This window comes from Hylobates moloch, unplaced genomic scaffold (genome assembly GCF_009828535.3).
Source record: "Hylobates moloch isolate HMO894 unplaced genomic scaffold, HMol_V3 SCAFFOLD_15, whole genome shotgun sequence".
Classification (NCBI taxonomy): Eukaryota; Metazoa; Chordata; class Mammalia; order Primates; family Hylobatidae; genus Hylobates; species Hylobates moloch.
The window spans coordinates 32,532,279-32,593,226 of NW_026652290.1; the positions used below are offsets into that span (position 1 = coordinate 32,532,279).

Below are 60,948 nucleotides of genomic sequence, written 5' to 3' on the forward strand. Positions count from 1 at the left end.
GAGTTCAGTGCTGCGGTCTCGGCTCACTGCAACCTCTGCCTCCCAGGTTCAAGCAATTCTCCTGCCTCAGCCTCCCAAGTAGCTGGGATTACAGGTGTCTACCAACACACCTGGCTAATTTTTGTATTTTTAGTAGAGACGGGGGTTTCACCATGTTGGCCAGGCTGGTTTTGAACTCCTGACCTCAAGTGATCTGCCCACCTTGGCCTCCCAAAGTGCTAGGATTATAGGCATGAGCCACTGCACTCAGCCTCTGGGTTTCTTTTATAAGAGCACTAATCCCATTTATGAGAGCTCCACCTTTATAAACTAATCACCTCCCAAAAGCCCTACTTCGTAACACCATCACCTTGGAGATGAGGTTTCAACATAGGAATTTGGGTGGTTGGGGGAGACATAAACATCCAGACCACAGAAAGGGGTAAGAGCCGAATCAGCTGCTGCAGGAATATTGTTAGAGAGGAGGGAGACAGCAGGCCTGGAAGAGGAGGTTTGCGGGAGGGAGTGGTTCTGATCCTGCAGATTCTGAGGAGAGAAGGCTTTGATTTTGTTTGCAGTTCTCCAGGCAAATCCAGGGTGGGGATTAAGAGTCCATAGCCCTTCCTATTCCTGGAGTCAATGAATCTCTTTATGAAACATGCTGATTGAGCCCCTTGTTTCATCTTTTTACTGCTGAAGTGAGTAGAATCATGTCATTACTAGTTATAAAATTAGTCCATGTCTTTTTCAGAAATAGAAAAAGAAAAAAGTCTACAATGTTTGAAAATCAGCTCCCTGAATGTCCCAATATGACTCTGCCCTCAATGCAAAATGGCTTTCCTCTCTGGCTCTAAATTTAGCTGCAATTACACTAATAATGTCATCATCTTGCTCCAAGATTATTAGCAAGGAAAAGGATGGCTGAGCCGGGATGTGGACTTGAAGTGAAGTGACTGGTTGGCAGTTGGTGGCTGTCTATGTTCCCTAGGATGGGGATGACCCCTTTCAGCAATAGGTGATTTACCCTCAGCTGGTGTTTGGAGGGGAGGTTGGGATACTAGGTGTGTTCATTTCCTAGGGCTGCCGGAACAAAATACCACAAACCAGGTGGCATTCTCTCACAGTTCTGGAGGCTACAAGTCTGAAATAAAGGTATATACAGGGCCACACTTCCTCTGAAGGCTGCAGGGAATGATCCTTCCTTATCTTTTCCTAGCTTTTAGTGATTGCCAGCAATCTCAGCATCCCTTTGCTGTGAAAGCATGACACCAATCTCTGCTTCTGTCTTTTCTCTCTCTCTCTGCATGTTTCTCTCTCTGTCTCTCTCTCTCTCTCTCTCGCTCTCTCTCTCTGTGTGTGTGTGTGTGTTTTCTCTTATGGACGCCAGTCACTGTATGATGACTCCATCTTAACTAATGACATCTGCAAAGACATTATTTCTAAATAACATTACATTCATAGGTACCAGGTGTTAGGACATTGACTTGGTTTGGCTGTGTCCCCATCCAAATCTCATCTTGAATTGTAGCTCCCACAATTCCCACGTGTCATGGGAGGGACCTGGTGGGAGATAATTGAATCATGGGGGCAGGTCATCCCCATGCTGTTTCTGTGATAGTGAATAAGTCTTATAAGATCCGATGGTTTTATAAAGAGGAGTTCCCCTACACAAGTTCCCTCTTGTCTGCTGCCATGTAAGACACGCCTTTCCTTCACCTTTGCCTTCCGCTATGATTGTGAGGCCTCCCCAGCCATGCAGAGCTGTGAGTCTATTAGACCTCTTTTTCTTTATAAATTACCCAATCTTGGGTATGTCTTTATCAGCAGCATGAAAAAGGACTAATACAGACATAAACATATCTTTTTGAGAGACACAGTTCAGCCTACAACACAAAGCTTATTATGCTCCTCAGGCAAGAGGCTGGGACAGAGCTAAGGCTGGCCCTGATCAGACTCTTCCATGATGCTGGAAAGGATATTTTAACCTTTGATACAGGCCATTCTAGCCTGAATTTTGCAATTTAAGTAATCCGGCTGGACACTGTGGCTCACGCCTGTAATCCCAGCACTTTGGGAGGCTGAGGTGGGAGGATCGCGTGAGCCTGAGAGGTGGAGACTGAAGTGGCATGAGAATATGCCACTGCACTCCAGCCTGGGTGACAGAGCAAAACCCTGTCTCAAAAAAAAAAAAAAAAAAAAAAAAGAAGAAGAAATTAATTTTGGGGGAAGGGTAAGGCAGGTGCACGGAGTCAAATGTGTTCTATTCCTCAGTCCACAGCATAATCTCCCCATCAATGATAGAGGGATCTTGTCATTTTATTTTCTCCCTTTCTGCCCTGAGTCAATCAGGATAGTTATGCTGGAGCAACAGACAACCTTAAAATCGTTGTGGCTTAAAACAACAAAGGACCATTTTTTGCTCATGCTTTTGTGCCTCATAGGTCAGCAGTTCACTGTGATCACTGAGACACCTGAGCTGACAGGGCAACCTCCACATTGAGTGGGGCCATTGGCCACATGAGAGGAGAGAGAACTCTGGGAGTCCCAGCATCTGTGAGTTCCTTGGCCTGGAAGAGATTGGCACCATTTCTGAGCCAGCACTGGTCCCAGTGCCATGCCCTCCCACAAGGGCACAGAGTACCAGCCTATCATGGGCCCAGAGGTGGGAGAGGAGGAAGTATTAGGCCAAATTTGCTAATGTCTACCACAAATGCCAACTGTTTTGTGCCTTGTCCATCACCTTGCCCACAGGACAGGCTGGCACTGGAGCTGCCTCAGTGAGCATGCAGACAAGATGCCTGCTCTAGTGGAGCTGGGATCCCAGCAGGTCAGGTCTGTAGGGATGCTTTTGGCTGCAAACAAGAACTCCATCTGAAATCTACTTAAATCATAAACACATTATCTCACATAACAGGAAGTCCAGCATTAGCATGAGAAAGACTCCTTAGAGGGCAACGTTCTTGCGTCCTACAGCTTTCAAGCCCAGGTCTGGCACTCCCTGGGAGCTGGACAGGAATGAAGGAATGGGAGCAGTAAGTTACCTTGCCACTCAGGGCCCCAGCAAGGGGCGAGGAGTGAACTCTTCCTATGATGGAGGTTTGCCTGGGTCAGGTGGACAAACAAGTCAAAAAGGCAGAGATCCTTATTTGCAGAAACACGTTTGGCCACTCAGCCAACCACAAGAAAGGAACGCAAGCTATTGTGTAAGTGCCACCACATGGCTGAGGTGAATCCTGGCATAAGTAAGCAAGGTATATGACAGAGCACACTTTCCCCCTAAAGAATGCATCTAAAGAGCTCCCTGAGCTAAGAAACTAGATTGCTAAGATCTAATTTTTCATTAAACGTGGTCAGATTCAGAAAATCCCATCAGCTCAAATCTAATTTTCATCATCATAGTCTCTTGTTTGCAAGTCAGCTAATATTTCTGTGGTCTGGCCAATGCTGTGTTTTGTTGGAAATCCTCTTTGTGACATAGGGTGGCCTAAGTTTCTCATTAGACTTCCTCTAATAAGAACCAACCTCTCCATAAATCAAGTGCAAACTTCTCCACGAATTGGTCTTGACTCTTCCAGTGATCCCTTTACCCCAACTTCTGACCTTGGTGAATCTGCAGCACCATGCACACTGGATTTTTCACTCTGTTTCTACCATTGTTCAAAGTATCCCCTTGTGACAGATGTGGAGATCTGACTTCTGAACTAGAGGGTAAGTTTTATTTTAGGCAGAAATCATTTGTTTGAAAAGAACACCCAAAAGAATGCATGCAAAGGAAGACTGAAAGGACACTGGGCTATCTGATAAAACCCACTGACTGGAAGCCAGGTTGCATGAGGCACTGGAAACCCAAACAGGAAACCAGGAGTGGCGTTTTGAAAATTGGCCCTAAAATCCTTTGAAACCTCTCAGCCCAGTTCAATTTAGTAAGTACTCATTGGCCTATGTCCACCTCCCAGGACTTAGTGGCTTCTTGTGACTACTTTGACCAACAGATTATGGTGGAGGTAACAATATGTGATTGGGTCCTAAAAGGCCTCGTAGCTTCCACATTGTTCCCTAGAACACTCATGCTAGTAACACGAACCACTGTGTTAGAAGCCCAACTACTCTGAGGCCACCTGGCTCAGAGGTGGGTTTAGTGGGAGTCTGAACATGTGCCCAAGGAGAGATATGAGGAAGTCAGACTCAGATGGGTCACTTTCCACCAACCACTGCCTCAGCTTTACCAAGCTCTCCCTGTAGGGAAGGAAAGAGGAATTTTTGTGACTCTTAGCTTGTACATATGAAAACCTCTAAGCGTTTATGAACTGCATAAATATTCCTGAATGTCTACTGTGCCCTACACACACTGTTCTAGGTGCTAAGCCACATGGAGAGCCCAAGGGTAGATGTTCCAGTTATCAGTCCTAGTCTTTAGGTCATCCCAGCCCAGGCAGACGTGTGAGTGACCCTTAGGTAATCCCAGCCCCCAGGCATGGAGTCTTCCCAGCTGAGGGAAGCAAAGACATTGTGGAGCAAATAGAAACTATTCCCCTGTGCTCTCTCTGAACTACTGGCCCACGAAATCCATGGTAATTCATAATAAAATAATTGTTTTAAGCCACTAAGTGTTGAGATATTTTATGCAGCAATAATAAGCAGAACACAAAATTAAATTGTATCCTTCCAAGCCCCGTGGTCTATTGTTTCCTTTCTTCCCACATCAGCATCATTGTTCTGTTTGTAGACAAGTTGTCTTTCCCTTGTGCACATGAGCCCAATATGGCCATCCAAGGCTTTACACCACTACCTCATTCAAACACTCAGGAGAGATTCTGAGTCCTAAGGCCAAACTCCTAGGATATGGGATCCAACTGTCACTGCAGATGATTACAGTGTTCGCAACACCCAAGTGACATGGATGATATACATTTGGCCCTCCATACCCGCAGATTCTGCACAATCAACTGCATATCAAAAATATTCAGAAAAAAGGAATAAAAATAACATACGTTTTTAAAATGTATAGCAACTATTTACACAGCATTTATATTTTATCAGATATTATAAGTAATCTATAGATAAATTATGCAAGAGAATATGCATAGGCGCTCTTCAAATACTATGCCATTTCTGGTTTTTTTTGTTTTTTTTTTTTTTTTTTTTGCTCTGTCACCTAGGCTGGAGTGCAGCAGCGCTATCTTGGCTCACTGCAACCTCCACCTCCTGAGTTCAAGTGATTCTCCTGCCTCAGCCTCCAAGTAGCTGGGATTACAGGTGTATGCCACCACACCTAGCTAATTTTTATATTTTTAGTAGAGATGGAGTTTCACCATGTTGGCCAGGCTGGTCTCAAACTCCTGACCTCAGGTGATCCACTCACCTTGGCCTCCCAAAGAGCTGGGATTACAGGTGTGACCCACCGCACCGAGCCCTATGCCATTTTTCTATCAGGGACTTGAGCATCCATGGATTTTGGTATCCATGGGGGGCCCTGGAGCCCATCCTCTGCAGATACTAAGGGATGACTGTAATTACATATATTACACATACATTTACTGTATACTGACAAACCCCTTTCACTGCTTTTGTTTTTGTAGCTCTCATCCCTCTTTGTCATTACACATTTTTTCATTTTACACATCTATTGTCTGTCCCCTTGCCAAAATGTAAGCTCCATGAAGTCAGTGTCTTCAGCAATCTTATCCATTGTAACTTCAGCAAGTAGAACAGTGCCTGGAACGCAGTAGACACTCAGGAATATTCATGCAGATCATAAACACTTAGAGATTTTCATATGTACAAGCTAAGAGTCATAAAAGTTTATCTTTCCATCCCTGCAGTGAGAGCTTGCTAAAGCTGAGGCAGTGGTTGGTGGAAAGTGAGCACATGTTCAGACTCCCAACAAACCCATCAAGTTGACTGTGACTCTGCAGTGGTATTTCATTGTTGGCTTATTTTTCTTTTTGTTTGCTAGTGTTGTAGGTATAATAATTCTTAAAAAGTGATTTTTAAAACCCATCCAGAATCCTAGCTAACTTTCTACTGCTCAAGTGCCCATGATCTATTTGGCTTGCCTCTTGTCTCTTCCTGGTGGAAGCTGACTGATACCCAGATACCCAAGTCAGGCAGGTGGGCTAGCTGTAGAATACCCCTCCACTCAGGCCTCTCTGTCCTTCCAAAGGAGGGTTTGGTGGGTGGGGCAGATGTGAGAACTGGAGGCGTCACTGGGGCCTTCTTTGATTCAGGAACAAGAATGCTCATACATTGTTGTTGGGAGTGGAAAATAACATAATTCTTACAGAGGAAAAATTGGCCCTAAAGATACAAAGGCAAAAATACAAAAAGACATATGCATATTGCTGCAATATTTTTAATAGCAAAGGGCTAGAAACAACCCAAATGTCAATCAGGAATGACTGCTTGAATAAATAATGGTATGTTGTCATAATGGAGCATTTTACAATGGAAAACATACTATATGGTTCTATGGAGTGATAGCCAATATTTTAAGCAAAATAGAAGGGTCCAGGAAAGCGTGAAATAGCATGCTATCATTTATCATTTGTTTATATTGCTTAAATGGAAGGATAAAAGGGGAAATTTGATTACAGCAGAAGAGAAGGAGGAAATAGGGTGGAGGGAACCGGTCAGAAGATAAACTCTGAATACATTTTGTTTTGTAGATTTGACTTTGGAACCATGTAAATAGTTTACATAATTATAAAACAAAGTTAAAATTAAAAAGCAGTCTCTAAAAATTTCAGGAAAATGAAGGAGGTATAATCAGTAAATCCTGATTCTAGTTTGGAGCATGCCACAGGGAGGGGAACCATTCCAAGTAACTTTACAACAGCAAGTTGACTGTCTGTCCCTAATTGCATAAATGCTGAGGACACAAAGAATTGAAGAAAAAAAATGATTTTAACTATTTGTAGTTATCACATTTGTGGTTAAGGCTGGCATTGTTCTTATAAGAATTTTTTTAAATGTGTAGTTATTTTGGTGATGTTTAGAAGGAGGTTTTCAGAATGAGAGAAGGAGAGCAGATAGAGGATCAATGAAGTTATGTTAAAAATGAAAACATGGCCAGGCGCGGTGGCTACGCTTGTAATCCCAGCACTTTGGGAGGCTGAGGCGGGCAGACCACTTGAGGACAGGAGTTTGAGACCAGCTTGGCCAACATGGCAAAACCCTGTCTCTACTGAAAGTACGAAAATTAGCTGGGTGTGGTGGTGCATGCCTGTAATCCTAGCTACTCAGGAGGCTGAGGCATGAGAATCACTTGAACCCAGGAGGTGGAGGTTGCAGTGAGCCAAGATTGCACCACCGCACTCCAGCCTGGGCAACAGAGCTGGACTCTGTCTCAAAAATAAAATAAAATGAAAACACTACAAAAAATAAAAATTTGCTGGGCATAATGGCATGGACCTGTAGTCCCAGCTACTCAGAGGCTGAGGTGGAAGGATCACTTGAGCCCAGGAATTTGAGGTTGCAGTGAGCTATGGTTGTACCATTGCAGTCCACTCTGAGTGACACAGAGAGATCCTGTCCCTATGCCAGTTCTCCCCTCTAAACAACAAAAAACCCACAGTAGTCCTGAATTAAATTGAAAGTATCAGCATGAACTCATGTAGTGTTTTATCTTTAAAAATATTAATAATACATATTTCCTAGCTCTAGCCACTAAAGCCAAGAAACTGTGATGTAAACACTACCAATGAGCACTCTGAGCACCCAGACCTTGATGTCTAATTACCATTCCCCACTAGAAGGAACCAGGCATTATTGGAGGAAAACAGCTGATTTCAGGGCAGGCGCAGAAAATATACAAGATGAAAAAGACTACTAGGGTCATGTCAAAAGGAATCAGCCACCTCAAAGCAGCTCCCAAGAACCAAAGATAGAACAATTTGAGCAAAAACAAAGACAGTAACTGTAATTACTATTAATACAGATGATAACACACATGATAATATCAGGTATGTTTCAACCATGAGTTCATAATGTACTCAAAGAAGAAAACAACTCTCACAGGGCATATTGGAAAGATGCCTGTGAACCACCTCATTTTGAAAACTGAGAAATAAAGGGAGGAAAGCCAAGAATCAATCCTACTTTTCTCATACAAACCAAATCTCAGGGTAACCAAATAACTGATGAGAGTATGTTTCTCTTTATAAAGTATGTCAGCTAATAAACAAAGCAAAAATCAATAGCACTAGAATATTAATTGCAACCCCTACAGAAGTAATGGATCTGTGCAATCAGCGGTGCTAACATCAGAAAAGAGAGGCAACCAGATATTTTGCTCCTCCTACTGGAAGGATCTGTCATCACCAATAAAGTAGTCTTGCCTAATAAATCTAACTTGAATCTGACTAACTCTCTAGATTGATAAGAAATAGAGAAGACAGAGATGCACTCAGAAACGCATACTGTGAAACATTCTACAATATAAATGACCCTATGTTTTGTCTTCCAACAAACCTTCAGATTATTCCAATATATGCTGAAGTGTGAGACCCACTGCTACAGATTTAAAAGACTTAAAAGGCATATCAATAAATTACAGTGCATAGACCTACTGCAAGTAAACAAAAAAAACAAGCCACTCAGAGAAATGTCAACAATGGCTGAATATTTAAAGGTATTAAGGAATTAATGTTTTAGATGTGAATGGTATTTTGGTTATCCTTTTTTTAAAAGTTGTCTTTTAGAGATATATTCTAAAATATTTACAGATGAAATGATAGGATTGGATCTACTTCAAAATCATCATGAGGTGGGGTGATAGCAGATGAAAAAAGTTGGCCATGTGTTCATTGTTGAGGCTACTGATTCAGACATGGGGTTCATTATATTCTTCTCTCTACTTTTGCATATGTTTGCAAATTTGCACGATAAAAAGTCTTAAAGCCCCTCCCTCAAATAATATGAAACTATATTACCTGGAAAGGTGTGCAAATGAATACTGGTTAACCACTAGTTACTCTTAGTACAGGGTGGAGCTCTGAAAGGACAAAAGAAAAGTTGATTCCATAGAGGAGAGTGAGGAGAGAGCATATAGAGAACAAGACACTCCACAGGGAGAAGTGCCCAGCCATCATCCACGAAAGACCCATCATCCACAAGAAGTGCCCAGCCATCATCGTCCACAGCCATCATCCATATCCTAAGCAGTCAGCCACTTATACTTTGGTGCTGTGGGGACCGGGGCTGGGTGCGTGATTTCATCAGTGGGAAGCAGATTTGATGATGGCAGATCTTGATGATGGAAATTGTTGCTTTAAACTGGGCTGTTTGGCATCAAAGTCCTATCATATACCAGTTTAGAGGGCACCTGCTCTGGTGACTCCCCAAACACTCCCCACCTTCTGGGATGTGAGAGGCTTGTCCCCCTGAACATATCATACCTCAATATATCCCACATATATCCCACATCACATCTCATCATATCTCACATATGATGTGTGTGATGTGTGGGCTGTCCCTAGCCCACAGCTGTGACATCTCCCATTCAGGAACCTGACCAAGCCCTTAGACTCTTCCGCCTGGTGTTGTGCACATGGGACTGGCTGGTGTGCAGGCTTCTGGCCCAGCATAGCTACATTTAGAAACATAAGGCTGTGGATAATGTTTTAATGAAGTCTTGTAACTTTAGTTTGCAGGTCCTTTTTCTGTTGTTAGACAGAGATCGCAGCTGAGCCCATGGGAGAAGAAAAATTTCAAAAGCAACTCTTGACTGTGTCTCAACCTTTGCCCAACAAACAGTACAAGAATAAACCATCTTAGAAACCATCTTGATGTAGGGCTTGATCATTGAACTAGTGACACACTTCTGGCTCCATCTCATACCAGGGCAAATACAAAGATTTAAATAAAATATGTGTGACGAAATCTCACCAGCAGCTTAACATGTAATTAGATAATGAAACTTTCTTACAGCTTCGCTACCTCTTAAGTTTTAGCTTGAATGATCTTCCCCACCCTACCCCACACCCCATCCTACCACACCCCACTCAGCTCTGGCCAGTGTTTTCTCTCTTTGGTCACCTGGAGGGTGTCACCCTGTAGTGAATTCATCAGGAACAAAAGGCCATGGAATCTATGACAACTCAAGCATTTTCCTAAACTCTCCACTGCCAGGTATTGTCCTTACCAATCTCCCATGTGGTCAAAACAAATTTACACCGTGGAACAGTCCCAAATATCACCTCTGTGTTCTCTGACTCATTTATTCCAGTGTATCCAACCCAGACAAGAAGAGAGCCAGCCATCCCCTCCTAGAAGGAAGTGGGCTGTCTCATGCTCAGGTAGAAGTCAGGCGGGCAGGAAGGAGCAATCACTTTTATTTTTTCAGTTATATTACCAGGTTATGTATTTGAGATATGATTTCTCAAAAGGGAAGTAACTCAGGCAGAATCCATGCTTTTAACAATGGGTCCTTGGTCTAGAAGGATCTGCGTGGGGTTTAAGGCCCTCCCGTGGCTCTCTGATGAGAAGGCAGGCAGGCATGTCACAGAGGAAAAGGCAGATAAGAACAAAGTGCTGGGTCATGGGAAGAGACTCCACTTCCTATGCCACATGCAGAGGCATGACTAGGCCCCCACACGACTAGAACCGCTTCATTCACAGCAAGCCTGGCTAAAAAATGCAGAAGGGCTAACAGTCACCTGACACACATTGCCAGCTTTTCTCTCCCCAGCTAGTTCAAACTCACAAGGCCATTTGCACAGCATTTTGGAAGGCCACCCATCCCCTGAATGAAAAAGGTTTAAGAAAGTTAGTGCATAATCTAAGGGAAGGGCCTCAAAGCAGAAAAAAAAAAAAAAAGTGATGGCAGCAGTTTGAGTTTTGTGGCTGCCCTTCTGTGCTATTCCATGGGACACCGTGCAACGCTGCCCTAGAAGCCTGGGCGCACTGGCGAGAGGGCGGGAACAGGCGGGAGGGTCCACGCAGTCAGTGCCCGAAGCTGAGCCTTCGGGGAAGAGAAATGAGGTCAGATCTCCACACCCCAGTGCCCCTGTGTACCCTTAGAAGTCATAGGGGGATACAAAGATGGTGACCTTGGACACATGGTTGGCCTGGAAGGAGCGGTCCAGGTATTCCGACATGTCGACGTCCACCTCCAGCGTCTGAGGCCCCTCCAGGGTCTGCACAAGGATCAGCTCCCCAGTCTGCCGGTCTGAACGCTGCATCACAAAGTGGCCGCGGCTGTTCCCACCCACGATCCCAAACCGCAGGCTGTTGGGCCCAGCTCGGCCGGGGGCAGAGGCTGTGGCCATGCGGAAGAGCGTGATGGGCGTCTTCAGGTTGGAAGGCAGAGAGAGGTAATGGAAGGAGATGGTCTTGGGCAGATGGCGGCAGGGCCTGCTGTCCATGGGGCAGGGGTTCCGCTCACACTGGCTGGAGCGGAGAGGCAAAATGGAGGCAGTCAGCCTTGGGGAGTCTCATGAAGGGCTGCTCTGACCCGGCTGCCCTCCTGCCCTCTTGCAGAGGCCACCTAGATGACCTTTCCCAGCCACGGGTCCTTCACCCAGGAGCTATGGAGCCGCAGACGAGTGAATGTAGCTGGTGTCAGGCATGGCAAAGGAAGGGCTGCTGCTTCTGTTCCTGCTCAAGGGTGCTCCCTGCCCACCTGTGTATGTGTGTATATGTGTGCACATATATTTATTTATGCTATTACTATCATTTTTACAGAAAAATAAAGCCTGGGAATATTAAATAACGATGGCAATGCTGATATTCCAACCAGGTGCCCTTTCTCCATGTGCTGCAACCTCGCTCAGTAATGGTAGGACCTCAGCAGTTAGCCAGCAACATTCTGTAATGCAGTGCTTCCCACACGGTGTACGGTGAACTTCCTAAACACAGCAGCATGTATTTTATTTATTTATTTATTTTTAGACAGAGTCTCACTCTGTCGCCCAGACTGGAGTGCAGTGGCATGATCTCGGCTCTCTGCAACCTCTGCCTCCCACGCTCAAGTGATTCTCCTGCCTCAGCCTCCCAAGTAGCTGGGATTACAGGTGCCCACCACCACGCCCAGCTAATTTTTGTATTTTTAGTAGAGACGGGGTTTCACCATGCTGGCCAGGTTGGTCTCGAACTCCTGATCTCAAGTGATCCGCCCTCCTTGGCCTCCCAAAGTGCTCGAATTATAGGCATAAGCCACTGTGCAAGGCCATCATTCTTAAAGCAGGAAGCCCTGTTTTCCTTAATCATTTGGAAAGAGGGTCTTGTGGAAATGCTTTTGATATTTCTCTATCTTGTTAAAAGACAAATGCAATCTAGTATGTTTGGTGATTCTGTAGCATCATGATTATGCAGTCAACTGTCACATCCAGCTGTTGGTCGAATGCCCCAGTGGCCATAATAGACAGGTTCCCCATCCCTTCACCGAGTGACTCCATGAGGAAGGTTCTGATGTCTTCACTCTCTCTAAAAACTGCCATGCTTCAATGCCACTAACTTTCTTGCTGCTTCTAATCTGCTTTAACTCAACAGCAATTCAAATAATTAAGTTACCATCCATGGCTGTTACTTCATTTTAAAGACAATGCTAGGGCTCTTGTGATCTCTTTTTGAGAGGAAAATGTATGTGCTTTGTGATAGTTGTAGTTACTCCCCTTAAAGGCCTATCTCCCAATTTAAAAAAAAAAAAAAGCTCTACTTGCTGTTTAAGAGTTGCAGTTACTAGATGTAGAACTTTCTAGTACTATTGGAAAAGCAGAGAGATATAATGCAGGGTGCACGGGATATGCAGTGTAACTCAGAGGAGTCTATAGTTCCTGGCTATGTGAATGCTGTCACCTCCCAAATACATGTGATCTATACCTGTCTCCTGGGCTGCTATGGGTTTATCAGGGTAATGTCACCAACAGCTTCTTCCCTTCAGTGCCTGCCCTGGCTTTGCCATCCTGGGGTGGCAGCAACCCCATCAACCTCTATGTAGTGGGGGAGCACTTAGTACATTACTCCCATGGGGAATGGGGTTCTTATCTCTCCAGAGCAGCAACGCATTAAATGCAACCACTAAGGGGAAATGGAAATTCAGAGACACCAGCCTCCCAGCCTCCTGCCTCTCATCTTTCTATGGTATAACTGTACCTTCTCCCAAGAACCTCTAGGAAGCATCCAGCCCAGCCACACTTGGAGGCCTGGGTGAGGGTGTGCATACCCTGGAGATACTCACAATGGAGACGTCTTCACGTAGCTCACATTGCCGCTGCCCTCGGGGCACTCAGGGCTGACACACTGGAAGCTTCCACCGGTGTTGATGCACGTGGTCCCCTGGGGGCACACCGGCTGCAGGCCCACACATTCATCCACATCTGAGATACGGGACATACAACGGGTGAGAATCGCCCTGACCTTCCCTCCATTGCAGACAGAACCACATGAGAGGCCCTGAAGGCCCTGTAACATGGTGCTCCCTGCTCCTGGCACTTATTCTTAAAGCAGAAAGCCTGCCTTCCTTAACTGTGTGGAATCAGGGCCCTGAGGAAATGCCAGGGAGCGCCCCTCCCTGGGATCCTGTCCTCTTTCCCTGGGGTATGACAGGTGGCAGGGATGGTGGAAAGCACCAGGTGAGTGTTACTGGTCACAATACTTCTCTCAGGCCTGTCTGCTTCTCAGCCAAGTGCCCCATTACCCTCCATGGCTGTTATTTTTCATATATATATATGTGTGTGTGTGTATACATATGTATATATGGTATATACATATATATGGTATATACATACATATGTATATATGGTATATACATATATACGTATATACCATATATATGTATATACCATATATACATATATATGTATATATACCTGTATATACCATATATACATATATATGTATATATACCTGTATATACCATATACATATATGTGTATATATACCTATATATACCATATACATATATGTGTATATATACCTATATATACCATATACATATATGTGTATATATACCTATATATACCATATACATATATGTATATATACCTATATATACATATGTAGTATATATACATATATATACCTATACATACCATATACATATATGTATATATACCATATATACCATATACATATATGTATATATATACCATATATATACCATATACATATATGTATATATATACCATATATATACCATATACATATATATGGTATATATATTACCATGTTATATATAACATATGTATGTGTATGTGTATATATATACCATATATATGGTAATATAGATACCATATATATGGTATCTATATAACATAACATATATACACCATATACAGCATATATATACCATATACGTATATATACTATATATACACACATTTTTTTAAATTAGAATCTTCTAGAAAGTCTTCCTCACCAGCCTCACCCCATGCGAGTGCAGACACCTCAATATCATGATTTGTATGAGTTCTCTGCTCCCTTTGCAGACATCCAGAGAGTCTCCCCAGCTGGAGGCCATCCTTCCCAACCCCGAGCAACCCCAGGTGGGCCTTTGTGAGCACTGTTGGAGGGAGGGAGTGTGGGTGGCTATCTGGATGCCTTTTCCTGCTCCAGCCCCAGGTCACCCACTCCTCAAAGCCCTGCAGCAGGGCCCCAATGGGATGTCACCGGGGAGCCACCTCTCCCCTCACATTTGCACGTCAGCCCATGGAGGAGCCCTCTGCCTTCTCTTCTCCCGTTCTCCCTTGGTGAGTCAGAGCTGTTGCCTGGAGCCAACGGGGCTCCCCTCTGTGTCCTGTTTCCATGGGGGGGAGTCCAGCTGGGGAGGTAGGCCTGTCCACCCTCCCAGTGTGAGGTATGCCTGCAGGAGCAGAACCAGTCCCCCGCCAAAGGCCCACTGCAGCACGGTGGTTTAAGGGCCACGGGTCAGGATGATCCCGCTTGGGCTTCAGGCCTGAGATGTGTGCTCTGACTCAGCTCATGTGGAGATTCAGCATGTCTACATCAATTGACATCTGTATTTTCCCTAAGTGGAGGTAGGGAAACACAGGAGGCTTCCTGTTAGGCACCCAGTGTCCCTGGGACTTGTCCTGTAGTGATGATGGTGACTGTTGCGAGGGTTCTCAGCCTCTCTGTTCTACAACCAACCCACTCTGCACACATCCTGCCTGATCTCTCAAGTGCCTCCCACCCCTGCTGCAGACATTCCTTGTCAACTTAAGATGTTCTTTCCCACTCTGCCAGGAATCAGCCTCAGAAACCTCAACCCAGTCCTCCAGGAAGCCACTGCTGATGGACAGGATTCAATACTGGGGTGAAACCTGAGCCAGTTATTTTCCATCTGCACCCCTGCCCCCCAACCCACTCTCTGCACCTGAGAGGCTGACTGGTTTTCAGCTGGGGTTGGCAAATGACAGTGACCCAGCCTGAGGAGTCCTGACCTGCCTGGATATGGTTCTGTTGGTGGCTGTGTCCTTGATCAGAGCCACAATCTATCAGGCTCTAATGAGCCCCCTCACTTCCCGTACCCCTCAAGCCAGGGGTAGTGATACCCCTGACTCTTGTCCCTCCCTGGGTGCTCCCCTCCCTTGTTGTCCTCAGCTACCGTCAAACAGGGCTGGTGCTGTAGAGCCCGACCTCACTAAGACGTAAGTGCCTGTAAGGTGCTGCCCCTTTCAGAGGTGGACTTACAGGTGGCCACACAGGGTCATGGAGTCTCATGGGTTCCTCCAGATTACATAACATGGGTGACCACCTGGCCACTCTGCCTTTAGGTCCAGCCCTAGCTGAAGGAATTGTTGAGTGGATAGAATTGACCAGACCTTGAAAAAAAACACAAAACCCAGTTACTCAAATAAAGTCAGAAAAGACTAGTTGCCAAGATGGTTAAGGAACTCATTTTCCTATTTATGTAGATGATGATGTGGCCTGACCTTTGAGAAGCCCTTTGGTTGGTGGCTTTTTAAAAATCGAATGTATCTGAAACTTTGACTCTCCTAACCACCTCACTCCTGATTGTGAGGTCCTAGGGGTTCACCACAGCAGCAGGTGGCTGGTGCAGACGGCACTCTCTAGCCTCACTCACCCTCACAGCTCTTCCCATCTGCCAGAGTTCGGTATCCGCTGGGGCAGGTGCAACGGTAAGAGCCCGGGGTGTTCACACAGGCATGCATGCAGAGCCGGGGGCGCCCCTCCTGCCCGTAGAACTCACACTCGTTCACATCTGCAGACAGAAGTGCTCACTGTGACTCCAGGAGCCATGCAGCAGGTGTTGCTAGCTGTGACTCAGAACAGTCTTGCCTCAATTCCTAGAGGCAATGGCAGCTGCAGTTAAGTGGCTGGGCCTCGGGCAGCCATGCCCTACCCCCAGCAGAGCACGCACAAGAGGAGCAGGTGTGCTTCCCTTTCTCCTAAGCCAAGGGCTAAAAGGAGGAGTGAGAGGGAGCTGACGTCCTAGGCCCTAGAAGCAACTCTGTCTTATGCTGAAGACACCTGGGGAGACCCTGCAGAGGCTGGCAAATCAAGCCTATTCCCAGAAAGTAGGGATGGGTTAAAAGCCCCATGTTAACTCTCTTTATCTTTGGGAATGGAATAAGAGGGCCTCCTTTCTGTGCTGTAAAATGAGGCTATTAGCACCAACTGACCAGATCTCAGATTTGAACTCCTGCTTTGCATTGTTTGGGGAGAGAACTCTGGTAATCAGGAGAGCACAGCAAAACTGAGCCGTCAGGAAAGCTAAGCCCAGAGGGGACCAAGGAATGAGTCCCACACCCCTACCCAGCTCCGGGCCCTCTCTATCAACACAGCGATTTAAGCTCCTCCTTGCCACCCGTAGATGTGATTCCAGCCAGGACGGAGGTGATGGAGGGTCTCAAGGCTCTCCTGAACCAAGCGCGTGTGGCTTGGGTATAGGCTGGACCAGGTTCTGAGGTGGGGCGAGCTCTGATTTCTATGAATTAGCTGCCTTCTAGCAATCATTAGGTCAACACTTACCTATAATGCAAAGTGGCCAGGCCTTCTGAGGCCGCGCGCAGGAAGCCACCCGTGCCGGCAGGAGGGCGGTGGGTGAGAGCCCCTTCCCCGCCCCATGTCCTCCCCGTGCTGTCCCCAGTGTCCTGGCGGAGCCCGCGCCTACCCTGGCAGACGCTGTCGCCGGCGGCACCGCTCAGGTGGAATCCGGCCTCGCAGCTGCAGTGCTGAGCCCGCTCCACCTGCGCACAGCGCGGCGCGCGGCTGAAGGCAGAGTCGCCGGCCACGCTGCCCTCGGGGGCGGCTGGGGGGAGAAGACACGCTCAGTGCCGGGCCCTGGCGCACCTGCCGTGGGCCCAGCCTTGGGTAGGGGCCGGGAGCAGAACCAAGACGGAGGCACGGCCCCTTCTCAAAGAGCTTACTCTGGAGTAGGGAAAGGAAAGACAAGTAATTAACCACAAACCCAGACGACCCGTCCAGGGCCCACCCAAAGGGGGCGCAGGACAGGAAGCGCACTCGAATAGAATGGTGCATGAAAATGCAGGCCACCAAGCTGCACCCCGAGAAGGACAGCTAGGGCAAATCCACGTTTTCACTTAAAAAAACTTGAACACCCCAAAATTCTAACAGTGATCACTAGAGTTTAAAACCATGGGCCACTATTTTTTGTTTCTTTGTGTGTGTGTGTATTTTTTATTTTATTATTTTTAATTTTAGGTTTGAAGACCTTCAAAATGTGAAGGTTTGTTACACAGATAAACACGTGTCACAGGGGATTGTTGTACACATCACCCAGATATTAAGCCCGGTACCCAATAGTTACCTTTTCTACTCCTCTCCCTCCTCCCCAACCCCTCAAGTAGACCCCAGTGTCTGTTGTTTCCTTCTTTGTGTTCATAAGTTGTTATCAATTATCTCCCAGTTATAAGTGAGAACATGCAGTATTTGGTTTTCTGTTCCTATGTTAGTTTGCTAAGGATGGTAGCCTCCAGCTCCATCCATGTTTCCACAAAAGACATGATCTCATGCTTTTTTGTGGCTGCATAATATTCCATGGTGTATATGTACCACATTTTCTTTTCTTTTCTTTTTTTTTGAGACAGAGTCTCACTCTGTTGCCCAGGCTGGAGTGCAGTGGCACGATCTCCGCTCACTGCAAGCTCTGCCTCCCGGGTTCATGCCATTCTCCTGCCTCAGCCTCCCAAGTAGCTGGGACTACAGGTGCCCGCCACCACGCCGGGCTAATTTTTTTGTATTTTTTTAGTAGAGATGGGGTTTCACCATGTTAGCCAGGATGGTCTTGATCTCCTGACCTCGTGATCTGCCCGCCTAGGCCTCCCAAAGTGCTGGAATTACAGGCATGAGCCACCGCACCCAGCCCCATGTACCACGTTTTCTTTATCCAGTCTGTTATTGATGAGCATTTAGGTTGGTTCCATGTCTTTGCTATTGTGAACAGTGCTGCAACGAATATTCGAGTGCATGTGTCTTTATGGTAGAATGTTTTGTGTTGCTCTGGGTATATACCCAGTAATAGGATTGCTGGGTCAAGTGGTAGTTCTGCTTTTAGCTCTTTGAGGAATCACCATACTGCTTTCCACAATGGTTGAACTAATTTACACTCCCACCAACAGTGTTTAAGGGTTTCCTTTTCTCCACAACCTCTCCAGGATCTGTTACTTTTTGGCCTTTTAATAATAGCCATTTGAGGGGTGTGAGATAGTATCTCACACCAGATAGTTTTGATTTGGATTTCTTTAATCATCAGCGATATGGAGCTTTTTTTTCATATGCTTGTTGGCCGGATGTAGGTTTTCTTTTGAGAAGTGTCTGTTCATGTATGTTGCCCACTTTTTAATGGGGTTGTTTGTTTTTCTCTTGTAAATTTAAGTTCCTTATAGACGCTGGATATTAGACCTTTGTCAGATGCATAGTTTGCAAATATTTTCTCCCATTCTGTAGGTTGTCTGTTTACTCCTTTGATATTTTCTTTTGCTATGCAGAAGCTCTTAAGTTTAATTAGAATCCATTTGTCAATTTTTGCTTTTGTCGTAATTGCTTTTGGTATCTTTGTCATGAAATCTTTGCCCATTCCTCTGCGAGGATGGTATTGCCTATGTTGTCTTCCAGGGTTTTTGTAGTTTTGGGTTTTACATCTAACTCTTTAATCCATCTTGAGTTGATTTTTGTCTATGGTGTAAGAAGTGGTTCAGTTTCAGTCTTCTGCATATGGCTAGCCAGTTATCCCAGCACCATTTATTGAATAGGAGTCTTTTCCCCATTCTTGTTTTTGTCAGCTTTGTCAAAGATCAGATGGTCATAGATGTGTGGCCTTATTTCTGTGCTCTCTATTCCATTCCATTGGTCTATGTGCCTGTTTTTGTACCAGTACCATGCTGTTTTGGTCACTGTAGCCTTGTGGTATAGTTTGAAGTTGGGTAATGTGGTTCCTTTAGCTTTGTTCTTTTTGCTTAGGATTGCCTTGGGTATTCGGGATCTTTTTGGGTTCCATATGCATGTTAAAATAATTTTTCTAGTTCTGTGAAGAATGTCTTTGGTAGTTTGATAGGAATAGCATTGAATCTATAAGTTGTTTTGGACAGTGTAGCCATTTTAATGATATTGATTCTTCGTATCCATAAGCATGGAATGTTTTTTCATTTGTCTGTGTCTTCTCTGTTTTTTTGAGCCATGTTTTGTAATTCTCATTATAGAGATCTTTCACCTCCCTGGTTAGCTGTATTCCTAGGTAGTTTATTTGTGTGTGTATGGCAATTGTGAATAGGATTGTCTTTCTGATTTGGCTCTCAGTGTGGTTGTTGGCGGTATATTGGAATGCTAGTGATTTTTCTACATTGATTTTGTATCCTGCAACTTTGCTGAAGTTGTTTATCAGCTGAAGGAACTTTTGGGCCGAGACTTTGGGATTTTCTAGATATAGAATCATGTCGTCTGCAAACAGAGATAGTTTGATTTCCTCTCTTCCTATTTGGATGCCCTTTATTTCTTTCTCTTGCCTGATTGCTCCGGCCAGGACTTCCAATACTCTTCCAATACTATGTTGAATAGAAGTGGTGAGAGAGGGCATCCCTGTCTTGTGCCAATTTTCAAGGAGAATGCTTTCAGCTTTTGCCCATTCAGTACAATGTTGGCTGTGAGTTTGTCATAGATGGCTCTTATTATTTTGAGGTCTGTTCCTTCAATACCTAGTTTGTTGAGAGTTTTTAACATGAAGAGATATTGAATTTCATCAAAAGCCTTTTTGCATCTATTGGGATAATCATGTGGTTTTGCTTTTAGTTCTGTTTATGTGATGAATCACATTTATTGATTTTTATATGTTGAATCAACCTTGTATCCCAGGGAGGAAGCCTACTTGATCATGGTGGATTAGCTTTTTGATGTGCTGCTGGATTTGGTTTGCAAGTATTTTGTTGAGGATTTTTGTATCAATGTTCATGAAGGATATTGGCCTGACGTTTTCTTTTTTTGTTGTGTCTCTGCCAGGTTTTGGTATCAAGATGACTCTGGCCTCATAGAATCAGTTGGGGAGACGTCCCTCCTCCTCAGTTTTCTGGAATAGTTTCTGTAGGAATGGTACCAGCTCTTCTTTGTACATCTGGTAGAATTTGGCTGTGAATCCATCAGGTCCTGGGCTTTTTTGGTATCAATTTCAGAGTCATTTGGTTGGTCTGTTCATGGGCCACTGTTTTTTGTTCCTGGTCTTTTTGTTTGTTTGTTTTCTTTTTTTTTTTTTTTTTTTTTTTTTGGTATTTCTTGTACTCTTCTAAAGTGTTCACATTTTTGGTTTTTACCAAGAACATAATTTCTTTTTCTCCTTTTTTTTTTTCTTCCGTTTTTTTTTTTTCTTTTTTCCTTTTTTCTTTTTTTTCTTTTTTTTTTCTTTTCTTTTTCAAATTTTCTTCTTTCTTTTTCCCTTTTCTTTTTTTCTTTTTTCTTTTTTTCTTTTTTTTTTTCTTTCTTTCTTTTTTTCTTTTTCTTTATTCTGTCACCCAGGCTGGAATGCAGTGGCATGATCTCAGTTCACTGCAACCTCTATCTCCCGCATTCAAACGATTCTCCTGCCTCAGCCTCTGAGCCGCTGGAATTACAGGCGCGTGTCACCACACCCTGCTATTTTTTTTTGTATTGTTGGTAGAGACAGGGTTTTACCATGTTGGCCAGGCTGGTCTCAAACTCCTAACCTCAAATGATCCACCCACCTCAGCCTCCCAAAGTGCTGGGATTACAGGCATGAGTCATCATGCTTGGCCAAATTATATTTCTAATCAGGGAAAAATGTTATTTTTCTGAAAGTTTTTCAAGGATTGATGGGAATCAAACACAAGTGGACAAATCCTGCATGATTCTACTTAGATGAGGTCCCTAGAGCAGTCAGACTCACAGAGACAGAAAGAAGAATGAATGGTGATTACCAGGGGCTGTGGGGAAGGCAATGGGGAGTTGTCCTGTTATGGGTACAGAAGCTCAGTTTTGCAAGACAAAAAGAATTCTGGAGCTGGATGGTGGTGATGGTCGCACAACAATGTGAATGTGATTAATGCCACTGAGCTGCACAGTTTAAAATGATTAAACTGGTAAATTTTATGTTATATATATTTTATCATCATAAAAAATAGGGTGAATGGATTTTTAAAAAAGGAATTGGAGGGATGCCCTCCAGGGAACTGGAAAGGTGTGGACCAGCTGATGGGAAGGAAGGTGTCAGGCTGAGGGACAAGGTGAGTAAGAGCACAGATGTGTGATGGCTGTTCATGGAGACTATGAGGATAGGAGCTGGCTTCGGATGTGCCTGCTTGCTTCCCCTCCTTCCCGTTCCTGGGGAAGATTCTGGTCATGGGGACACTTTATAACAGGCCCCCCGGACCTGAGCAACAATTGTCTAAAGATCCTTGGGCGGGCATGGTGGCTCACACCTGTAATCCCAGCACTTTCGGAGGGCAAGGCCGGCAGATCACTTGAGGTCAGGAGTTGGAGACCAGCCTGGCCAACATGGTGAAACCCCGTCTCTACTAAAAATACAAATATTAGGCAGGAGTGGTGGCAGACACCTGTAATCCCAGCTCCTCAGGAGGCTGAGGCAGGAGAATCACCTGAACTCAGGAGGAGGAGGTTGCAGTGAGCTGAGATGGTGCTACTGCACACCAGCCTGGGCAACAGAGTGAGACTCCATCTCAAAAAAAAAAATCCCGCAGTGGGAGGAAACCCTAAAGAGTGGGGTTTAGAACATTCAGTGACCAGGACTGGCATATTTAGGGCAGAAGGGAACCCATTTCTTTTTCTCTCTTGTTTGTAAACAAGGGGAGAGGCAGTGAGGTATCCAAGAAAGCCCTGTCTCTGGCCTCAGTTTCCATAGAAAGCAGTCCCAGGGACAGGAGCTGTAAGGGGCCTCTGAGCTCGGGAGGACAGCCGCATTCTGAGAAAGAGCCCAGCCGGCTGACTCAGCTGAACTGAATCAAGGCATATTAAGCAGCAAATCTCTTGGGGCACTATTTAAACCTGACCTTGGGCTGGGTCCAATGCCAGGATCATAAGTATTGATAAAGCTCTTATCCACTGGACACTGCACTAGCCCCAATGTCCCTTCCCCCCACAGATATTTCATACAGAAATAAAGACAAACAGGCATAACACACCAGACTTTTCTGGCGAAGGAATAGGACATCTTTGGGGCTGAATGAAATCTTGGTTGCAGCATGGTGCGGGAACCCCTGTCCATCCTCCACAGATTCCTTATCATTGGATTTTCTTGCCATATGCAAAACCAGGCACCACGTGACTTCTTAGACCCTCTGGGTCGAGATATGTTGAGACTCAAGATGTGAATAATAATCTCAAAACCAGTCAAATGTATAGTTATCCAGCTCTCAAAATACTTGGGCCTGCATCAATAGCTGCTAATTTTGCAGGATGTGATGGGAACACTGGAAAGAAAAGGTGGTTCTGCTGGCCGAAGAAATGCTGACCAAGCAAAGGTGGCAACAGTGAAACTTCTCGGGCCACATTCCCAATCTAGGGGATTTTTAGGTTGGGAGTCAGTTCTTGCACTTGTGTTTTCTACTATAAGAAGGATCAAAACTCTGGTTGCATCAAAGAGTTAAGCTCTGTCAAGCGACCACTTTACGACCACATTAAAAACCAGAGGGATTGATGGATGTGAAACAGAGAGGAAAAGCTACATCTTTGAGAGGGGGACTGAGCTCCCTACATGTCTGCATTTGGTGACCTATGCCTAGGGTCCTCCTCTCCCCACAGCAGGATGTCCTCACCTAACCCCACGGTGGCTACGTACCAGTCTGGGCCTGATGCTGACAGCGGTTCCCAGTCCTTCCTGGAGGACAAATGCATCTGTACTGGTTGACCCCTTCTACACACGTACCACCATTTTGACAAGGCTGGCTGGAGCATTCACTGATATCTAGGAAGATAAATAATTTTCAAATATAAGGATGCGAGTTCTAGGTCTAAAACAAATACAATTTTAAACCGATGAAGGGTTAACTTCCTTTACATTGTGGGATAACTCCCACTTTCTACCTGACCCCACCCACTCTTTCCACCCTCTCCACCTGCAAGAGCTGCCAGGGGGCCAATGGTGCTTATATGCAGCCCTATTGCATCTCCATTCAGCAGGCCCTGCACCCAGGCACACACTGCCCACCTGGGGCTCTGCATGCAGGAGCTGGCCTATGACCTGGCCATACTCTGCCCACAGGCACCATTTTCTAATTTGCAAAGGTGCAGTGTAGACAGCTGTAGCCAGACAGAGGTGGCTACCTGTGGGCATCTGCCCACGTTGCCTTTGAGTCACGCCCTGCAACCCATAAACCCTCTCCTCCATCAGCCAGCACCTGGGAGAGACACTTTTAAACAGGAACAAAATTCAGTGCAGTTATAAAGGGGAGGGATGGCCCACTGGAATGTCCAGGGTTGGGGAAGACAAATTCTCCAAATTCCCACCCAGAAGCCCTACTGTGCTAAACCAGATAAGAGTTTTTTTGATATTTCCTTATTGTTGGTAAAGGGAGATGTTCCTTGCTCATCTACACAACATTTCTGTGGAAAAGGTCTTTGTAGAGAGAAAATGTTATTTTAAAAAGCTCAATAGACTTATTTTTTTCTGGGTGGTAGGCTTATACGTGATTTTTCTTTGCTTGCTTATAATTTTTTGTATTCTTCCCTTTCCCCATAATAATCATGTGTACATTTTTTAATTAGAAAAAAATGATTCTTTTAAAATCCAGAGGCCACATGTTAGTTGGGCATGGTGGTGGGTGCCTATAATCCCAGCTACTTGGGAGGCTGAGGCAGGAGAATCGCTTGAACCCGGGAGGTGGAGGTTGCAGTGCGCCGGGATGGCGCCACTGCACTCCAGCCTGGGTGACAGAATGAGAGTCCATCTCAAAAACAAAAAACAAACCAAACAAAAAAACCCCATAGGCCACATGTGCTTGTTATGAATTCCCTAAGCTCAGTTTTAGTGCACAGAAATAGTCCATTTCCATCAGAAAGAGGCTTGTCAGTTCACTGACTTGACCACATTATCTTCAGAAAGAAAACCGAAAACACCTCCTTGTTGGCATAAAAGCAGCCTTTCCTGCGTGTCTATCAAGAGGAAGAAACAGGTGCTTTGTTCCTAATGAGAAAGACAGACTTGTTTTGGGTGGAATGGGAGGGACTTAGGCTTCCCTTAAGCCTCCTGGAGATTGGGATGTCATTAGACTCTTACACAGTTTCTATTTGTTGCCAAAAGACAGACTGCCCGAATGCTGCTCATCCCTAGAGAAGGAGCCATTTCAGTTTCTCAGTAACCTCAGCCTGGTTGCACTGTCCCTCATACATTCTGTTTGCAGATGACCGGTTTCTAGGAATGTGTCTGAAATGACTGTACACAAATGCTTGGGGTTGCTTAGAGCTTGGGGTTGCTGTTTCTATCCATTGTCCAGCTCCATCACTGCCCACCAGCATAGTCTGGAAGTGGGCAGATCACTAGGCCATGAAGTTGTGGGCAGAGAGCCAGAAAATGTGAACACCAGTATCTTGTAGCTTGGCCCCAGTAGGGCCAGTGCTGTGTTCTCTCCTTTGCTGCCCACCAAAAAAAGGCATTGAGCCTGATCTGTACCTGAACCGTGTGGATGGGGGTTGGGGATCATCGGTGCAGCAGAGAAATGCACAGGTGTCCCGAGACCATACACCCTGTCTCCTTCTCTGGATCCACCCAGCATATTCATTTCTAGACAGGCTGCATTCAGACTCTCTTTATCTCTTATCTTGATATGCAGTCGGAGGCATCCAATGGCCTGATGTCCAGCCCGGCACCCACTCTGTCCTGATTGAAGGACAGTTGTCATCACACCCACGTGTGTCCCATGCTGTGGCATTCAGTCAAGTGCATGGCAGGGGCTGGCAAGCCAAAGCCCAGATGATAATTCTGCTTTCATCTGCTGTTTCGTGAGCACTTACTGTTTTCATGAAGCCTAGCTAAGGATTTTATATGCATGACCGAACTTTTTTGTTTTATTTCTAATTCCTTCCTGACTTTTTTCTTTTATTTCTAATTCCTTCCTGGGTTCTAGCAACTCATTTCCTGTTTTTCATTTTTCCAATCACCTCATTTTTGAGGGTTTTCTCATTTTTATCTAAACTGTTCTTTCCTTGCTTTTATCTTTTAAACATTTCTTTCAGCTTGAGATTCTCTAGGTTATAGTTTTTATCTGTTTTATGGGCATGTCTTTCTGGCATTTCTTTATTGTCTATAGAAATTTTACTCTTTTTTTATAATATCCTCTAAGGAATTTGTCAAGAATCCTTTTCATTACTCATAATTAAGTGAAATATTTCCCCATACAGCTTTGCTAACTTCATGACTCTGAAATTCTCACTTCACTTCTGTTGTTTTTCCAACGTGAGCAAACACAGGCCCTCACGCTTTCTCAGCTCTGCCTCCTTTGCACTTTTGTCTGGATGACCATCTCTTTCATTTCCACCTATTTTCCTTGTTGTGCATAGTTTGGACTCTCCTCCTCTTAAAGTCTCCTTAATATTAAGACTTTGCCCTGGAAAATTTTGGAGGTTCCTATAGGGCAGGCTGTTCCAGCAACTGAAACTTCCTGTTGAAAAGATGAACTTAAAGCCGGGTGTGGTGGCTCACACCTGTAATCCCAGCACTTTGGGAGGTTGAGGTGCGTGGATCACTTGAGGTCAGGAGTTCAAGACCAGCCTGGCCAACATGGCGAAACCTCGTCTTTACTAAAAATACAAAAAAATTAGCCGGGCGTGGTGGTGGGCACCTGTAGTCCCAGCTGCTTGGAAGGCTGAGGCAGGAGAATTGCTTGAACCCAGGAGGCAGAGGTTGCATGAGCCGAGATCAAGCCACTGCTCTCCAGCCTGGGCAACAGAGTGTGACTCCATTTCAAAAAAAAAAAGAGAAAAAAGAAAAGGTGAATTCCATACCTGAGAAAACTGACCAAAAAAGGCTGGCACTGAGACAGATCCTAATCAAATGACTGAATTTTAAAGAAAAAAAATATACTTTGGGGGCATTCAGGCAAAAAGACCAATATAATAGCACAACAGCATCAGTTTAAAACAGAAAACACAGAGTGACATATTTAAGATACTCAAGAAAAATGTGAGATAGGTGTTTTATAGCCAATGAAACTAACAACCAGTAAAAAAGCTGCACACTTTTTGAAAGTGGGAAAACTCGGGAAATTGCTCTAACTAGACAGACATCAGAATGAGGCTGGCAGTGACACTCGCTGAGGCAGAAGAGACGTTATCAGCCAATTCTAAGTTATAAAACTGATTTGGACCCTGATTCAAACAAAGTGTTAAAAAAGTGTGAGACAATTGGGGGAATTTTTACTCTAATTAGATATTGATGATATTAAGGAATTTGCTGTGTTAATCACTGGATTTTAGGTATATAAGTTCATTCTACTATTCTCTGTAGTTTGGTGTGTTTGAAACTTTCCATAGTGAAAAAATCTTTTAAGATGCTTAATGGCCGGGTGTGATGGCTCGCGCCTGTAATCCTAGCACTTTGGGATGCCGAGGTGGGCGGATCATGAGGTCAGGAGATGGAGACCATCCTGGCTAACATGGTGAAACCCCGTCTTTAATAAAAATACAAAAAAATTAGCTGGGCGTGGTGGCAGGCGCCTGTAGTCCCAGCTACTCCGGAGGCTGAGGCAGGAGAATGGCGTGAACCCGGGAGGTGGAGCTTGCAGTGAGCCAAGATCATGCCATTTAATAAAGCCTAAAATAGCCCTTACGAGGAAGTGCTTCCTAATCATAAAGAGTTACATTTAGAAAGAAGAAGTAATGAAAAATTGCTCATGTTAATGTCTATACACAGATGATACTGAATATGTGCGACTTGGATGTATTTGTATGTGCTTAGATAAAAGACTAGAAGGAAATTCATCTTTTTTTCATTAATTTAATCATTTGGTAAATCAGCCAGCCAGTCAGTTACTCAGTAACTATTTATTGAGTGACTACTATATATTTAGAAGGCAGCTCTTTCTACTCAAATTCTTTTTTTAAAGGTCTCGGGGGAAAGGCCTCATGATACAGAAAGTGAGATAGACTGAAGCTCTGCTCCCTTCTCACTGCAAAATGCCTTTCCAAAACTCCATCCAGCAGCACTGGCCCTGCTTTCCACAGCCTCCCCGAAGTCTGCCTCTCCTGGCCCTTCCTGTCTCCTTTCGCCCTCCCCCTTCTCCATTTGACTCCTCAATGCCCTGCAGGTCTCTGCCTGAGTCACGTTTCTGTCTCCACCCTCTCCTTGCAGGTCCTCCTACCACTGCCCATGGATTTCAGTACTATCTTATGCTAATAACTCCCAACTGGGTATCTCCAACCCTGCTGCTGCCTTGAGCTCCAGACGATGTCTACCCATCTAGGGTGAAATGAATGGATCTCCACTAGGGTGTCTGTCGCACAGCCATTTTAACTTAATATGTCCAAAATGGAATTCTGATCAATGACCCACACACGAGCTGCTTAAAAACAAACCACATCCATCACTCAGTCTTCATTATCTCTGTAAATGACACCCTCCACACCATCATCCAAGCCTGAGCCTGGGAGCCTTGATTTCTCCTCCTGGCTCACAGCCCACATGGGATGGCAGCAAATTCCATCAGTTCTGTCTCTAAAAATACCTAGATTCTCCACTACCACAATCTCTCCCCTGGACTTCTGCAATAGCCACCTATGTGTTTTCCCAGCTTCCATTCTTGTCATCTCCAATGCATTCTCTATGCAGCAGCGACACTTGTCTTAACCCTGTTTATTGGGCTTAGAACTAAAATCCCACCACCTGCATGGCCCATGACTACAGTGCTGGCCTGCGTGTCTCTCCACCTTGTCTGGCTCACTCTCAGCTCATATAATCTCCACCAACAAGGTTCTATAATTTCGTTTTTCATTTCCTCAAATGTGCCAAATTCTTCCCTTCCCTGGGGGTCTTTGCTCATTCTCCTTCCTTTTCTTTTATTTTTTTTTTTTCACTTTCGAGACAGGGTCTCACTCTCTCACCCAGGCTGGAGTGCAGTAGCATGATCTCGACTCACTGCAATCTCTGCCTCCCGGGTTCAAGTGATTCTCCCAGCTCAGCCTCCAGAGTAGCTAGGATTACAGGCGCATGCCACCACGCCTGGCTAATTTTTGTATTTTTAGTACAGATGAGGTTTTGCCAAGTTGGCCAGGCTGGTCTCGAACTCCTGACCTCAAGTGATCCACTCACCTTTTCTTTTTCTTTTCTGTTTTTTTTGTTTTATTTTGTTTTGTTTGTTTTTGTTTTTTTTGAGACGGAGTTTTGCTCTTGTCACCCAGGCTGGAGTGCAATGGTGCGATCTCAGCTCACCGCAATCTCCGCCTCCCGGGTTCAAGCGATTCTCCTGCCTCAGCCTCCCAAGTAGCTGAGATTACAGGGGCCTGCACGCCCAGCTAACTTTTTGCATTTTTAGTAGAGACAGGGTTTCACCATGTTGGCCAGGCTGGTCTCGAACTCCTGACCTCAAGTGATCCGCCCACCTTGGCCTCCCAAAGTGCCGGGATTACAGGCATGAACCACCGCGCCTGGCCCCTCCTTCCTTTTCTTAAAACAGTGTCTGCCCTGTGCTGCCCAATTACCTGCTCTTTGCCTGGCTAGATCCCGTTCCTCCTTTCATCTCAGTGTCATTGTCCCCTGCTCAGAGGCCCTCAACTGCTCCTTGCCCCGTGCTGTTTACTCTGTCCCTTGTTAGGTCATGTGTGGCCCTCACCGCAAACGTCAGCTCGCTTCCCTTGGTGTGTGGCTGCCTGCTTTGCTTTGCCTGCCCTCTTAGCCTGTGCACCCCAGAGGCCAGGGTCGTGTCTGTGGGATTTGGCATTGAGTCCCTAGCATCTGGCACACTGCTTTGTGCATGGCTGATGCTCAGTAAAAATTGGCTGAATAAAAGAATGAAGGTTAAAAATAAAGGGTGGGGACGACTGACAAAGATTCCTTTTCACCAGCATGATGATAAGTGACAACAGTATTTATATCTATCAAATTCGTTTCTTTGGTTACCCACGTTGTCAAAGGCACAAGATCTTCAGCTATGGTTCCCAATTCAGAAAGCTTTACATCTTAACAACATGGCCTTCAGAAAAAGGAGGAGGAAAAAAGGAAAATAAAGGAGAAATGGAGAAAGCCAAGTGGCTGCTTTCCACTCTGGAGTTCTGGAGTCCACCTATGCCTGCTGTTTTTTTGTTTTGTTTCGTTTTGTTTTGTTTGTTTTTCTCTTGAGACGGAGTCTTGCTGTGTCACTCAGGCTGGAGTGCAGTGGTGTGATTTCGGCTCACTGCAACTTCTGCCTCCCAGGTTCAAGCAATTCTCCCTGCCTCAGCCTCCTGAGTAGCTGGGATTACAGGTGCCCACAACCACGCCTAGCTAATTTTTGTATTTTTTAGTAGAGATGGGGTTTCGCCATGTTGGCCAGGCTGGTCTTGAACTCCTGACCTCAGGTGATCTGCCGCCCTGGCTTCACAGAGTGCTGGGATTACAGGCGTGAGCCACCGCACCTGGCCTGCCTGCTGTTTTTTAACGGCGTAATTGCGTGTAATTTCCTTCCCTGCCAAGTTGGGTTCATCACTGTCTTTCCAAGCAGCTGACTAGGGTTGGAGTGAGGGACAATTATGACAGCACTGTCAAATTTGTTACTGGCACTGATATTTTGGGCCTTGAAATGAATTAACTGTAATTAAAAAGATTATGCCCCACCCCCCTCCATGGTCATAACACATGGCGACCACACGACTGGTGGTTTGGAGCATGCAGTGGGTGTGCTCAGTGGTTGCTGATAAGTTTCTAGGTTTGGTCACTAGATTGTTGAGTTCCAGCCTGTGTCCCATCCACACCCTTAATATTGTCACAATTGGTCATCAAACAGCAGTCAAGAGCACTATTTCTCCCTCCTGGCAGGTTTGGCTGGCACCACTTTGAGGCTCTTGCTGGAGACAACATCCATGAATCACATCAGTTCCTGCTGAGAACAGAAGTGTCGGTGCAGGCACAGTCTACTCACTTAGGAGGGGCCATGGCCAGCAGCTGCTGGAGCAGCTTGGTTGTAACACATGAGTATTTTTGTTCAATCACCACCCTGGGGTCAATGCCCAGGCCCCATCTACGCTTCAAGAGAAGAAAAATCTCCATCTAAGATCTCATCCTGGACTGGCCATCACCTTGTTCCCTGAGTTAGTCCTTCCCAAGTTTTTGATAGCACATGCTGCCCGAGTAGGCATCTCCAAGGTGGGCTGCACCATGCAGCTCTTTAGTGTGGAAGTCACGGAAGAAGGAAAAAGGGCTATGCAAGAGGCTATGAGGAGATGAGAGACGAGCGCAAGGTACATCTGGAATGAGCTGGTACGTCCAAGGGCAAGACTCAGGAGGATACCACGTTGGACCACGGGAAAGGTCAGTAGGCTTGCTGGACGCCTGGCAGGTGGGACCGTCTGCTCTGCACCATGGTCCTCCAGGCAAAGTCCGCCCTCCACATCTCAAGAAAGGGAAGTCTGCCCAGCAGGGCTGTGGGCTCTGATCTTTGTAAGAGTTGGCTTGGCCTTCCCAAAACATCAGGGCAAGTAGCAGTGAACGTAACGTAACGTAACGTAATGTAACATAACATAACAGGTGTCTTCCCTGGACAGAGATGACACACATACATCTGTCTACTGTTTTGCCTGTGGCTGGCAGTCATTCTGACTGGTTTGGGCCCAAAATGCATTAGCACTTCAAAATTTTCAATATATTTTCTGCCTCTGGCAATAGCAAGAACGAACCAAGTGGTGCTTCTCAAAATTTAGTTAACAGCAGTATTACTTAGGGAACATATTAAAAATGCAGATGTTTTGGGTCTCATCTATAAAAGTCCTGACTGGACAGGTCTTTTGAGACCTCAGAATCTGTCTTTTATGGGCTTCCTGGGTGACTCTGGAGCACCTGAATGTTTGAGATCACGGCACAAGTTAGGACGCGGCAGGACCCTCTTTTCCATTGTGGGGGTCCTGCTGCAGCGAGGCAGGTGCAAATGCATAACTAAAGCACCCAAGGTCAAGAAGGAAGCTCGTGGACACACCCAGGATCCTCTAGGAAGGCATTCTTGGCCAGCCACTAGGATGGAGATGGACTGTGGGGAGCGCTTTGGGTCTCCACCTTTGTCAAGTAACCACGTGTTCCTTTGCTTGAGTCACTTCTCACAACTATGTTCCCAGGCCTCCAGTGTTTTGTATCTATCTCCCTAAAAAGGCATTCTTTCTGCTATCTTCTCTGATGAACTCATCTTTTCATTTTAATCACATGATGTGCATTGTAGTATGTCACCACTGAGGACAGAATATTTGGATAATATCTAAGCAAGCAAGAAAAAACAGCACACACATAAGTAAGATGTGCTTTTACTTGCAGAACCGCTTGGGGGCGCATGGGCAGGTGCAGCCTTTCTGCCGAGTGGCAGGCAGTGCTCAGTTCAAAGCGAGCCTGAAGCCAGTAGGCCCCCTCCAGCCACAGATACACAGGCCAGAGACGAAGTCACGCAATAAGAAGGCCTTGTCAACATTGTTTGTGGTGGCTGGGAGTTGACCGCAATCAGGTGTCCATGGCAGGGGGTGGACAGATCAGATGTGGGGGTGCATGCCAGAGAGGACGAGGCAGCTATCAGAGGCACTGGAGCAGACTGCACGTGGCAATGCAAATGGGTCCTGAAAGTGCTGAGTAGACCGAGAAGGAAACCAACCAGGGTCTGTAACTCAATCTGTAAATTGAAAATACTGACACCCAAAGCAATAAAAATGAAATATCTGTGTGTACACACCTCCCCTGCCATGGCTTATCACCCAGGAGGTGCTTAACCTGGCTTGACATCTTTCAGAGTCAAGTAAGTAAATACCAGATATTGGCATTGCCCCTGTTTTGTTTGCATGTTACATGACTTGTATTTCCTGGCTGGTTCCTAGGTGGGTCTGAGAGCTGGTCATCAACCTTTGAACCATCATCACTCTTTCCAGGGGTCAGGAAAGAGAAGCTGAAATTGTAAATGTGGTTCTGGTTCCCCTGAGCTTCTCACGGCAATCCATACTCATCTTTAGGGATGGCATAGTTTCTGCAGTTCCTCTATGTTTTCAAGTAATTTAAGCATCCAAAATCCTCTCTTGGCCAGGTGCGGTGGATCACACCTGTAATCCCAGCACTTTGGGAGGCCAAGGCAGGCAGATAACTTGAGGCCAGGAGTTTGAGACCAGTCTGGCCAACATGGCGAAATCCCTTTTCTACTAAAAATACAAAAGTTAGCTGAACGTGGTGGTGGGCACCTGTAGTCCCAGCTACTCAGGAGGCTGAGGCTGGAGAATCACTGGAACCCGGGAGGCGGAGGTTGCAGTGAGCTGAGATTATGCCACTGCACTCCAGCCTGGGCAACACAGCGAGACTCCATCTCAAACAAAAGCAAAAACAAAGTCCTCTCTCTACTCTGCTCTTTGCAATCTTCTTGTTTATATAATGTCCGTGTTTCTCCTTCAACTCTTTAGCTAGAATCATGGACATTCTGCCTCAGCAGATGTCCCACGAACCTTGCTCTGAAAATGACTGGTGACTGGTAGCCAAGATTTTTTTGACCATGGGTTTTTGAAAAGCCAACAGATTTATTGTGCCAAGGCTGATTTTCCTCTATATCAAAAAGTGCTGTTTTTAAACCTAGCACGGAGAGAAGCCTTTTCATGCCCCCCCCACACACAGTGGACTCTCCTGGAGCCTGTTGATGCCAAGTCCCAATGCAGACAGCAAGGACACCTGAGGGGTTTCCTCAGCCCCAGTGGATACCAGCAGCCTCACGAACAGACTGCGGGCCCAGAACGGAGCAGCCACAGGAGCATCATCCTGCAGTACCTTCCTCTGGTCCCTTTCCCCAACCCACGAGCAGCTTCTTGCCCTCACATTGATAAGAACAAGTCACTGGTGTCCAGAGCACAGAGTGGTGTGAAGGAGTGCAGACTCTGGGGTCAGAGTGTCCAGGTGTGAAGCATCTTAACTGTGCCCCCCACCCCCCAGCTGTGTAACCTTGGGCAAGTTATTTAACCTCTGTGTGCCTCAATTTCCCCATACGCAAAACAAGACTAAATTATTGTGAAGGTACAGTGAGCTCATACAGATAGAGACCAGCGCCAACCCGGCATGGAGGTGAGTGATCAGGCACATTGGCTGCTGTTCTGTGGTTGAGGAATGATTAAGGAACCAAGCAGAAAATGTTCCAAGCAATGACCCTTTCTATGCAAGAAACCCTTGCTATGCTGTGATGGGTCCGGCGCAGTGGGATGGGAAGGAGAGACGATACCTCTACAGCGGGGCTGCTCCCCTGTCCAGGTGCCATTGGGAAGACACACGACGCTGCTTGGCCCGACCAGCCGGAACCCAGGGTTGCAGGTAAAATGGACTTCGTGATCCACTAAGTACTTGCTTCCAAACTTTCTGCCATCTGTGGGGGTGTTCAGATCCGGGCAGGAAACTGTAAGGAGAGATGGAAGGATTACGAGCTCCTCATCCTGGACCACAGCCCTTAGACATTACTGAATTGCAGGACTTCCCATCTTGAAGTGCCCTCTGTTGCATGCCTGCTGCAGGCTGTGCACTGTGCTGGTCATTCTGCATGCTGCGTCTCATCAAGTCCCCAGAGCTCTGTTGGGGATGGGTGGTACGATGCCTGCTTAGCAAAAGGTGATGAGACTGGGGCTCAGAGACACTAAGTGCTGTGTGCAAGGCCTCGAAGCATGGGAGGCCCACCCCGCAAGGACCCGCCTCATCACTGCCACTTACTCACTCTGATTTTCTGGAGCTCCAACTCCACTGGGTTTCTTTAGGTCTCCTGAACAGGCCAGGCTCAGCCCCAGCTCCAGGCCTGGGATTTTGCCCTTCTCTCTGCCTGGAATGTTCTTTCCTCAGAGCCTCCACAACTGGCTCCTTCTCACTCTCCAGGTCTCCACTCATATGCCACCACCTCCCCGCATGTTCCCTGGCCACCGTGCCTAACCCAGACCTCCCCAGACACTCTTCCCCAGGCGCTCATGCTGCTCTCTTCTCAGTATTTGTAACCATCCGAATTTTCTTACTGACTTGCTTCTTTCTACGTGTGTTGTCAGTCCTCTCCATCAGAATGCATCTGGCCTATGTTCCTGTGTATCCCCAGGACCAGCCCACTGCCTGGCACACAGTGAATACTGGATAAATCCTAAATCATTCTTGAACAAATTAATGAATGGAGCCTTATCTATTGCATCTTTACTATGTGCCAGGCACTATATTAGGCACTTGGGCTAGATCCATGAACAAAATAGACAAAACCCAACCCTCAGGAAGCCCACCTTCTAGCAGGGGAGATAATAAGCAATGGTGAAGGGTGGGGCCATGTAGAAAATGAAAGCAGGGAATGGTGCTGGAGATGCCAGAGAGAGGGGATCATTTTGAATACAGTGGTCAGGGCAGGCCTCACCAGAACGAGTTGAAGGTGAAGGCATAGCCAGACAGATGTCTGAGGAGGGCAGAGGGACAGCTGATCAAACATCCTGAGATGGGGATGTGCCTGGCAGGTCTGAGGAATGTCAAGGAGGCAACAGGACTGGAATAGAGTGGACGAGGTGGAAAGTAGTTAGACATGAGTCAGGCAACAGGAACAAGACGGCTCAGAGTTACACGGGGCATTGGAAAGAAAACAAAAAGGCCATGCAACTTGTTCTCCGTGTGAGACCAGGCCACTGGAGGTTTGAGTCCAGGCAGGAAGCAGCCTGACTCTCAGCAGCACTCCTGCTGCGGTTTGATTGTGAAGTGCCCATACAAGAGGAAGGGGAGGGAAGCTCAGGCCAGGGTAGTAGCTGAGCATGAGGGACATGGTTCGAATCCTGGCTGCTCTGTGAAGATTTCCCGAAGGACTGACGTGGTTGGAGATAGACGGGGTGAAACTAGCCTGTTCCTCTTCTTTTTGCAACAGAGCATCATGCATGGGCAACAAGCCAATGCCCAAAGTTAGGATGGCTTGGATTTGGATTCAGTTCAGATGGAAATTCAGAGCCACTTCTAAAATGCATTCAAGGTAAATTCCAAGTGTCATTTAACATGTTCATATTTTAAACAGGCAAAAACAGAACTTGCTTCAGCTGTGCAGGTCAAAGCAAGTGACAGAGTCACTGAGAATCCCCCATAAGGATGCACTGATCAGGGGTGTCCTGGACCAGAGGCCGCTAAGGAGCGTGATGGGCCTCCCTGTCCGGGAGTGCAGCTGGCAGGATGCTGTAGCTCTGCCCCAAATCCCACCTGGGCCAGACACAACCTGGGGTTCTTCGAGGAGCAGACGTAGCAGCCTGAGCTGGGGCGGAGGGAGATACCGGACCCTCCAAGGATGCTTGGTGGCCTTTGGTGCTTGGGGAATATCTACCCATTGCTGCATCGTCTTCCTTGAGTAAAGCTCCAAGTTGGCCCCCAGTGGTAATAACCTTGTGAGTAGGAAGCAAGTGAGAGTTCACGTCCCAGGACTCAGCTGTTCCCGGGGTGCTGCCTCAGCCTCTGAAATAAATTATAGTTCTTTTTTTTTTTTAAATCTAGTACTTTATTGTGTTAAAGGGTTTTAAAATGCATTGGGGGAAAATAGTAGGGTCTCTTTGGGGATGAAAAATCTTTAAAAACCTCAACAAAGGAAAACTACCTACAACTCACAAATACACCATACCTGAATAGATTGAACAGTATCTGGCACTTAGTAGATGCTCAATAAATGTGAATGGAGTGGATTAATGGATACAAATTAATTAAAAATCAATTTGTAGTCACATCCCAAACAGGAGCTGAAGGCCCTTCTCTAGTGACAGTAGGAGAACGTGTCCTTTGGTTGATTCTGTTCACGAGGAGCACATCCTACTGAGTGTGCAGAGCCATAGTGAAGCTCCCTGTGCCTTCCGAGGTGAAGTTAGCACGTAAGGAATGAGATCCACAGTTAAGCAGTCTCAGCAACATGGGGACATAAATCTGCTGAGGCTGCTCTGGATGAGCCCTGAAGCTGATGGGTTGTGATGATGCACCCAGGAAAGAGAGACCAGGAAAATAGGAGGGAGATACTTCATATGGAAGCCAGAGGGAAGACCAAGAATTCTCCAGAACTAGAAATTATTCTTCCTGACTCCCAGCAAATTCCCTTAAAAGAGGCCTGGCACAGGAGCACCTGCCTGTAATCCCAGCACTTTGGGAAGCTGAGGCTGGAGGATCGCTTGAGCCTGGGGGTTCAAGATCAGCTTGGGCAACATAGTGAGACCCCATCTTTACAAACATTTTCAAAATCAGGTGCAGTGGTGTGCACCTGTAGTCCTAGCTACTTAGGAGGCTGAGGTGAGAGGATCGCTTGAGCCTGGGAGGCTGCAGTGAACTAGGATCACTCCACTGCTCTCCAGCCTGGGTGACAGAGCGAGACTTTGTCTCTCTTTTAAAAAGCAATCAGGTAGTTTTCCCACTATGTGCCATTTGATCTGGGCAGGTGTCTGACTTTCCTCCAGGTGCAGGCCCAACCCCCACCACACCCTGAAAAGGGATCCTGACAGCTGCCTGTCCCCTGCAGGGCTGTCACAGGATCAGCCTCTGCGCGCATAGCACACTACACTAGCACAGTGTCCCCCACACACTTAGAGATACAATACATGATGGCAATTTTTTAAAAAGAGAATTTGCCACGTTAAAAAGTGTTGTACATTTCAGAGATGAAAGCCCCTGAATCTTGGAAAGGAGGATGGATAATGTAATAACAACTGCCTTTCTATCTGTCTAGTGGGCAGGGCCCCCTCACATGGGCAGGGGAATTGTATAACATTCCCTGTGGGCTCCACTGAAACTCCCAGGGACCGCAGGCAGCTCTGACCCCATGAAAACAAGGAAAGCTTTGTGGAGTCAAGCTTTGAGCAGGAAAAAAAAAAAACAAAAAACAATCACCAGATCAGGGACCTCTGACTGCTAACTCTCTTGTCTTGGCCTCAGTTTCCCCATCTGGAGCAGGAAGCAAAGACACCCTGCCTGCCCCATGGAGTTGGGGTGTGTAGAGCCCCAGTGAGGGCTTGGGCCTCACAGTGCCTTGGAAAGTGTGAGGCTTGGCTGGTGGTTATTTCTGCAGCTGTGGAGCCAAGGAAAACAGGAACGGACTCAGTGCCATTGGGAGCTGGATTTGCCACCATCATCTCCGAGAAGGTAGGAAATCCACCGCCTTCCCCAGGAAACTTCAACTCACTCAACAAAGACAACCCTTGATAAATGTGTCTGCAGTGAGTAAATGATGTCAGATATTCCACAGGCTCCGACTTTGAATGAACATGGTGACTGCCCCCTGCCTCCCAGCACCCTAAGAGACAGGAGGAAAACCAGCCACGCATCTCTGGACCTTGGCGGTGTGAAAGCTGTTACGGGGCAAGCAGGAAAAAGTGCCCCTGTGTCTGTCAGAGTCCTGCCCTCATGGGAGGGAGTCTGGGGTGCCCGCTGTAGCCTCATCAGACAAGTGGAGCTTGTCCTCAGCAGCCCTTCCCTCCCAACCGCCCTGGTACTAACGAGGACTCCCTGGAGGGTGCACTTTCACACCTGAAGCACTGGAGCCAACCTTGTTCATGGACTGGAACCAGTATATTGCACTGGCGTGGGCTGGGGATGTGTGTGTGTGTGTGTGTGTGCACGCACAGAGGGTGTGGAGAAACTCAGTGCTTTCCACTCAACTCTGCTATGAACTTAAAACTGCTCTAAAAATTATATTAAAGTAAAATCAAAAATGAAAACAAAACCAAAACTGGATCCAACTTGTGGGTGGGGAAGGGAAAAGCAGTGCGTGATCTAAAAGTGGTGCCTTGCAACAGTTTGGTCAGTATGAAGACATGATAGTTGTTAAGGCCAGAATGAAAAGGCTTAAGAAGAAAAGGGGTGACATTCAGGCTGAGGGAGAAGAAAGAGGGCAGCTGCCTTTCTAATGTACTCACCCCACCCCCACTGCCACCAACCAGGGTTAAAAATGGGCCACAGATTGGCCAGTTGCGGTGGTTCACGCCTGTAATCCCAGCACTTTGGGAGGCTGAGGCGGGCGGATCACGAGGCCAGGAGATCAAGACCATCCTGGTTAACAGTGAAACCCCGTCTCTACTAAAAACACAAAAAATTAGTCAGGCGTGGTGGCGGGTGCCTGTGGTCCCAGTTACTCGGGAGGCTGAGGCAGGAGAATGGCGTGAACCTGGGAGGCGGAGCTTGCAGTGAGCTGAGATCGCGCCACTGCACTCCAGCCTGGGCAACAGAGCAAGACTCTGTCTCAGGAAAAAAAAAAAAAGGGCCACAGAGGGAAGATGGAAGGGTGACGAAGGGGCCTCCGGCTGGGAGCGTCTGGGGGAAAGTGCTTGAGTGCTGTGCTGCCACCCCAGCAGTGCCGACGTGGGGACCCACCTGGAGGGGCATCTGGGGCCACCCTGCTCACAGAATTCTGCAGCGCGGCCAGCCGGCTCTTCATGTGGCGGATGCCCTCGGCGAAGCGTGTCTCCTGGCCCTTCAGCAGCTGCTGCAGCTGGCGGATGGCCGAGAGGAGCTGCTGTTTGCTGAGACAGTTCTGCGGAGAGAAGACATCGCCACCACCACCCATTGAGACTGACTCAGCCTCACATGCTCGTCTGAGCTTCCGAAATCACCGAAGCCACGGGGTCCAAACTGCGTTTGAGGCTCACTAAATGCAAGGTGAAAGTGACCTGCTGCTGGACAGCACTCGTATGGTAGCCCCAGTTCACTCCTTAAGAAAAACAAAATGCAGGCAGGACGGATGACTCTAAATGACCGGGTGGACGAACAGTTATTTGAACCCAAAGAGCCTTATAATCACCATGCTGCCACTCTGAGAGACTCTCTCTAATTCTTCACTCTAAGTTAATGCTCTGAAACCCCTGGGCCTTGGCAAACATTTTCTGTCACTCTTAGACACTTTTAAAAGCAAAGGGCCAATAATACATGTAAAACAGGCAAAACAGGAATGCCCAATGGTTCCTATTCTTTAAAGACATAGAACAGGGAAAATAAGAAAAAAAAAACTCACTAGAGTTAACGAGGCATTCAATAAAAGTCAATGTTCAGTTCTGATAATTTTTTTAAGCCATAGAAAGGCAGAAAATGGAGGATCATGCTTATCATGATAAAGGCTACCTAACTTAAAGCAGCATCCAGCATCATACTTTTTGTTTGCTTGTTTATAGAACAGAAACTTATTTCCTCACAGTTCTGGGGCTAGAAGTCCAAGATCAAGGCATCAGCAGTGTTAGTTTCCAGTGATGTCTTCTAGATGGCCGATGGCCACTCTCCCCAGGTGCCAGCATTCTACTTAATGCTAAAATTTTCAAGGTTTCCTGGCCAGGTACGGAGGCTCCTGCCTGTAATCCCAGCACTTTGGGTGGTCAAGGTGGGTGGATTGCTTGAGGCCAGAAGTTCGAGACCAGCCTGTGCAATATAGTGAGACCTCATCTTTACAAAAAAAATAAAAAATTCAGGCCGGCATGGTGGCTCACGCTTATAATCCCAGCACTTTGGGAGGCTGAGGCAGGCGGATCACAAGGTCAGGAGATCGAGACCATGGTGAAACCCCGTCTCTACTAAAAATACAAAAAAATTAGCCTGGCGTGGTGGCGGGCGCCTGTAGTCCCAGATACTCGGAGAGGCTGAGGCAGGAGAATGGCGTGAACCTGGGAGGTGGAGCTTGCAGTGAGCCGAGGTTGCGCCACTGCACTCCAGCCTGGGCAACAGAGCAAGACTCCGTCTCAAAAAAAAATAAAAATAAAAAAAATAAAAAATTCAGCTGGGTGCGGTGGTTCACGCCTGTAATTCTAGCACTTTGGGAGGCTGAGCTGAGCGGATCATGTGAGGTCAGAAGTTCGAAACCAGCCTGGCCAACATGGTGAAACCCAGTCTCAACTAAAAATATGTTAAAAATTAGCCGGGCATGGTGGCGGGTGCCTGTAATCCCAGCTACTCGGGAGGCTGAGGCAGGAGAATCGCTTGAACCTGGGAGGCAGAGGTTGCAGTGAGCCGAGATTGCACCACTGCACTCCAGCCTGGGCAACAGAGCAAGACTCTGTCTCAAAATAATAAATAAAATAAAATAAAATAAAAAATTAAAACAAAAAAATTAGCCGAGCCCGGTGGTGTATGCCTGTAGTGCCAGCTACTTGGAAGGCTGAGGTGAGAGGATTGCCTGAGACTGGGAGGGAGGTTGCAGTGAGCTGCAGTCACATCACTGCACTCCAGCCTGGATAACACTGAAACCCTATCTCAACAATAACAACAACAACAAAACCAAACTAAATATTTCCAATCTCAACTGCCTTTAAGAACCAGGACAGGCTGGGTGCGGTGGCTCATGCCTGTAATCCCAGCACTTTGGGATCACTTGCATCCAGGAGTTCAAGACCACCCTGGGCAACAGACTGAGACCCTGTCTCTACAAAAAAATAAGAAATTAGTTGGGCATGGTGGTGTGTGTCTGTAGGCGGGAAGAACACTTGAGCCTGGGAGGTTGAGGCTGCAGTGAGTCATGATTGCAGCACTGTACTCAGCTTTGGTGACAGAGTGAGACCCTGCCTCAAAAAAAATTAATTGCCCAATTAAGAAAAAGAGCCAGGACGTGAAAAATAGTAAAGGAGGGGTGAATCAAGTGGGGAGGGATGGGACCTCGGCCTTGGGGAGCAAGGAGGTCTCTACTAAGGCCATTCACATTCACTGGGGGCTGTGTGTTACAACAGCACAGCCTGGACTCTGCTGCCTGCACAGGAGACAGGAGACACATCAAGACAATGATGATGGTTATAGGGATAGGCTTATGGATTATGTTTTAATTTAATTAATTTTTTTTTTTGAGATGGAGTCTCACTCTATCACCCAGGCTGGAGTGCAGTGCCACAATCTCAACTCACTGCAACCTCCACCTCCCGGGTTCAAGTGATTCTCATGCCTCAGCCTCCCTAGTGGCTGGGATTACAGGTGCCCGCTGCCATGCCCCGCTAATTTTTGTATTTTTAGTAGAGATGGGGCTTCACCATGTTGCCCAGGCTGGTCTCGAACTCCCGACTTCAGGTGATCTGCCTGCCTCGGCCTCCCAAAGTGCTGGGATTACAGGTGTGAGCCACCGCACCCAGCCTTAATTTTATTTTTTCTACTTAATTTTTTTTTCTACTGAGTATTGGTTTTATAATTCTAAAAAACTGTCTAAAAGAGAGTGAGGCAGTAAAGTGGCAGGGAGGCGCGTGGCCCCCACAGCCAGGGTGGCTTCTAGCCTCACCAGCGAAGCACCACAACCACAACCACCACCACCACCACCGTGGTGGGAACAGAGCCACTGCCGCTCTCCCAGGGAGGCTGCCAGGCCTCTGCACCGTGGAGATTTCACCAAACAGATGACTCACTGGCCAGACTGAATGGATGCTTTTGACACAGTTGAATCCCCAGTTGCCCCTGGAACTCGTTAATCCCGGGGGCTCCTGGGCCTCTACCATACCCAGGGCCTGACGAGGCACAGCCCCAAACGCAATTGCTCGGAAGAGAAGTTTGGTTTGTTTTCCTTCCTCCTCCCCCATTGTGGTCCCTCCCACGCAGGTCCTGGGGCACTCGGGAGCGACCTCCTGCAACCCCCTACCTGCCCAGCACCGTGCAGCCCTCCCACCCAAACCTGATTTCCCACACCCACGTCCCCTTCCTTAAAAAAGGGGGGCTTTGCTTTTATAGATGACTTCATGGCTTATATGTCAATTACATTTGTGTACTTCAGTCTACAAAGAGCTTCTTTGCTGTAACAAAGAATAGTTCAGCTACTGGCTGGCAGCAACCCTGTGGAGAAATGGGGCTTGTCTCCATTTCATAGAGAAAGATATGGAGGCTGAAAGTCAAACACCTTGCCCCAAATCATGGGGCTTAGGAGCAGTAGAGCCAGGCCGGGAACTCTGACTCCCACCCAGCCCCGCAGGCAACCCCAATGGACTGCTTCCTCTGTTCTCACAGGCTTCTGTGTGGTGAATGATCTTATTGATGAATTTGCACTAGGGATTGATAGGACTGAGCCCAAATGCCCCACAGTAGATTTCTCACTCCCGTGCAAAGTTCAGGTTAGGTGCCTGGGCAGTGGGGGCAGGCAGTGTGAAGGGAAGGTGGAGGAGACATCCTTGCCCACATCTAGCCAGGCAAGCAGCTGCCTCCTGCGCTACGAGCTGGCCAGGCCCTGACAGCTGAAAGGGGGTTTGCGGAGCCGCAGCTGCCCCAGGTACATGGAGGGCTCAGTTTTGAAGCCGGGAGAAATCTGTGCCAAAGGCTGTGCTGGGAAGGGCAAGCATACTGCCAGGAACCTGGGGTGATGGCCTGGGGCTCCAGGAAGTAAAGGAAGCAGGGGAGTGTGTGTGGAGGGACAGGGTCTTGTTTTCTACTTGGCCGCTGGGCAGCCAAGCATTTCTAACCCCAGTGCTGCTGGCTCTGGGCACAACTGCCTTCTGCTTCTAGTGACACTTCCTGCTCCATGGGCAACAGGCGCCAGCTGCTTTCTCTCCGGTGCTCATTGAAGGTGAGATGGCCCAGCTTGCCAGTTACCACCGAAAAACCTTAAACATCTTCAAGACCAAGCAAACCAAGGCTGCATCTCCATCCCAGGCGGGGAGGGAGACAGAAAGGCTGCAGGCTGACTTGCCGAGGGAAGGTGAGGAGGCTCTGGCCCATCCCAGCCTCCAACCTCTCTGGAGTGAGGCTAATGAAACAGAGTGTGGTACAAGGAAGCACCTTGCTGCTCTCGGCAAGCCAGCATGCCGGGGTTGGGGCCAGGGAGCCTGAGAAGCAGAGAGTATCCGTGCCTTTGACATGAGGTTTGAGGGGCTGAGCTGCAGCTGCTCCTAACAGGGCAGGTCCTGGATGCCATGCTCATCTGTCACCTGAATTGGCACAGGCACAGGCATCACCGAGCTCCTTTGTAAAGCTAGATGATGAAGCTGGAATCCTTGCATACCAAGACAAGCACCCGTGAGACCCACATTATGGGGACAAATGAGGTCATGTGAGGGGCCTGGGACCCCAGTGCCCCCTTTCTCCAAGCTGAGAAAGCTTTATCATTTTGCTTGATCATAAAAAGAGCATAATCTCTGCAAAACAATACAAAATACAGAAAAATGCATTCAAACAAAGAACAAGTCCCACAACCAGAGACAACCGCTGTTAACTTTTCGTTGGGTTTAAAGTCTTGGGTTAGACACAGGTGCTTCCTTGCACAGACGTCACCATGCAGCCCCACAGGATGCAGGTTCTATGTCAGCTCTTTCCCCTCAACACTGGCTGTGGCATCATTTTCACATTAACGAGCAGAGCAACCCGTCTGTCTCTGCATCTCAATTCTCATTCCTCAATGCTCTCTTTTCAGTCTGGGCAGGGGGCTCCTTGCCCACAGCCACAGTTGTCTGCCATTCCCCTCCCAAACCCACCACCCTCCCCTGCTCTGAGCCATGCATGGAAGCAGACCATTTCCTTCCATGCACACGTGGCCCTTGCCGAGGTCAGGCCAAGGGTGCTGTGAGGGGCTGTGGGACGGACAGGAAGCTGGCCGGACCCTCAGGGGCTGTCCACCTGCTGTTCAGTGAAGGGCTGGCTTTTGGGCGAGGCTTTCCCATCTCAGGGTTCCAGGTCCCAACTGTGAAAAGCAACCCCAGGCTCTGCACAGCCCTCCAGAGCTGACCTCCCACTCTCCAAGGTGGGATTGGGTGAAGGTCAGATCCAGACAGGGCGGCAAGGGGAGGCCCCCGCACCCCAGGAAGGACGGAGTGTGTTCCAGAGGTCGTCCCCTCCAAGCTGAGGAAGCTGCCATGTCTGGGCCCTCACTTTCCCAGGCCTCTTCCAGGGCTCTTGAGGGGCCCCTGTTTTAAATCTTTTTCTTAGAGAGATCCCCTCAAATGGTATAAATTTTCATCCCTTCAAAACCAGTCGTGGCCCAGCTTATGGCATTGACAATAAACAATGACAAATAGTTTCCATTTCTTTGAATTAATAACTTCTTTGAAATGGAACCAAGAGGAGACATTCAGTGAAACCTTCCATCTTTGAGTAGAAAAATATCAAGGTTTACCGTTTCTGTTATGAAACTCTTTAAAGGGGTGAGTACTTCATCTAACTTGACACCAATGGCAATGTTTGCAGAGAACCAGTTAGAGAAGGAACAACAGATGTCACCCCATCCAGGTTTTTCCAGCCTGGGGTAGAGGCGGCATGGATGGTTCTGGAAGACGCAGACCAGTGCTGAGAGCCGGGCGAGGGGAGGAGCTGGTTTTAAGGCTCTTGGAAGCAAGAAGGCCCACGGAACGCTCCATCCACCCCTGCCCTTCTCCGGGAATTCTTGTCCATCTCCCCTCCAGCCCCTTCTCTCACAGTGTTTACTCTGGTGGGTCCATGGAAGGGTCCTCAGAGATCACGAGGCCCCTTCCTCTGAGAACCAACTACCACTTGCAGGATGGCTGGGCCTCCAGAGATATTTCGTACCCCCAGACCCCACCTCCTGGTCCAAGGGTGGACACAGCCAAAGATGGGTGTGTGCCCCCTGGCTCACCCGGTCCCCTGCCAGCAGGCCTGACCCCTCCTATCCCATCCAGGCCCCCATGCTGTTTGGGCTCACCCGGAACCTGCTCTGAAGGCACCAGAGGGCACGGAGAAGCTTCAGGGGTGTGTACAGGAACACAGGGACTGGTCCCTGGGGCTTCTGTTCTCCTATAACCTGGCTCGATGGTCTTCCTCACAGTGACAATCTTGGTACAGTGACACCTTTTCAGAGCCTCTTTGGTGACAATAGAGCTCCGAGACCTCCGATGGCCACGGATGACCCCTAGACTTGGAGGGGCCGTCTCCCATGCTGGTTTCTCCCAAGCCACAGCTATGCATCATGTCAGCATTTTGTTAATGGGAACACAGATGTTTTGATGCCTTAGGTCTCTGAAAGGACCGAGCAACTTGCCAAATGTGTGCCTGCTGGCCAAGGCTCGGAGCCTTCAGCGTCTGAGTCATGTCGAATTCGTGAATGTGCTTTCTCCAGAACTTATTTTTATTTTTCAACCGAGCCAGAGGCGGGTTATAAATCCTCGACTACTCTTCATGCCAGAGACCTCTGGTTAGCACCCACATATATGAGGAGAGAAAGTGGGCGCTTTTGGGGGAAGTGAGAGAATTTTACTTGGGGAGTTGCCCGAGGCCTTTGGATTAGTCAGAACTCTCTACAGAAACAGAAGCAATAAGAAAGAGATATATATTATATATACACACACACATGCATACATATACATATGTAATATTGTAATATATAACATACTTATTAATATATGGAGAGAGAAAGAGAGATTTCAAGAGATTGTCACGCAGTTGTGGGGGCTGGCAAGTCCAATTTTAAGGAATTTTAAGGAACTGTCACGCAGTTTTGGGGGCTGGCAAGTCCAACCTCCACAGGGCAGGAGCAGGCTGGAGACCCAGGGCCAGTTGCAGGTGATGCTGCGCTCAAGTTCAAAGGCAGAAGGCAGTGTGGAGGCCCAACTCCCTCCTCAGGGGACCTCAGTCTTTTGCATGAGGGCCACCCACATTAGGAGGCGAATCTGCTTTTCTCAAAGGCTGCTGATTTAAATGCTAGTTGTATCTAAACAATCGCTTCCCAGCAACATCTGGACTGGTGTTTGAGCAAATATCTGGAAGCCACATCTTAACTAAATTGACACATAAAATTAACCACCCCAGCCCTCCAGCTGGAGCCTCCCTTTGGGGCTCTGCACCCCAGGATGCTCAGGGTACTTTGAGTTTGAACCCTGCTGGCTGCCTGTAATTCTACATTTACACTCCATGCCCCATTCCAGTCTGGTTTTTAAAACAGCCACAGGAGCGATAACAACAACAGCGGGTGCCAAGAGCCAGCACTGCAGCCACACTTCACACAGGAACCTGTGACAGCCCAGGACATGGCACCATTACAACACCTACTTGACAGGGGCAGAAGCCGCGTAAGTCTCTGAGCCATGGTGGCCTATCCAGGATTTAAAACCCAGTGTGCCTTCTCCAGCCCCTGGTGTGACAAGGTGGCTGGACTCACCTTAGAGAGGGGTGCACAGAGAACCTTCGTGAGTCCTGCCTCGTTCATCCTCTCACTTCAGAGCACCCCCTTGAAAGCCTCAGTGTCCACCTTTGGTCACCCTCCCAGCCACCTCTCCCCTGGCTGCTTGGCATTCTTGAGGACAGAAAACAAATTTTAGAGAACTTGGAATCCTTGACGCTGAGAATAGGATCTGAGTGTACACTAGATGCTCATTTGAATGAACAAACAAGTGAACAAGTGAATGAGGAGTGAAGGAATGGTGTCAGTATGAGCCAAAGACAATCTCTTGCTCATCTTACCACCCAAACTCACTTTCCCCATTTCACCTGCTTGTGCCCAGCTAACCTTTGTCCAGATGCCACTTGCACTTGTGGACTGGGTTGTGCCTTTCACAGCCTCGGTATTATCTTCAGCAAGTCTCTGAGGCCCCCAGTGCCCAAGCCAAGTGAGGAGCTTGGGGTCCACACACATGGCGTCCAGCAGCTGCAATCCCCTCCTAGGTACACAAGCCTGGTATGTGAGCCTCCTCCTCACATCTCACAACCTGAGAGCCTCCTACCAGCAAAAATGGCAGCACATTTTGTCTATTTGCTTTTGGGATTTAACGCAATATGAATATAGAAGGGAGAGAAAGTTTGGTAGATAAAAAGGAATCAAAGAAGGCATCAATGAAAAACTAATACATTCTGTCAGCTCCATGGTGAGGAGTTTCCCTTTATTCTCAGGGGCGAGGAGACTTGTTGTGGGGTATAGGCAGGGGTGTGATGCAGCCCAGCCTCTGAACTCTGTTTTTGGGAAATACAGATTTTACGAAAGCAAGTGAGGATGCAGAGAGGGGAGATGCGACAGGACTGCCGTGGTACAGGAGAGGATAATTTCTGTTGCACCACTGCCGACCCACTCAGAAACACTTGGGATTTTCCCCTAGAGAGAGTAGGAAAATCGGAAAACACACCCCACTTTTTATTTAGCCATCATCACCATCCATGTTAGTTACTCCAAGAATAAAGACTCCAAGACCCAGGACCCTGACAATGTGCTCAGGCACACCACCATCATTTGATCCTTCCCTTCCTGTTTGCCCACGGAATCCAGCGGAATCCAGTCCCTCTCACCGCGAACCTCCCCAAGCTATATCCACCTTGGGGCCTTTGCACTGGCTGGGTCCTCTGCCCAGGGAATCTGCCCCCAGGTCCTCTAGAGTTGAGTCCTCTAGAGTTGTCTTTCCACTTCGACTTAGAAGTCCCCTCCTTAGAGAGCTCCCTACCTGCTTGCTTAACCTGGAGTAGCTCGTGGCCACCCTCCAATGCAGCACCCTGCTTAGGCAGTCGTTGGCCCTCTGGTACTTTTCTAATTTGTCTGGTTTTTCTCTTCCTGCTTGGTGAGCTAAGTGGCAGTGGGGACTGTGTCAGCTGTATCTTTCTCTCTCCTGTCACGTATTTAACATTTGTTATGGACCTGGTCTTTGAATATTATTCATTTTCTTCAATTATGACCCCATGAGATGGGAATGTCTATTATCTCCACTGTTCAGAGGAAGAAATTGATTTACAAGGGGCAGGAACTTGCCCCAGATCAGTCAACCAGGAAGGATCCGAGCCAAGACCAAGCCAGGCCTGGGAGTCTTCATCACCTGCTATGCTGCCTCAGGCCCTGCTGCCTCCCAGAACAGCATCTTTCCTGTGCTAGCCTCTCAGGACATAGTTGTGGGATGAGCACATTATCTTACTAGTTAGATTCTTTTTGTCATGCAATCAGAGATAAGGCCTAAATTGCAGGAAGACTGAGGTGATACTGACCCATTCAGGTGATACTAAGACGTTTGTATGTTTTTACACTACAGTCTGATGCTTCTCTGGATGCACTTTTTTTTCCTTCTGGTACTGCAGAGACCCCTGTCTTGGAGCTCAGTGGTCCTCTGTCTTTGTTCAAATCAGCCCGGGATTCATCCGATGCTCTCAGCTCCCCAAGGGCAGTTGAGGCTTTCTGGACAATGCAACCAGTTGCTGGTCTTGCTCTCTGACCCTAGCCCCTCCAGAGGTGGGGTGAACATGGGGAAGGGCTGCTCCAGAGCTCATAGCCCCCTCCCCTTCCGTCTAAGGTCCAGAGGGAACTGATCTCCAGCAGAGGGGGAAATGTCTCAGATAGTGGCCAACCAGATGGCAAGAGCGGGGCCAAGCGTGGCTCGGGGACTTTCCAGTTCCCTCCCAGTCATCACCAATATCCCCCATGCCTCTGGTCTTTGCTGTGAACAACTGTCATGTCTCAATCTTAGTACTTAGGCATCCAGCCCCATGCTGAGTTCCTTGGGTCTCACTTCCCATCGAGGCTGCCTCCTTTGAGAGATTCTGGTGCCCAGAGAGGAACATGTTTTCCTATATACAGGAGAGGAGATGATTAATTCCTTGAGATACACATTTTACTTACTTGAGTTACAAATTGTACTTGAGACTTGTGCAAATGGATGGGTTTGGGTCCAGTCAAATTATGGGTGCTTATTTTTTCTTTAACAAAAATGTGTGTCATGTCCTTATTTTAGGTTTCAGGCAGTTACCGAAGAGCATGGAAAGTCCTGGCAGGGAGTTTGAAAGGATAAAGAAAGTTCAACCCACCCTGGGAGTCTTCCCTGGAGCCCCAGGGCTGCACAAACCCTTGCCCCTGTGGCTCAGGGGAGAGCGGCCAGCACAGATAGGCCTTTGTCAACAGCTGTGCCCAAACAATGGACCCTGATCCTGGCACAGCTGGCTGAGAGGCAGGTCTGAGCCAGCATATGGAGGGAGGGCTGGTACCCAAAGGGAAGGGGAGCAGCTTCAAAGGCATCTGGCTTGATCTGCCTGGAATCAAGTCTAGTGCCAAATAGGATTCCCCAGGGTGAGCAGACCTGGGAGGACATCCATTCCTGATTGAAAGACTCCAGGCTAGCCCAAGAAACCACTGAACTGGCTGGCCATGTCTCCTTTCCCAGTGGGCCATGGTGTGGACCGGACCCTTTACACTCACTGCCCAATGCCCCCAGGGCCAGAAATGACCCCAAGGGAGCAAGGAGACTTCCATTCTCCTCTGCAATCGGGGCTGCCCTTGACAGGACGTAGATCTCATTCTTGAATGTGCCAGGGAGAAGTGGAGGCTGCTAGAGAAAGCAGAAGATGCCAGGAGGACCTCCTCATCACCACCCTGCCCTGATTCCACCCATTTGTCTAAACACAGGTGCCTGTGGGAGTAAGTCTCTTGGTCACTATGATGGAGGATTTGCAAAAATCACCCCAGGTCTTCCTCCCTGTGCCAACACTATATCATATGCAAGGAGACTCTGCTCTCTTTTCATCAAAAAGGAAGTCTGTTTTCCCACCTTTCATATCTGGGCTGGACTTGTGGCTTGCTTTGGCCAACAGGATGCAGTGGAAGTCATGCTCCAGTTCCAAGGCTGGGTCTCAAGAAGTCTGTGAGCTTCTGCTCAGTCTTGGTGCTCTACGACCACCATCACCACCACCACAACCACCATGAGAAAAGCCCCAGCTAGCCTCCTGGAGGATGAGAGGCCTCATGGAGCAGAGCCTGCATGCACCAGATGAGCTGCCCTAGACCAACCAGCCCCAGCTAGCTCGGCAGCTGACTACAGACAAACGAGCAAGGCCAGTCCAGATGAGCTGAGTCTGGCCCTGACTAGCACAGCAGACCAGCTGAGCTTGGCTCAAATTGCTACCCTGGCCTGCCAACTTCAGATCCAGAGCTTCTCTCTTAAAATCAAAGCGAGATCACTGTCTGCTTTGTTCCCAGTGCCTGGGCCATTGTAGGCACCAAATATCTGTCTTATGAAATACCTCATTTTAGATAGCGGTATTTATCTCAGATCAATAGATCTGAATGATTCACCAGCCCCTGCTGTTTCAGCTCATCTTCATGTATTAGTATTAAAATCTCTACTTCAGGGTTAGTGAACACTCCTGGTGCTAGGATGAGGGCAGATAGCCCTGTCAATCATGGTGTCCTTTCATGCCAAGCTCTAGAGTGACTGAGGAGCCATCTCAACCTGGACTCTAGGCAGTCCCAGGCAATCGATCCGAATCGGCAGCTAAATTGACACTGATGGGCTGACTTCCCAGGCTACGCTAGGCCAGAAAGGAGCAAGCTTTTGTTTTCGTTTTTCAACCCTTCAGCTCATTTTTTTTTTTTTTTTCTCAGACCAAGAAATAAGTCTCAAGTCCTCCTCCAGCGCGAGGCCTTGATTTTCTCTGGGAAGTCAGCGGGGAGGAGAGCTGGCGGGCAGTGAGTCGGAGAGAGCGCGGGTCAGCTTTCCTCCTCTCACTTCCTCCTCTGGCCTTGCTCCCAACTGTAGGATTCAGCCACCACTTTTTTTGGCCACAGCAGACCCCCCACCTACGACCTGGGATCATGATGCTACTGTTGGCTGCTTAAAAGTTTCCGTGTAGAAAAAGTGTGATATCTACTGTAGGCAAGTGATTTGACAAGCCCGGCAATAATGAGTTAAAAATCATTTTCCTAACGATGGGTTCAAAAAAATAAGAGAGTAAGCCAAAGAAAGAGGAAGACATGTGATCTCAAAAATGTAGACTCCAGCTCAGGACAGCAGAGAGACTCTCTCCCAAAGCCCCTGTGTAGCCGCAGGGCCACGAGCCCAGGGAGGGCAGCAGCAAGGCGGGAGCCGAATGCAGAGAGGCCGGGGGGAGTCTGGGCTCCAGGGACAAGCAGCCCTGGCAGAATACTGACTGGGAAGGAGATCCTGGAAACAATTGTGCTTGTGTAGACGGCCGACTGAGGCAAAAGGGAATAAACTCTAGGAAAATTAAAAAGTTACACAAGAAAGGAAATTAATCATAGGGGACTACTTGGCTCTGTAGTGGATTATTGAACAAAGCACTCATCTGTCATTATAGGAGATCAATTGTGTAGAAATGCGGAGTGGTCCCCAGAGTATTTAGAAGTAGGTGCCTCGGCCGGGCGCGGTGGCTCACGCTTGTAATCCCAGCACTTTGGGAGGCCGAGGCGGGTGGATCATGAGGTCAGGAGATCGAGACCACGGTGAAACCCCGTCTCTACTAAAAATACAAAAAATTAGCCGGGCGTGGTGGCGGGCGCCTGTAGTCCCAGCTACTCGGAGGCTGAGGCAGGAGAATGGCGTGAACCCGGGAGGCGGAGCTTGCAGTGAGCCGAGATCGTGCCACTGCACTCCAGCCTGGGCGACAGAGCGAGACCCCGTCTCAAAAAAAAAAAAAAAAAAAAAAAAAGAAGTAGGTGCCTCGAGAGAGGTGCTATGGACCAATTTCTTGAAAGATACAAACTACCAAAACTCACCCCAGGGAAGAAAAATTGCTAACCTAAATAGCTCTGTATCTAAGAAATTGAATTCATAGTTAAAACTTTCCAGAAGTCTCCAGGCCCACATGGTTTCATTGGTAAATTCTACCAGACATTTCAAGAACTGGCACCAATTCTGCACCATCTCTTCCAGAAGACAGAAAATCCACCTTATTAACAGACTAAAGAAAAACCACAGGACCATATCAAGTGAAGTAGAAAAAAAGCATGTGAAAAAATTCAATGTCCATTCATAATAAGTATTGTATCAAACTAGGACAAGAAGGAAACCTTAGCCAGACAAACGACACCTACAAAAAACCTACAGCCAGAACCATACTTAATGTTGAAAAAACGAATCCTTTCTTCCTAAGTTCTAGCACAAGGCAAGAATGTTCGCTTTCCTGTTAAAAATTGTACTTGAAATTTTAGTCCATGTAATAAGGCTGAATACATAAATAAATGACACATACATTAGAAAGGAAGAAATAAAACTGCTCCAATACATAGATGACATGATTGTCCATGTAAAAAACCCCAGGAAATGTATTTTTTAAAATTCCCTGTAAATAATGATTGAGTTCCACAAGGTCACAAGATACAAGGTCAATGCAGAAAAGCCCATTGGATTTCTCCATACTGGGGATATCCATTTGGAAACGAATTTTTAAAAGAACTATGTAAAATAGCTTCAAAAATGAAATAATTAGATATAAGTCTAACACAGCATGTTTGTGTTGAAAACTAAAACTATATATATACTGATGAAAGAAATCAAAGAATATCTAAATAAGTAGAAAGACATTTTGTGTTCACAGATTGGAAGACTCAATACATTTAAGATGCCAGTTCTCCTCTAATTGATCTATAGATTCAATGCAATCCCAATACAAATTCCAGTAGTTTCTTCTTGTTGTTGTTGTTTTTGAGACAGAGTTCCGCTCTTGTTGCCCAGGCTGGAGTGCCATGGCGCGATCTCAGCTCATGGCTCACTGCAATCTCTGCCTCCCGGGTTCAAGCAATTCTCCTGCCTCAGCCTCCCGAGTAGCTGGGATTATAGGCATGTGCCACCACGCCTGGTTAATTATGTATTTTTAGTAGAGACGGGGTTTCACCATGTTTGCCAGGCTGGTCTCGGACTCCTGACCTCAGGTGGTCTGCCCACCTTGCCCTCCCAAAGTGCTGGGATTATAGGTGTGAGCCACAGTGCCCGGCCCAGTAGAATTTCTTATAGACATAGACAACTGATTCTGAAATGTTAATGGAAAGGCAAAGAAACTAGAATAGCCAAAGGAATTTTGAAAAGGAATAATAAATTTGGAGGACTCACTTCACTCAATTTTAAGACTTACTGTAAAGCTACAGTAATCAAGATAAGTGTGTTATTGGCAGAAATTGCTCCATACATGTATGATGAACGATTTTTGACAAAGTTGCTAAGGCAAATGTGCAAATCAGCAGTCTTTCAACAACAAATGATGTTGGAACAATTGGATATCCATATGAAAAAGTGGCCCTCACCATGAATCTCACGCCTTATTTTTAAAAAGTAACTCAACGTGGATCATAATAAAAATGTAAAACTATAAAAATTTTAGAAGAAAATTTTCATGACCTGAGGTTAGGCCAAGAGTGCTTAGACTTGACACCCAAAACACAATCCATAAAATAAAAAACTGATAAACTAAACTTCATTAAAATTTAAAATTTTGCTCTGCAAAAGTCACTGTTAAGCTACAAACTGAGAAAAAATATTTATAACTCACATATCCAAAAAAGTCCTTGTATTTAGAATATATAAAGAGTGCTCAAAATTTATTAAAAACAACCAAGGTTTGCCTGTAATCCCAAATACTCCAGAAGCTGAGGCAGGAGGGTCGCTTGAGCCCAGTGATTCCATGGCTGGCCTGGGCAACATAGAAAGACTCCGTCTCAAAAAATGAAAAGAAAGAAAAAGAAACAAACAATCAATTTTTTAAATGGGCAGAAGGCTCGAACAGACGTTTTGCCCAATAGACTATTTGGCAAATAACCACATGAAGAGATGTCCAATGTCATTAGTCATTAGGGAAATGGAAATTAAAACCACAATGAGATACCACTACATACTTACTAGAATGACTTGGAGACAAACAAATCAACCTGAGAGCTCTAAGTGCTGGTAAGGATGCAGTGTAGTGAGGTCTTTCATAAATGTAAAGTGGTAAAACTAATACAGAATATAGTCGGGCAGTTTCTTACAAAGTTAAACACACATTTGCCATATGACCCAGCAATCCCACTCCCGGGTATTTGCCCATAAGAAATGAAAATACATTCACATGAAAAGCATATGTGAATGCTTATACCAGCTGTATTCACAATTGCCCAAAACTGGAATGACACCACAGGTGGGTGTTGTTCAGTGGGTGAACCAATAAACAGTAGAGGCCAGGCACGGTGGCTCACGCCTGTAATCCCAACACTTTGGGAGGCCAAGGCGGGCGGATCACAAGGTCAAGAGATAGAGACCATCCTGGCTAACACGGCGAAACCCCGTCTCTACTAAAAATATAAAAATTAGCTGGGCATGGTGGCAGGAGCCTGTAATCCCAGCTACTCTCGGAAGGCTGAGGCAGGAGAATCGCTTGAACCCGGGAGGTGGAGGTTGCAGTGAGCCAAGATGGCGCCATTGCACTCCAGCCTGGCAACAGAGCAAGACTCTGTCTCAAAAACAAAACAAAACAAAACAAAAACAAAGAAAAACAAACAGTAGTACACCCACACCACGGAGCCCCACTCAGCAATAAAAAGGAGCCTGGCCGGGCATGGTGGCTGATGCCTGTAATCCCAGCACTTTGGGAGGCCGAGGCCAGTGGATCACCTGAGGGCAGGAGTTTGGGACCAGCCTCACCAACGTGGTGAAACCCCATCTCTAGCAAAAAATACAAAAATTAGCCAGGCATGGTGGCGAGCACCTGTAATCCCAGCTAGTTGGGAGGCTAAGGCAGGAAAATCACTTGAACCTGGGAGGCGGAGGTGGCAGTGAGCCAAGATCACGCCACTGCACTCCAGCCTGAGTGACAGAGCAAGACTCCATCTCAAAAAAAAAAAAAAAAAAAAAGAAAGAAAGAAAAAAAAGAAAACGAAAACAAAAGCAAAAACAAAAACGAGCCTGTGGCTTGGGTGATTCTTAGATGCATTATACGAAGTTAACCCTTTTCTCATTTAGAAACAAAAAAGTGCAGCTTGCTGCCAGTGCTCATTTAATTTTACAGAAACATGCTCTTTGAAGCTGAAGCAAATCTGAATGATTTTCAGTGTGAAAATAAAATATAAAAACTGTTCTTGTGGTTATTTCTAAGCAGAACTAACATCAGAATTGTCTGAATCATCAAAATCATCTATTTTGGAAAAATCGGATGCATCAATTGAATCTTCGGCCAACAACTGTTCCAGAGCGATGTTAATATCACGCGTAGGAGTGCTATGTTTTCTAGGATTTGACATTTTCAGCGATCAAGAATTACTATATTTTGTAAATGGAAATACCACTACTAAGAACAGAATGCTATAAATAGAATGATGTCTGTTGTTTCCAAAGTTGATATACTAAGCAATGTGAAAATAATAAAAAAGAGATATTTTGTGACAAAGTCATCTGGGGGTAAATGCTGCAGCCACAAGCACTGCCCAACACATTCTCAGAGCAAATGAGATGAAAGAAACTACACCCAAAAGGCCATGTACTCTTTTCCATTTATATGACATTGTGGAGGCCGGGTGCGGTGACTCACACCTATAATCCCAGCACTTTAACGAGGCTGAGATGGGAGGATTGCCTGAGCCCAGGAGTTCGAGACCAGCCTAGGCAACATGGCAAAACCCTGTCTCTAAAACAAAATAAAATAAAAAATTGTATGACATGATGGAGAAGACAAAATTGTAACGATGAAGAATAGATAAGGGCTGCCAAGACTGGGGTGGGTAGAGGGTGTGACTTCAAAGAGCAGCATGATGTAGTTTTGGGGGCGGTGGAACTGTTCTGTATCCTGATTGTGGTGGTGGTTGCCACACATAGAATATAGTTCCATGGTTAAAATCATGAAATTATACATGAACAACATTTATTTTTATTTAATCATAAAAAGCAATGTATCAAATGGGAGGAGGAAACTAAAACAATGAACCTCTCATGGTGGAATTTGGAGACCTGTGACATCTGATCACAGGGAGAGGGTCAGGGAGGGAAGCCTGCTTAAACACCATAGCAGCTCCCCACACAGGCGAGGAGGTGGCTGGGAGCCTGCATCCCCTGCCCACCCAGAGCTATTGTGGGCTGAAGGTGAAGTGCGAGATGATGGTTAGATATGTGTTCTGGTCTCCCCAACGAGGTGTTTCTCTTTCAGTGGGAAGGCCACAGGGTGGGCACAGTGTCCAGAAAGGGCTCCCGCTCTCTGCACACCCCATACTTCTCAGCCTCCCTTCCTTCCCCATGACCACCTGCTCTTCATCAGCCAGTGACAAAAATCTGCAAAGTGACTTGGGACAGATGTGCTGACCAGAGGGACACAGTGGATAGTCACAGAGGAGAGCAGGAGAGAGATGAGACTCCATCCCCACAGGACCACTGCTCTGGACCCTGCAGCACACAGCCTCCTCTCCCCTGTAACACACACACAATCACAGAGACACAATCACAGGCACCAATACACAAAGACAAGTGCATACCCAATCACACACACAGCACAGAAATGCACACACACATACACTTACCATCACACATACAATCACTCATTCACACAGACACATGCACACACAACCACAGGTACCAATGCAAAAAGGTGTGTACACACCACTACACAGAGAGACACATACATCTATTGACACACACACACAAACACACACATACACTTATCATATTACCCTCGAGCTGTCTCCTAATACACAAAGCAAGCACATTTGCCAGCAAACAGGAACCCCAGACAGGGTTGTGGCCCACCCCCATGAGGAGCACCGCAGCCTCCATCCAGAGCTCCTTGGAGTTGCTATGTCAATGGGCCTTGGTCAAGGAATCCTGTCCTCAGTGCCTCCCACCTGACCCATCTCATCTCCTCCATGGCAAGATATAATCCTGTGGGCACAGTTCATTCTCCAAACTTGCTGAGTCTCCACCAGCCAACAACTCTTACTGGTGGGTTCAGGAGTCCTGGGGCTCACACCACTCTTAGGCCAGGTGGTTCCCTGCCCCTGGAACCCTATAGTGGGAATACAGGCAATAAACTTGAAACCTACCAAAATATATCATTACAAATGATGATTGGTACTATGCCAGAGCCCTTCAGGGGACCCAAACAGAAAATACAGGGGCAGAGAGAGGACTTGTTTAGAGTAGAGAGAGGTCTGGAAGGCCTCTGCAGAGGAGTACTTATTTGAGCAGAGACCCAAAACATGGAAGGAGTCAGGTAATGCTTGTTCCAGCATGCACCAGGCCCTGGGGCCTCCTTTATAATTCACCCTTTAAGCTTGCCCAGACAGGGTTGAGGGTGGAGAAGGGGAGCCCCCTGGCCACATAGGACTGTGGGTGAAAGAGAGTCTCACTAGAATTTTTAAATGAACATCTGTGGGCAATCTCTTTTGTTCCCCTGCCCCTCACAAAGCACCCAAGACAGGTGTTTTGCAGCTAAAGACAGTAAGGTTTAGAGGATAAGAAACTTGAGAAAGCCTGGATGTGGCGGGACAGGGATTGGACCCAGAAGTTCCAGGTACAGAGTCTTAGTGAGCTCACTTTGCCTCTGCAGCAGCCGCAAACACGTGACAAGTGCTTCGGTCTCACCTGGTTTCTAGGTAACCTCGGGAGACAGGTGTTTACCTCATTCCCTGAGCAGCAAAGGTCACACAATGGCAGGGCCTGGTTCTCAAGCGTCTCATCACACATCCTGTCCACGCTGCCTCCTTGGAGCCTAGGCTGGGGAGCCGGCTTGGGGATGTACCCACCTATGTTTCCGGCATTGGGCTCAAGGTCTGAGGTGGGGTTTTATTTTGTTCTGTAACCTGCAAAGTTGGTAGGAGACCCTATTGCTCTGTTGGGTGGGTTTAGCATGTTTAGGCCCAAACTGAGCCTCTGCTGCCTGGTCACTGAGTATCTCCCTGTGGTGCCCCCTCACCACCTTCTGCACTAACATCACCACGTCTCGTCTGAGCCAAATTCTGCCTGCCTGGAATCCCTTCCTGCACCCCAGGGGCTTCTAGGTGGCCATGGGCATGCCCATGGAAGTCAGTCTCCAGCCAGGGAGTATGGACAAGTGTCTGCAGGCAAGGAAGAAATCTTGGAGCCCAACAAGAGAGACTAGGTTTATTCTGCTCATTGCTGGTTGTGTGACCTTGAATACATCTCACCCTCCCTGGGCCTCAGTTTCATCATCTGCAAAATGGGGGTAACAGGGTTGCTCCGGGAATGAAGTGACTGGAAGACACCCTGCAGGGAGCCTGAGATGCAGCAGGCACTCGGGAAGCGTGTGCAGGCTCTCCGCTGCCCACTGCTGTTGGTATTGTGCGGGTAGCGGGTCGGCAGTCCATGGCCAGGCCCCTCACCCTGGCTTGCCAGGGCTACCCTGCTGGATGCGGGTTCTGGACTCGGCAATTCAAGTTCTCGCCTTAATTTTAAAAATCAGTTGCTAATGGTTAATATAAAAGCGAATCTGGTCAAGTATTAAACAAATAAATCCGGTGAGATTCGAACAAATGCCAATGGCAAGAAGAGAAAAATTAAACAGCAAGTCGCCTGTATATGTGTTTAAGAAAATGTAGTCCCACATCCAGGGCCTCGCCGGCTCAGGAAGGGACTGCTTCAGAAACCTCCTGGGCCACCTCTGCCTTGGAAATGCCACAAACTGCTAAGAAAGTCCTATGAGTGTTCTAATATTTCGGTTGGAAATTTAAATGTCGGAGTTTAGAGGGCGGGGACATTCTCTAAGCTAATTGGGTGACCCGGAGCTCTTATGGAGACCCAAGAAAGACCAATGTCTCGTAAATCCCTGAGAAATCTTCCTCCTACCGGCGGTTCTCACGCGGAGCCCTCTCCCACAATGGACCGACGCTTTCGCTCCCCAGCCCGGGTCCTCCCAGGCGCCCGACCCGCGATGCATCTGAGATGACAGATAGGGGACCCTGCACCTCTCTCTGAAAACTGAACCCCAGCCCAGGCATCGCCCCAAGCTTTCAACCCAGGCATCCGAGTGGAAAGTGGCAAGCCCAGGTCTCCCAGCCTTGGTGCTGCCTCCCCTGCGCGCGGGACAAGGGAGAGAGGCGGGAGGGACACTGACCTGGGAAGCCCGCGGCTCGGGGCAGGCGAGGATCAGGAGCAGAAGGAAGAGCGCGCGCGGAGAGCTGGGCACCATCTTGCCAATCGGAATCCTGCTGCTTGGGAGGGGGAAATAACTTTGTTTGCCTCCCCTGCCGAGTTTGTCCCAGCGATGCGGCAGCCGCCCCTGCAGGGTGCGGGGCGCCGCGCGGCCCGGGGGCGGCTGGGGCAGGGAGGGAGGCAGGAGGCCCCCGAGCGCGGTGCGTCCCGCGGGGATCGGCGCCGCCCGGCCCTTGCGAGGGTCCAGGTGCGCGGTGCACCGGACCCTGGAGCAGCGCGGCCACGAGCGTCCGCAGCTGCCCGCACTAGACAGTCCGGGCGAGGCGGGGAGGCGCCAGCCCCTTGGCTAAGGCCGAAGGAGGAGGGGCTGCCCGGCCAGGAATGCGCCTGGGAGCGCGCCCAACCCGCGCGGCTCTCCTAGGAGGCGAGCGCGGGCATCCTCAGGGCCTGGCAGGGGTGGGCGGCCAATGCCCCCCCTACGTGCGGGTGACTGGAAGCCCACCCTGGGCAGGTTCACTCCCGATTGTCCCATTTCCCAACCAAGTAGACTGAGGCTCAGTCACCAAGGACAAGTGGCAGAACAGAAACCCAAACCCAGGTCTGTCCTACTTCAAAGCCCACGCGACACCCTCCTCCCGACATTCCTAGAAGGGGACCACGAGATGGGCTTCATAAGCTTGACATGGGGTGCACTGAGTTCTCCATCTGAATAAACTAGTGTCCCTTTAAATAATGCAATGGGGGTGTGAGAACACGCAAGCACAGTGAGTAGATACACAGTGATACGGTGAGGGGATCTACAGCCCTTCTGATTCACCGTCCTCTTTGCTCAAGGGAAGGAGAAACTCAGTTTAAATCGGAGGTCAGGTTCTAGAATATTGCATGCCTTGCTGAAGTTGCATGCCTTGCCGGCCAGGAAGTGCCAGGCCGGCATGAGCAGTCTGAAGTCCCCAGCCATCAGAGCTGTGGTACAACCAGATGCCTCAGACCTGAGCTCCCAGAAGGCATGACTGACGTTCTTCCTGGAAGGTTTTCTGAAGGCAGTCACTGCAGATGTCCTGGGACACACAAGTCTGGTCAAGCCCCAGATCTCTTTTTCCTCTTCCACATTTCACTTTGTGGAGCACACTCAGAGCTCAGGGAATGGAGAGCCCAGAAGACTGCGACCGCAGAGCAGGAGGTGTTTCCCAGCAGAGGCCAGAAAGGAAAGTTGGAGTCTTGGCTTAGTCCTTTCAAACTGCTATAGCAAAATACCATAAACTGAGTGGCTTATAAACAATAGAACGTATTTCTCACAGTTCTGGAGGCTGGGAGGTCCAAGATCAAGGTGCCAACAGATTAGGTGTTTGGCAAGGGCCAGAGTTCTGGTTCCCATGTCCTCACAGGGGCAAGGCAGCTCTCTGGGGCCTCTTTTCTGAGGGCACTAATCCCAATTGTGAGGGCTCTGCACTCATGACCTAGTCACCTCCCAAAAGTCCCACCTCCTAATGCCATCATCTTGGGAATGAGGTTTCCAACATATAAATTTAGGGGAGACACCAACATTCAGAACCTAGCCAGTGCCCCAAAAAGCAGGGGACATGGTTTAGGCTGGCCTCCTGGGCATCGGTTGCCCAGGAAATCCTACAGTGCTGCTCCCCCAACCTTCCCATGCAAAGGAGATGGAACGGGACCCATGTAAACTTTTTTTTTCTTTGAGACAGAGTCTTGCTCTGTTGCCCAGCCTGGAGTGCAGTG

General features: G+C 47.5%; 1 protein-coding gene across 1 annotated transcript; it reads right to left on the reverse strand.

Moving 5' to 3' along the window:
* Positions 1-10,299: 10,299 nt before the first annotated feature.
* Positions 10,300-59,283, reverse strand: FBLN7 (fibulin 7). The gene is made up of 8 exons (XM_032177285.2): positions 59,174-59,283; positions 38,876-39,035; positions 33,768-33,938; positions 23,201-23,326; positions 17,054-17,191; positions 16,004-16,141; positions 13,157-13,295; positions 10,300-11,367 (listed from the first exon to the last, which is right to left on the reverse strand). Exons 1-8 carry the CDS (start codon positions 59,246-59,248, stop codon positions 10,995-10,997), a joined length of 1,320 nt encoding a protein of 439 aa, XP_032033176.1. The 5' UTR covers positions 59,249-59,283; the 3' UTR covers positions 10,300-10,994.
* Positions 59,284-60,948: the final 1,665 nt, after the last annotated feature.

Excerpts from the sequence above, each read along its gene's own strand:
- FBLN7 (XM_032177285.2), bottom strand. The coding sequence starts at position 59,248 with ATGGTGCCCAGCTCTCCGCGCGCGCTCTTCCTTCTGCTCCTGATCCTC. Across the intron at positions 23,327-33,767 it reads GGAGCAGCCCCGCTGTAGAG|ATATCAGTGAATGCTCCAGC; the intron begins GTATCGTCTCTC and ends TTATCTTCCTAG. Across the intron at positions 11,368-13,156 it reads TACGTGAAGACGTCTCCATT|CCAGTGTGAGCGGAACCCCT; the intron begins GTGAGTATCTCC and ends TCTCCGCTCCAG.